Below are 72,089 nucleotides of genomic sequence, written 5' to 3'. Positions count from 1 at the left end.
TAGGATGTCAGCTGTAATGAGATCGATACGTTACCGTCACAGATTGGCCAGCTGGAGGCGCTAAGAGACCTCAACATTAGACGCAACTACCTTGTTACATTACCCCCAGGTACACACGCTACCTTGTTACATTACCCCCAGGTACACACACACTACCTTGTTACATTACCCCCAGGTACACACACGCTACCTTGTTACATTACCCCCAGGTACACACACGCTACCTTGTTACATTACCCCCAGGTACACACACGCTACCTTGTTACATTACCCCCAGGTACACACACACTACCTTGTTACATTACCCCCAGGTACACACACGCTACCTTGTTACATTACCCCCAGGTACACACACGCTACCTTGTTACATTACCCCCAGGTACACACATGCTACCTTGTTACATTACCCCCAGGTACACACACGCTACCTTGTTACATTACCCCCAGGTACACGCACGCTACCTTGTTACATTACCCCCAGGTACACACACGCTACCTTGTTACCTGGCCCCACGTGTTGTCAGTTAAAGGCTATTGGATGCATTTAGGAATATTGTGTATTATAGAGTAATAATCTAACGCAATTGTGTGTGTGTGCGTGCATTGATTGAAGTTCTCAGTCACTATGGCCCATGACTGATTTCAGTCATTTTCAGGAGCATCTTCTATAAAATTGTCTCAAGATATTCCCTGAAAGTAAAGGTTAATGCTGGTTGGCTGTGTGGATAATACCTAAACATCAATATTCTACATATTGTGTTGTGATAATTCTTTTAGGAAATTCACAAATCGCCGATTGGGACGTGGCCTGACAAAAACATGAGAATTGCTTTTGCTTTATTGTATGTGTGTGTGTGTGTGTGTGTGTGTGTGTGTGTGTGTGTGTGTGTGTGTGTGTGTGTGTGTGTGTGTGTGTGTGTGTGTGTGTGTGTGTGTGTGTGTGTGTGTGTGTGTGTGTGTGTGTGTGTGTGTGTGTGTGTGATATCAGAGTTGGCAGACCTGCCTCTGGTGCGTCTAGACTTCTCCTGTAACAAGGTGAGCTGCATCCCAGTGTGTTACAGACGTCTGCTCCACCTGCAGAGCATCATCCTGGACAACAACCCCCTGCACAACCCACCTGCACAGGTACACACACACACACACACACACACACACACACACACACACACACACACACACACACACACACACACACACATTTTAACAATTTATTTATGTCCACACAGAGGAAATTGCATACATAAGACATAAATTGTTCAGGTGCAGCAACATCAACAAAATCAAGGCATATGTCCTCAGTCAGGATACAACAAGCATGTCATGTCACCCAGCAGCATTCCATGGGCACAAGTAGTGTAGGCATCCTAAGTTCGAAACCCCCTCCAACAACCAGTCCGTGGGTATGTCTCAGGCTGGACCGGTCCAACGCCTCTCTTCTCTTCCCGGTAGCTGCTCATGGGAAGGGCCACCAAGCAGCACCGGCTGTCGGTATACTCCGACGGTGAACAAGTGCCTTGTAGTATGCAAGCTTGCGATCGTGTTGAAGCACACAGTCCACAGAGGTTGGGTTTTTTAAATCTGCACCCACTACATTAACGGTTGTAGTTACAACGGAGCAGTTTTAATGTCATGCTCTAACAAATGAAAATCACCTACCATACCTTTAAACTTCCTCATATGAAGGTGTCGTGCAGAGACAACAGCTGGTCTTGAAGCTCACAACTTTTAGCAGATTTTATATATGTACAGTATATTGGCTAGAATGGTTACCTAAATTATTTGAAGAAAATGTTTGTATGTTTTTGACCTAAAGATGCACATTTGAGGTTGGAATGTTCAGCGTCGTCGTTCCGTTTATTCACTCCCCACACTAGTGATGTTTTTTGTCCTCGTATGTAGCCGTCAATTACCGTATCCTACTTTTGAAACTCGGGTGACAGTTTTGTCCAAATTAAATCCATATGATTGATTGAACATTTTGTAGAATGGGTACAGTTCAACGAAAGTACAGGTCAATACAAAAACTGCTACGAGGATAAAACCAGAAAAAAGCACTAAGACTTGTTTACATCACACATCAGGGTCCTCTATTTTCAATTCATCAGAATATTTAAAGACAACAAAATAAATCATGTTCACAGTAAAAATATAAATAGGGGGACTTAAACTCTTCTTTTTACAGGGGCCAGTTTTTAAATGCAGCCGTCTGTAATGCAGCTGTCTACAGTAATGATTATTTTCACAACATATAGAACCATTTAATTATTATTTTTACAAATGTGTCAATTGGTGGTCAATGGCACGGCTGAGATCAAACAATTATTATTACATATGTAATTGTATTAAAGTTGTGATGTTTATTATTTTTTACAGATCTGTATTAAAGGGAACATGTGCTGTTTGTTGTTTTGACAGATATGTATTAAAGGGAAGGTCCATATATTTAAGTATTTGAACTCGGAGGCCAGTAAAACGACACCTGATCTTCCAGAATACGACAGACGACCTCTGAACTTTAGTTCCTGGTGAGAACAAGGTTTTCTCGCTCTCTCTCATTATCATTGCCCCCGCCCCTCTCTCTCTCGCGCTCTCTAATTCCCTCTCTCTTGCTCTCTCTTTCTCTCTCATTGGCTGCGGTTACATGAGGGCTTTTTCATTCAGAATGAAAACTTCAGAATTAATTAATTCAGAAGTAAGTTTTTTGCTGCGTGTTTACATGGGAAATGGTCATTCCGAATGAGTGTTTACATGGACAATACTTTTAAATCCCATTATTTCATTCCACATCAGGTTTGGGGCTGGGAAGGCTTCTGATTGGATGGGTGGCGGGGCGCATATGTTTACGTCCAGTGGTGGAAAGTAAATAAGTACATTTACTTTAGTACTATTTCTACTTTACTTGAGTATTTCCAATTTCCAATATTTTTACTTCTACTCCACTACATTTCAGGTAAAACAAAATAATAATAATAATAATAATAATAAAACACTTATGCCATATTACTTTATATTTGATGTATCCTGTAGCCTATGAGAGGTTGCTCTCAGAGATGTGAAATTAAACATGTCTAGTTTCTTATAATTAATCGCAAAACAAGAGCATAATATAGCTATACCAATTACATGGAAACAAGCATGCGCAGAAAGACCAGAATGAACTTAAATCCGAATGAGTATTTACATGAGTCCACAATTGTTTCAATAGGATTTAAAAATTGAATAATCCGGTCAGTTACATCAGATCTAAGTTTAAATCAGATTGGCCATTTTCATTCCGATTTAAGTTTTTGTAGGTGTTTACATGACAACTTTTAATAGGATTTAACTTTTATTCTGAATGAAAAGGGGATTTAACTGTTAAACGTAGCCATTCTCATTCGCTCTTTCATTCTCTCTTTCGCTCTCTCATTCTCTCTCTCTCTCTCTCATTCTCATTCTCTCTCATTCTCAAAACAAAGACGTCATGGTGTAGCATTACAAAAACGTAAAAAAAACAACAAATACAGTATTGACACTGTACTCTCTCTCTCTCTCGTTCTCTCTCAGTACTGAGGACATGTACCTCGGTCGTCCGTATGGAGCGCTGGACTCTGGTTTTAACAGTGTAGACAGCGGACACAAGCGATGGTCTGGGAATGAGGTGAGACACACACACACACCCACACACACACACACACACACACACACACAGCCCATTCTTCTCCTGCCATCATTCAGTATTCATTCTAAACCAGTGTTTCCCAAACTCTTTAGCCCGTGACCCAACACGGAAATGAAATGTTCGCCTGGGACCCAAACTAGTGAAAATAATAGATCTACAAGCTTGTAGATCGGCTATGTTCAGTACTTCTTCAATATTTGTTCTGATTAATGGAATTTCTTCTTATTTATTTTGCTTTTTGGGGATTTTCTTTTTTTTTAATGATAATTAAAAACTAAATGTAGGAAACACAAACTGTGTCCACACAAATGGTTCCCGAGTCTCGACCCAGTGTTTGGGAAACAGTGTTCTAAACTACTACATTCTGTGTGTGTGTGTGTGTGTGTGTGTGTGTGTGTGTGTGTGTGTGTGTGTGTGTGTGTGGGTGTGCGCAGCCGACAGAGGAGTTGAGTGAGCGTGTGTCAGAGCTGAGCAGAGAGCAGAGACAACACCAACGCAGAGAACCAGGAGCTGTGTCCCTGCAGGCTAACGGAACATGTGAGACAATATGATAAACTGTGTCTGTTCACATGTGTATGAAACAAAACAATGTACTGTATGCACACAAACATTGAAGACAAAAGTGAGGACGAAAATTGTGATTGGCCAGAATGAGATGATGTATGATGATAAGAGCGCCCCTCACTTCACACGGGTCTGATGTGTTTTATATGCATACATGCCATTTCGGAAAGAACTTGAAACCGTTCCCTAAACACAGGTGTTTCCGATGATACTAATTGGTCAAACAGAGTCTAGTCTAGTGCTGCTATTGTGCATGCTACACTCTCAGAGTTATGGGGGTACTTGAAATTAAAATGTTTTAAAACCACTGCACACTAAATGGAACAGTCTTAATTTGTATCATCGGTAGTAGGGAAGGACCCCTAAAGTAGGAAGAATTATTCTGTGTGCATAGAGGCTATTGTAAATCTTTCTATGGACGATGATGACCCTGCGATAATGACATTGATTCCGTCCTCAGTGGACACAGAGCAGGAGCAGATAGACTTCATAGACAGCTGTGCTGGAGAGGACGAGGACGACGAGGGACGCAGGGGAGGAAGAGCCAGCGTCAGCCTCAGCTCTCAGTTCATGGCGTATATAGAGAGACGGATTACTAGAGAGGTACACACACACACACACACACACACACACAAATTCCAATACTCAAATATCTGCTCGTGTCTCAAATGGCTTGCCTTTTGGAGGAGCCGACACTGAAGAGAGACTGAGCTCCCCCCAAGCCGATTGGAGCAAGGAACAGCGAGTGTACAACAAGTGTTAACTTCAGGGGGTTTCGCAGAAGTATTGACTAACTATCCGTTTTGTTATTGGACGGACCGGACCGTCTCCTCTGGCTATGGCATGGAAACTATGTTGTCTGGGAGACGGGGTCTAAAAGCGTGGATTTAGCAAGTGTGGAAGTTAGAGTGTTGTAATGTATCTATTATTATTATTATTTGATTTTTTTAAATTAACTTTTTATTGTATTCTATTCTATAGAGACTAGTATTACCAGGTGAACAGACCCTTAGCGTTGTCTGAATAGTTCTTGTTTGTTCTTTGTGTGTGTGTACGTGTGCGTCCCCAGGGTTCTCCAGTTAAAACCAACTCCAGAGACTCCAGAGCAGAGGATGCAAGGAGACACAACAGGTACACACACACACACACACCTGGATCTGCACAAGAAGCACATACGAAACACTGATCAGAAGGTGGTTACATTATGGTCAAACCAGATACAACTGGATCATCCACATGCTTATTACTCTTAAAGTTAAAAGATAACGCATTGATGACTTACCAGCAAGACGCCCTGAGGGCGAGAAGCGTCCTCACCCTTGCGTGCACGCACCCGCCTGGGCGACGGCAGACTGCTGGGCAAGTGCTGGCGCTTAGCATGGGGGGTCAGATCAACATATGGAATGAATTCTGTTCTGGCCATATATGGAGCGTGTCAGGAGTGTACAGGGTTTGATGAGGTCAGATCAACATATGGAATGTCAGAACAGGTCAGCTCCATAAATGGAGATCTAAGGGTGGCAGTGGGGCAGAGTCTTGAGTGTACAGGGTTTGATGAGGGCCCAGGTAGGGCCAGGCCTTAATCTTCCGGCCTGTTGAGAACTCTAGTTTTCTCCGGCTGCCGGGCGCAGCTGCACTAATAACTTTGGGGCGGCCCGTCTAGAGTTTGAATGGACAGGTATCAGTCAAAATGACAAATAATAATTCAGTACCCTGTTTAAGTACAGCTTTACACATGCATACAAATAGTCATAAAATAGTTTTAAGATTATAAAAACTATCAAATATTAAAATAATGATCCAAAGATGATCTTTATATCTAATAATCAATGTTTACATTGTATGAAATGAGTGTAATAGCCTACCATTTAACATCCTCATAACATATTAACTTACTGTCTGTCTGTCCGTCTCAGGAGTGTGGTTGATGGTGTAACAGCGCCCTCTATCGCTCATAATCAGGTACCTCACTCTGTCTGTTGCTGTGTTCACACTTCACACGGCAGATGCAAAGCTACAACAGTCTACCATTCATTGTCAATGGAAGCCAGCGACATGAAGATGCATCTGATGTTTGTAGCTGCTACAACAGCTACATGCACTGTGTAGCTTTGCATCTGACCGTGTGAACGCAGCATGTCTGCTACTAATTAGGGATTTTATTTTTGATTATGCTATTGATTACTTTTGGATTCATCAAATAAAAAGCTTGTTTGTTTTTTCAATGTATCGACATGAAATATTAATCACATTAATGTATTTACTTGAACCATTAGGCTGATTAATCACTGAAGCCCTGTTTTTTTTTTTACTTAATTGTAAATATATATACCGGTATATAGATATTTCTACTATTTTAGAATACGATTGTTTCCTTCATGAGGGGGGAAAAATGAAAAACTATATATAAAAAAAGGTTTTTAATTGATTAATTCAATCAGCTGTTGCGCCACTACTACTAATGTCCATACATGACTCACACACCTGTCGGTCTGTCCGTCCGTCAGAGAGGTGGTGTGGAGCGTGTTCGACGGGAGGCCCAGCTCGCCGCTCTGAGGTACGAAGAGGAGAGACACAAAGCACGACCTCTACAGAGAGACTCCTTGAAGGTAGTTAAACCCTGCCAGGGCATATTGTCTATATTCTACAGAGCGACTCCTTGAAGGTAGTTAAACCCTGCAAGGGCATATTGTCTATATTCTACAGAGAGGCTCCTTGAAGGTAGTTAAACCCTGCCAGGGCATATTGTCTCTATTTGGGTAGTTTCATTTCCGCTTTACCAGCATGGAGACCGCCATTGTAAAGATAAAATAGCAATAAAATAATTTAGCAGAACCATTATGATTTGGGGGGCCGCAGCTGAATGGTTAGAGAGCCTGTTTAGGGAGCAGGAGTCTCCAGTTGCCCCAGGTTTATATCCAGTCTAAAAATGTGCTTAAAGGGATAGTTCACAATTTTTCAACTTAAGTTGTATGAAATACTTGCCATCAATATAGTGGTTGCAACTGTATTAATTGATTGCCCGAGTCCCATGGTGGGAGCAAATTAATCCAACAAACTAACGTAATTTGTATTGTTGACATATTTCTAAAATATTAGTGCAACTTTCGTTCAACTTTGACGCCTCTATCACATGGAACAATTTTTGGGCTTAGTGATATGGACACAAAAAATGACAGCTACAGTTTCCCTTTTATTTCCTTTGTTTTATTTTGCCATTGTTTCTCTCTCATTTGCATCTTCCAACATGTAGAATAGTAACACGCCCACTTTGGTTCCCAGTTCAGGGCAAGAAAAAAATATAATGAAGTCAATGAGGTCTATAGTATAGTGCATGTTTAAAAGTGGTTGATGTACAAATACAGAGCTGCCTTTGATTTCAATGTTGAAATCTCACCAAATGAATCTAATCGTTGTCCTGTACTGTGGTTTGTCTCTCTGTGTTTCAGCATAAAGCAGCTCAGAGCCCCAGTAAATCCAGTCCTACAGACAGTGAGGTGGGTGATATACATGTTGGATGTTTTACTGTCATGTATTCCTGTAAAACTGTGTGTTTTTATGGAAATGTTTGTCATGTTGTTAGCTTTTGTTTGTGTTTTATCTGTGTGTGTTTGTGCGTGTGCGTGTGTGTGTGTGCTGTTCAGAGTGTGTATCCCGGCAGACGCTCTACCCACACAGATGACTCTGCTCTCTTTATGGTAAGAGCTTGGCCATCCGAGAATTTGATGAACACACCTCCAAAAAGATATACATTCATATTATATTAGTGCCCTGACAACGGAAACCTGGCGAATTAGGGCAGTCAACAAATATTCCAGGTTCAAATAAATGTTTGAATGTGAAACTTAAAAGCTGCAAGTTAAAATAAAAATAATAATCTGCTTTACAAGTTTCAGTGAGAACCTGTTTGCACAGCAATGATTAGCCCCTGCTTTTCTTTCTGCAGACAGAATGCTGCATTGAGTGCACACAGGAATCACTTTATATTAATTGATTAAAAACAACGGTCAAGCTCAACGGGCGATCCATATGATAATGATGGCAGACAAGTTCACAACCAGACTCGACCACAAACCCTGTTGGGGTGGCATTTCATCCCAACCCGCAAAATTGAGACGAGAGCAGAATGGGCCCTGTGTGAATGTCTTGTCTATTTATATATTGGTTTCATTATCATTTCCTGTTTAAGGTCTAGGTAAATATTGCTCAATCACAGGACGTCGCTCAGAGCGATGCATGCCTATTCTCTGTTAAAACCATTTCATTACCTAACCTTATTAAAATGATGCAAAATAATTAGATGTATAACATTTGAACCATTCATTTTATCTGCAATAGAGCGCCTTTCTGAGCACTAACAATGGCATAGAGAGAGAGAGAGACATTCTGAGCATGAATGGCGTAGAGCAGGGATTCCCAAACTGTGGTGCGCGAGCAAGTATTTGGAGAATTACAGTACATTTCAAGCACAATTCAATACAAAAACTGTTAAACTGTAGACGACACCATGAAGCATTACCAGTGGCGGTTCTAGGTGATGTTGGTTGGAGGGGCTGCCTAAGAAATCTTATGCTACGGGCCAATATACGATAGTATATGCTGATTGATTTATTAGCAGTTTGCAGAATTACAGTACATTTCAAGTATAACTCAATACAAAAACATGCTATCCATTGTTCACCCTATACTACAGCATGTTCACAGAATACTGGTCTACAGCAACAACAGCATCAACATCACATTCCACAACAACCCAGCCAGTACCCATGCAGTGCTACTCAGAAAATCTATTACACTATGCTACCCAACTAGTTCAACCTGCAGCAATAGCATCATTTTCCAGATATCAAAGTACAGCAATGACACTACTACAGGCCTATACTTTGTTACAGCAAATGCTCCACAACAACAGAAGTTCATGCCCACAACAAACACTCCACTGAACATTGTTTGTATTTGTATGTATAGCTGCTCTTATACTGTCATTAATAATAACAGTACGCATGCACTCACGCATGCACGCACACACACACGCGCGCGCGCGCAACTGGCGCAAACGGGCCGTTTGCGCCAGTTGCGTTGCGTGCGCGCGTCGGTGCCGTTTCGAAACAAGCAACTTGCAAGGCACACACACATGCACGCACGTGCGCACGCACACGGCACCGAAACAACACTAACACACGCACACAAACACAGCCTCTCTCTCTCTCTTCCCAACTCAATGAGAGCTCGAGGCTCGAGCCACTTTCAATGTGATTAAACCAGCGATTATGTTTCTTAACTTTGTGAGATGAATGAAGCAGACCACTCTACCTTTCTGTGGGTCCGGTGTGCGGTCAGCTGTCTGCCCCAAGGAAGAATTTCAAACTCACAAAACGTATTCTTCGTATTCTTTCCTTTTGTTATATCCAAAATGGACGATATGCTCCCAGTCTCTTAACTTCATTTTCCCCTCCACGGACACGGGACAAAACGGATTATAAAGTAAATAATAAACTTATTTCATTTAAAATAGGCTACTTCTTTCACATCATAAACAACCACACACGAGCAGGTGGCCACGTGCTGTGATTGGTCAATAGCCAATGACCTCACGGTCTGCGGCGGGCATTAGGGCTGAGCACAGCCCTCTATTGGCTCTGGGGCTGAGAGATTTTAGCCCCAATGGCAAGTAAACCAAGCAGGCGTGTCTTGGCAGCTGTCAATCATTCAACGCAATGAAAGCCAATGGAAGCATTTTGGGCTGTAAAAAACATCACCTCTCCTCGGCCTTAACCCTGTGCATTGTACATTTAATACTTTATTTTAAAGGAGGTAATCTCCTCTTAATCTGTTCTTGTCTTTACTTGTTGCTTTCTTTCTCTATACCCCCTCCCCCCTCTTTACACACACACACACACACCTTCAGTCTGTTGGAGGGAGTCTCCTCCTGTTCAAACCTAGTTGAACTGTTCAAAAATGTTTTTCAAAATAGTAAAAAAAAAGGCAAAGTAGTTTAGGGATAAGGGTTTAGCATGGATGCAAATTGAACCCTGAGTCTCTGTCTCTCTGAAGCCCAACACACACCGGCTCCGTCCGACGCGGCGCGTTGCAGCGCGGCGCCGCCTGGAAAATAGAACTGGTTCTATCGGCGCGCCCGGCGACGCGGCGCAACGCGGTGGACGGAGCCGGTGTGCGATAGGTTCATTGAAAATAATGGAGGCGGCTGTTTTGACGCGCGGCTGTCGCAGACGGTGTGTGATGGGCTTCACTGAGTCTCTGCCTGTCTGTCTCTATGAAGCCCAGTCCACACTACACGTTGCAACTACACTGATGATTGATTGGAAAGTTGCAGTGGTCTGAATTACCCCGTTGCAGGTCTCTTGTGATTCAACCAATCGCAAACAAAAAGTTACGAAACGCATTTCTGGGCACAAACATGTTGCTTACACAAATCTGTCATTGTAACTAACGTTGCATGTCCACCGCACGCATGCACTCACTCACTCACTCCTGCCCACTGTGGAGACTAAAAGGCCTATTCATAGTCCAGTTTTAGGTGAAGAGCCAGAGGTGACCACCAAAACGGTGGTTGGTGAGAGATGTGTTGTGTGAGCGTGAGTGGTGATTGACCACTGCTGCGTGACGTCATGTTGTAGTTTTCTTCCATAAATCCCTAAAGGCCTGGAATATTTAATAAAAGCAAAGGTTAAAGCCTCAACCTGTGACTTCTTCACCTGGTTGACAGTATGTAGAACACCAGGAAAAATATTGCTAAAACATAATTTTACATTATTTGTGTTAATTGTTTAGGAAAAAGCCCTAGTGTGGATGACTCCTTTCACACGGTTTCACAAACGTTAGGACTTGACTTGGGCATACAAACATTTTCAGTCGTGAGAATTTTTTTTCTTCTTCAATCCATAGAACCATTATTGGGCAGCATTGACAGGCACTGTATACATGCTACTGTACATGGTAGGGAATTAGCATATTGACACAATTCTCGGGAGGGAAAAAAAGAATGAGTTTGTGTCTAAAACAATATTTGTGTATCTGTTTATGTTGTGTGTCTTCAGGGTGAAGACAGAACAACAGCCTTGTCTCCTACAGGTAAGATTTCAACTTCTGACACCAGTCATAACATGTCCTGTTGTTACTTCACTTATTGTTTTATTCTGTATAAAAATAAGCTCTAATCAAGGTTTAAGCTGGTCATTATTGTTTACAGCTACACAAAAAGTAAAACATTATTTTAGTATGGTTCTTCGGGCATTGTAGCAACATAGTAATAGTTTTAGTTCATCTCTCATTAAAACCCTCTTATTTTCTCCTTCTAGCCAACCAATCCAATCCCCTTGCCTCTGGGGGTGTGGCCTCTTGCCGGGGAGCCAATCAGAGACCAGAGAGCTATCTGTATCGCCTCAATCAGAAAGAGGACCAAAGGAGAGGTAAGAGGAGTTTTATATCCTACCAGGACCTCAAGTACTGCTGGTTTTATCTCTTACCAGGACCTCTAGTACTGCTGGTTTTATATCCTACCAGGACCTCTAGTACGGCTGGTTTTATCTCTTACCAGGACCTCTAGTACTGCTGGTTTTATCTCTTACCAGGACCTCTAGTACTGCTGGTTTTATCTCTTACCAGGACCTCTAGTACGGCTGGTTTTATATCCTACCAGGACCTCTAGTACTGCTGGTTTTATATCCTACCAGGACCTCTAGTACTGCTGGTTTTATATCCTACCAGGACCTAGTACTGCTGGTTTTATCTCCTACCAGGACCTCTAGTACTGCTGGTTTTATATACTACCAGGACCTCTAGTACTGCTGGTTTTATATACTACCAGGACCTCTAGTACTGCTGGTTTTATCTCCTACCAGGACCTCTAGTACTGCTGGTTTTATATACTACCAGGACCTCTAGTGCTGCTGGTTTTATATACTACCAGGACATGTTGAAGAATGTATAAATGACTCATAAGTTGCTGTTGCTCTCTTCCAGTAGAGAGCCACCCAGAGGAAACCAGACCTCCTCCACCTGTTCTGGGAGGGGAAGAGGCAGAGCTTGTGGAGGAACTCCGCAAAGTCAGTTGCCTCATTAAAATTCCTAAATTAATCAAGGATGAATTAAATGAACATGTGTGTTAACCTCTATATCTTTCTGTCTGTAGAACATTGAGGCGCGTCTCAAGGTGTCGTTGCCCAGCGACTTGGGAGCGGCTTTGACGGATGGGGTGGTGCTGTGTCATCTGGCCAATCATGTGAGGCCGCGCTCTGTTCCTAGCATCCACGTTCCCTCCCCCGCTGTGGTGAGTGCCGACACAAGGAACTCGTGTCTCATCACAGTAGATATTTGGTCATTAATGACTGCAGGCGGCAACACTCCTACATTAAGCAGTTAAATTACTTTACACTTTAGTGACAGAAATTATGTGACCTAACTTAACCGGTTGCCATACCTGTCGCCCGCAGCCCAAACTGACCATGGCCAAATGTCGACGGAATGTTGAGAACTTCTTGGAAGCCTGTCGAAGGATTGGAGTACCTCAGGTAAGACAGACTGCAGAGACAGACTGACTTACTGACCGACTGACTCATTCAGAGAGACACTAGCCTGCCCCAGCCAGTGTGATTTCTGGTCTCGAGGGGAGCATTCAAAATTTCTGTTGTCCTACTGTCTGCTCTCCTACACTGTCTCCCTCTCAGCTGTCCTACTGTCTGTCTCTCCTACACTGTTTCCCTCTCAGCTGTCCTACTGTCTGTCTCTCCAACACTGTCTCCCTCTCAGCTGTCCTGTGTCTCTCTGGATAAGAGAGAGCTGTTAAATGTCTCTTCTAGAGGTAATAATTGAGTGGTGCAACCACTCCTATAGACAGCTATATGTGTCCCTGGGTCCCTCCCTGGCTGGGTCGGTCTGTCTGTCCGTCTGAGCACGAAAATAGGTGGTTTGGTTTGGTTGGTTTTCACAACCAAGTGTCACTGTTGCGCAGCCTAACACACACACATATTAACTACTATATATGATGACTTGGGGTGTTAAAGTACAGTAAGTACAGTAGCCCACACGGTATCTGTCATTTCTCAACCATTTCGGACGTGGGGCGGCTTGCCGGAACTGGGCCGCCCCCCTGGGCGCGTTCCTGGGGGTCTGAATGTTCCGAGGACCCCCCCCCCACAGGGCACGTTCCTGTGGGTCTGGAACTTCTGGGGACCCCCACACGGGGTTGCACCACTCACTTCACACGAGTGTGATTTTTTTTCACTTCAACTAACATGTCTCCCTCTTCCTCCCTCCATTTTTCCCTCTGTCTGTTTCATCTTTTTTAATTGAACCCGTTTTGTTGAATCTATTTGTTTTTACACACACACACACACACACACACACACACAGGAGCATCTCTGTTCAGTTGATGAGATTGTAGAGGGGAAAGGGGGCGTGGTTTATAGGACAGCCTGTGTTCTACTCTCCTTCGCCCCGCCCTGCATTGGCCCCTCCCCTCCCACCCAATTGGCTGGCTTTGCCTTGTTCTACCTGTCACTCATGTCAGTGTTGTGTGTGATCTACTGCCACCTTGCGCCGCCACCAAGCGAATGAATGGAGTGAATGGAACATGATAACCATGTGTCCGACCCCAAAACCCCAATAGTCTCTATGTACAGCAGCCATATTGGAAAGAAAGTGGGCCTTTTCCTTACATCCTTCCCCGTCTGGTGTTATCAATGATACTAGGGATAGGAATGATTCATTAATTGATCATTTAAGTTTTGATAACCTTATCGATCGATTAACTGGTTAGTTGATAAGCGTTTGCTTTGTTATTATTATTTTTTATCTGAGAATCTTAATTTATGTCTAACATAAAAATCTACATTTAGCTGATAAACAGAGAGAATACAAAAGGCAGACAGCATTACATTCACAGAAAAACGCCTAATGGTGGAACCGCTGAAATTGAATAATTGTTAAATTTAATTGACGCATGTCTTAACCCTGAATAATCAATTAACTATTATCGTCCCTAAATTATACTAATGAAGGCTCTGTTCCATAACTCTGAAAGTGCAACCAAATGGACGCGTACAGGTCTAGTGGTCCATTTGTCCACGCAGAGTTATGGGGCGTCCTTGAAATTTTAAATGTGTGTGAACCACTGTTACACTAAATGTAACAGAATGTAACTAATGTAACAGAATGTAACTAAATGTAACATTAGTATCTTTGGTAAGACCTGTGAAGGAAGTAAGAAAGAGGCTGTTGTGCATAGAGCCTATTAATTAGTTAAGCACAACTACCGCACAAGTTAGCACCAGTCTAAATCCCTTTCAATCCAGCATGAATGACATCAATGACCAAAAAGTCTTTCTCCTCCTGTTTCCCTTTGCCTTAAAGTGTGACTTCATGTTGTGCAAAAATGAACCTGCTAATTGATCGATGATCAGTAATCAGCAGCTGCATGCTACTGCTTGGACACAACAGACACAAGCTGTCATCCATTTGGAAGTAGAGAAGTAGAGAGCCCAGTAGTTACAAACTAGTGTGTTGGAAATAAAATTAGATTAAAGTAAGTAGGCTTTGGAACCAACGGTTAACGGGGCCATGTGGCCCATAGGCCAGGAGGCGGCTTGATGCTACAAATACCAGGCTCTCTCTTTCCCCGTGTTTCGCCCAGGTGGGCGTGGTTTTTATGTTAGGTTTAGGCATAGTTTCTGTGAGGTTAGGGTTAGGCATAGTGTTTGAAAGGTTAAGGTTAGGTTTTCAGGTTAAGATATAACCATGCCCACCTGGGCCTAAACACCAAAGAAAGAGGGAGTCCCCAACACGTTTATCCCGTGGACCTGATGCTAGTATGTCCCAGGGTTATCCATCCAACCCTTGATGCTGAGTGCCAAGCAGGGAGACATTGGGTACCAATTTGATATGACTATAATTGGGGGTCAGGTCAAGTCCAAAGGGCGTAAACTCCTTAAAGTTTTCCTACAGATTCCGCAAATTTTTCGCAGTTTGGGCAGTTCGTTTTCCATGGAATTTGGCAATATGGTAGAGGATTGTGAGAACCAGTCAAGAAGTCAAAGGAATCTCCCTATGAGGCAATTATATGATTTGCTCAATCCACCTTTGACGACGTCAAGAAAGCGACGTCAAAGAATGTCGTAGTCTTGTTAACCACTCCCCGTTGAAATCACATTTCCATTCATGCGAGTGGAGTCTTGACCATCCATGCTAATGCATGGTTGGCTGCGGGAGTACAGCGTTGACAGACAACCCCTTTAGCCAAGCAGCGAAACAAAATAATTAACGTCATCTCCAGTCTCCAACCAGCTATTTAAAGAGATAATTTGTTAATGGAGTTCTCTCTATGGCTCATTGTGCATATTGCATATAGGTGTTTTCTTTATTGCTTTCATAGCTTGACCCCGTCTTCATCGCTGCTTGCAGCTATATTTCTAGTTGAATTTCCATTTGTACACAAGATTTGCCATATCCCATATGACTCATCTGGGGCTTGCAGTCTATTTTCATGTAACACTATCATGCAACGAATGGGACACACAGTACTGTTCATAATCAGTCCTTTTAATTCTCTTGATTTCATCTTTATTTGATGTTGTTCATTAGTAATTTATTTTCTGTTGCCATCATGGCGATTATCATTTTTTTTAGTCCACCCATTGACATGACCCTCCTTTCTGTTCATCCCCCCTCGTTTGTCTTTCTTTCCGTCTGTCTGTGTGTGTCTGTGTGCGTAGACTCAGTTGTGTCTTCCTGTGTGTATTCTGGAGGAGCGAGGGCTCCCCCAGGTGGCGGGAACGGTGCGCGCTCTGCTGGAGCTGGCCCCACCCAAACACGCCACCACCAGCGTCTCCGCAGCAACCACCCCCCTCGCCTTGTAGACCCGCCCACCCACCACACTACGGGACGTTGCCTGACAACACCTATCGACCGACCGATGTCCCAGAAAGACAAAATGACACGAAAAATCTTGTCTCCTCGAGTCCTCCATCGCATCGTCACAGGAAGTCAAACGTTTCCTTTTTTAAAGTTTTCTTCATACGAAAGAACATTTTATGATGTCAAATAGACCACAGACAGACAGTAACTTCCTCTTTTCCTCTGTCCACTGGGTTTTTATTTTATTTTGTACATAAAGTGTATTTCTGGGCACGAAAAGAAGAAATCATCAGTATCACGTTATAATATGAAACGTGTATTGTTATAACCAGATGCTTTTCATGCTCTACAAATAAAACCGCCTTGCCATGCGACATGTCTGGATATAGAGCAGGTGCGTGTCCTCTGAAAGCTCTTTGAGCAGTGTGTCCTCCGCTGCCGAAAGACGCGATTTAAAAACTAACCACCCAAGAGTGGGAAACGGCGTTGGTTTGTTTTTAAGATGTTTTTCATGTTATGACATACACACTTGAACGCATAAAGAAGATGGTGCACGCACTTCCGTGGCCTGCCGTATTTCTTTTTTTGCTGCTGTCAACATTTTCCCATCATCAGGGCACCTCACTGAGTGATTGAAATGTTGACAGCGATACAAGTACAGCAGAGATTTTGCAGCGTTTCCAGTATTTCACATACACAGTTATTCATCTTGCTATAATGTGAAACATTTCACGCTATAACGTAGTAACTTACGGCAAAACATTTTGTTATAATTTGGTAACTTATGTTTTTATGTGAGGGAACTTCTTTTTTTTTTTTATAATTGTTTTATTTGGAAAGAGCAGAACATTACAGATAGCATTTTCACATATGACACACGAGCAATTCCCAAGATTTTTTTGCCATGTGGCTCCAACTCCAACGTCTCTGTATAGTCCTTTTTCTTTTAGAAGAGCTACATATGACATCAAGTCCACACTTAAACAGGGACAAACAGGGCAATGTCACTTGATTGTACATTTCAGGAGGACAAAAAGAAAAGAGTGGGCAGAAAAAGACAGACAAAAAAACCCCGAAAGTATATACATTATTGCTGAGGGGGACAAAAACAATACAGCTTTGGTCTTCGACCATGTGAGGGAACTTCTATTGTTAGTTAAAACATGATAACTTGTGCTATATTATTTTAATGTGATAACTTATATTATCTTAATGAAATACAATAGTTTTAACAATATAAACATTATCACATTATACCATTTCACTTATTAATGAAATTACTTATAGTTATAATGAAACACAGGTTATAACAAGCCATAATAATAAAAAAGCATCTTGTTATAATAAACTATTAAAACTTAACCCATTAGGACAAAAGCCATCTAAATCACTTTTGTATTTGGCTGCGGACCCCCATCTGAAACGGTTTTGTGCCCAGGGACCCCCAGAAGAGAAACATTTAGTAAAAAAAAATAGTTATCTGAAGTGTGTGTGTGTGAAACAGATGCTTTGCCTGTTTTAATTGGTTAAATATTAGCTTTTCACGTTACAACATGATACTGATCTCATTGTTTCGTTCTTCGGTGGCAGCAATACGCTTTGGTAATTTTGCACCATATTAATATGCTATAGTTTATTATTATTATTTTCATTGTTGTCAGGTGATTTGTGTGTGTGGGGTCATGGAGGGGTCACACCAGCTGGCGGACTGCTACAGTCATAACCCATCAAAGCAGTTTGAAGAGAAAAAATAATCATGTTTCCATCATCGTATCGGTAAATAGTGTCTGTGTAAGTGTCAGTCAGTTGAGGGGGAGAAACCTTGTGTATTCTTGTTAGACGTTAAAGTGACACTTCACCCCTTTTGCAACCAGATCTTATTTTAATGATGTTTGGGAGACAAGAAACACTTTCCTGGGGTTTTTTATGTGGGTAATATGTGTTTTTAGATATTTCAGTATTTCAAAGTGTCCATGGACTCCATGATGTCATGTACACTGGGCTCACTTACTTCCTGGACTACATGTTGACTCTCTTTGCCCTCCCCCTATCCACAAGGAGGAGCAGTGGACCAAAGCATTATGGTAATTGTAGTCCAGGAAGGAAGTGAGCCCGGTGACACTTTGAAATACTGAAATATCTAAAAACACATTACCCACATAAAAATCCCAGGAAAGTGTTTCTTGTCTCCCAAACATCATTAAAATAAGAACTGGTTGCAAAAGGAGTAAAGTGTCCCTTAATGGACATGGAATACTGCAGACGGTACACGCTAAAGCACCATTTATGTTCCGATGCACCACTACCGCAGTGCAATGGAACATAAATTAGTCTAAACCACTTAAATGCCATTAACCACTTAACCCATTAAGACCTGAGACCAGATTCTATAAAATCCTGAATTTCTTCTGAAAAACGTATATGTACTTTTCATGTCATGGACCCCCAGAATCCCCAGGTCTTAATGGATTAAGCGCCATATTGTCGACCGTAGTACTGCATGGCTCTATTCTAGTGTCTCTTTTTCTGTTATTGTGGGGAAAGCTTTCGCTGAAAGCGAAATATTTCCCCACAATACGGATACTAGGGTTTAAGTGATTAATACTGCAGTACACACAGCATTGATCCTGTTACTGTCCTGCTCTGTCATTTCCGGCCAGATAAAACGGTTAGCCGTATCCATGCGGCTTAATATATAAATAAACCACGGTGACTTTCTGTCTGAAGTTCCATAAACTCTCAAAAACAGATTCCTAGCTGCGCTACTGAATCTGTCGGCAGGGGCATTCAGAATGGTATGTACGTTGGGGATTAGTGGAATGAAAACGTAAGCGTCCCACCAGAAGAGGAGGGCTGAGGGCCGACCTAAAGGGCCATCATCCTCCACACATTCTATTGGCCGGTGCCCCCAGAGGCAAATTCAAATGGAAACAAGCAGAGGGTGCTGTTTATTTTTTTCAGCGGTGCACACCGCTCCAATGACTGGCTTCGTGTGTCCCTGTGTCTACAGTATGTGCCTATGTATGTCCGTTTGGGGTATGAACAGCTGCCGGCATTACCCATGGGTGACCTAAAGTGGCACTGTTCTTCAGCCTACAGGCCCATTCACACTGAGCACTATAACAAAACTGTACCGTACAGTACAGTACAGTAACTATCACAAAAGTATGTTTTATTTAAAAAAAATCCAATGCATGGTTCCCAGATTGGAAGTTCCAAAACTCGCTAACTAAATAAGTGCCATTATCAACTTCATAGTATTTAAACGGTTTGTTTTTCAAATAATGGAGGAATGTTGCCCAATACATTTGGGACCCCAAGCTGTTTTCAACTTGTCGCCAATCTTTGGTCAGAACTATGCCTTGGAATGGAAATGACGGAGAAAGGTCATGTTACATGTGCAGTATATGAATACTATGCAGTAGACTGTATTGGACACGGTGTTGTATACTAAGTAGTATGAAGTGAATACTGCATTTCTATAGCACCTTTTTCCAAAAAGGTTTCGCATTACAATGTGCATTACATTCATCCTTGCAGTATGCTGTATGGTACTGTGCAGTATGCATACTATGTAATTACCAGTATGGTTACTATGTAGTATGCAGTATAGATACTGTGTTGTTTAATAATTTAACGCCATACTTTATCGCACTACAGCATCACACAAAAGTAGCAAATCCACAAGCTCGAAACATGTTTTGAGCTTGTCGATCTGCTACTTTTTTCCATTTGAACCCTGAAGAGTAACAGTTTTGGACGAAAATATGATGAATGCAGAAACCATACTGCATACTACGTGGTATTCAGTATGGATATTACATCGTAGTATCCACATTCCACTCCCATTATGAGTGCACCAGTCCGACTATACGTATAGCCACAGTGCCACATCCTAGTTTTTCGTCTGTCTTGTTTGTTTCAACTCGTGTTGTTGGTGTGTAAATGTTAACTGTAAATATATAAATATATATATGACGCTGTTATTTTCTGTTTGTTGCCATGACGACAAGGCAAGGTCTCCCATGGCGACGCAGACAGACGCTGTCCCTATTCGCTGGTCAAAGGACAAAAAGATAACACTTTTTTTTCTCTTTTTTGTAAGATTTCATGATGAACATAATTTGTGGCTGGCGTAGGGTGGAAGATTGTTCAAAACCTGGTTTGGTGACCGAGGTTCCCCCACGTGTTCTAATGACGACCCCCAGCAATGACGGGGTTAGCCCCTCTTGTTGTGGCCTAATGGCCGTGGCTAAGCTGACCATGGGACGCTTTGAATGACATGTTTTTTCTCCTATTGCTGGGCTGTTTCACGGTCCGTTGCACACCGGGAATGTGACAAATATACCATCCGAAAACACGCGCCTCATTCAAATCATAAGTTGGGTGCTTTTTAGTCACAGCGGAAAAGTTGACCTTGTTTAAAAGGAAGTTGCTTTATCGGTGCGTGATTTGCGTATCTATCTATTGCCGTTCTGTGTGGGTACTCATGACACAAACCGCAGATTAAATAAAATAAATTAATGGCACTACATAAACATTCCCGGTTTGTAAGGACCTTCAAACGCCTTGCAATAGTTTTTTTTTTTTTCATATGTAAGCAAAAACAAGCCATGTATTTTCCAGATGTCTGATACTTTTATCATTGAAGTTACTGTTTGGAGTTTGAAACGAGAGATTTGTAAATGTTTTTATTTTATTATTATTATTATTATTGGTGATCTACAGACATGTTGCCCCACCCCCCTAAAGTTGTGATAAAACATGTGACCAGAGGTTCCTAACAACCACGGTTACTGACTGAATTCCACATGGTCCACTGCCGGGCTCCCTCTTTGTCAAGGAGACATCTTTTTTATTTTCACCCTTGGTTTTTATGTCATAAAGGCAAGACAGAACATTCCGTATGTTTACAGAGATGCATTTAATAGACTGACTGACAGAACTATCCCGCTCCAGACCTGCCTGCTTACAGCAACACAATGCCCTTTTTACATTTTTAAACTTTGTATTTTCACTATTTCTTGCTGAGAATTGTCCCTGAAAAAAACACAAATAAAAACATTGAACATGTCTGGATTGAATATTTGGTGCATTGAATAAAAGTTCTAATTTGAGTCCCTGATGTGAGTACGTTTCATACTTTTGTGTGTGTGTGTTTTGACATTTCCCACTATTCTAGGGAACATTAGCTGAAAATAGCTGATATAAGCTCACTTATATTATACGTGCTGCTTCGAGGCATTGTGAGCTTGTAGATGGGCTGTTTTCAGCAAAGGTTTGATGAAGGTGGAAAAAAGCTGACCAAATGCAGGGCTAATACTTAATAAAATATTGAGGGTTTAACTGGTTAAATGTCTAAAAATCCATTCATGGATTAACGTTACTAAGATGAATCCAACATATTAATAGAAAGGATATGTGTAAACAATCAAAACAAATGTACAGTGATTAGAGTGCTGTCAAACAAGTCTATGAAATCATATGAAAACGTTATTTTGCAGCAGAATTTTATACAATATGTAGTGGGAGGGGGGGGGTGCCTGCTTCATCGCTCTTTCTCTCTCAGCTAAGGGGTCCTTGAAGACCCCTGCTCTAGATTCGATCTGTGGTAAGTCTAAACAGAGAAACCATTTTGAATGATGATTAAAGGGTTTACTGTAGAATAGATCAACATATGGACAAGAAGTTAAAACCTTTGGATTGATTGATTGATTGATTTTATTTGGTGATAAAAGAAAGAGCAATATAGCACTTCAAAGAAATAACACAAACACACACAAACGTTTTTTCCAAGGATAATTACAACAGTAAGGAGAGCCACAGTTGATGAAGAAGTTCTGGTTCCAGGCGACAGAGATACGTTTCATTTCTTCTTCTTCTTTTCTTTTCTCTTGGTCTTCTCTTTGGCTTTCTTCCCCTTTTTAAAGGGTCCCAAACAGCGTCTGACCAGAGTTCCTCTCCACCACGCCTGCACCTGAAACAACATGGAGTCATGCAGGACGGTATCAGTGGTGGCTTAAAGTACTCCAATTATTTTACTTAAGTAAAAGTATCAATACTGCAATATAGAAATACTCCGTTACAAGTAAAAGTCCGGAGTTCAAAATGTACTTGAGTGAAAGTACAAAAGTATTGTCCTCAACATGTATTTAAAGTACCAAAGGTAAAAGTACTCATTGTGCAGAATGTCCCATTTCAAGTTTTCAAATGTATAAGATTCTTTAGTTTAGAAAATAGCTTATCTACAAGCAAGTACAACTTGAAGTCACACGGCTAGTCAGCCAATGGGAAGACTAGCCGTGGACGATGGATCAGATGAGGAACACTAAAGATTTCCTGCTGTTTCTTAATCTTTCCTCCAAAAATCAATTTACCATTTTTACAACACGTTAAAATCCGTATTTCTTTTCCGGTTATGCATCTGAGTGGTTACCATGGTAGCAGCGCTCCTCTCCATGTTGTCTTTCTCCAGCTGTCTGCGGAGGTTTTCCTTCAACACCCTGTCATCCAATACCAACTCTTCACTCTCCCTGTACTGACAGGTCAAAGGTCAAATCATTATTATTAATAATCGTCCAACACCACCTCCTCACACTCCCTGTATAGACAGGGCAACGGTCAAATCATTATCATTATTACTATTAGTATTACTACGAATCGTCCGACACCACCTCTGTAGTACTGACAGGTCAAATCATAATCATTATTATTAAATTAAATTCTCCTTCACACTCTTTGTACTGAGTAGTACTGACAGGTTAAATCATAATCATCTAGGCAAAATATTGTCGGTTAAAGAGGGTATTACTAGGGATGTCCCGATTACGTTTTTGTGCTCCCGATCCGATTCCGATCATTTGATTTTGAACATCTGCCGATACCGATTCCCGATCCGATATTTATATATTATAGAACACGTTTATGCCATATCACAATAGTACAATATCCCCAAATCACAGACAATATTCAGTCTAATATCATTATGGATATAATATTGATACTAGTGATGTCCCAATCACGTTGTTTGGCTCCCGATCCGATTCCGATCATTTGACAATGACGTGATCGGCCCCGATTTCCGATCACCCAATCCCAAAAGGTTTGAGGACCAGTGGTATACAATTTACAATTTTAGGTAAACCAAGGACCTATCGTGTGTGTGTGTGTGTGTGTGTGTGTGTGTGTGTGTGTGTGTGTGTGTGTGTGTGTGTGCGTGCGTGCGTGCGTGCATGCGTGCGTGCATGCTTGTTCTTACCTTGCTAGACAATAGTTGTAGTATAGTGACATTGCTGGTCTTGCTGTGTTTCAAGGTGCTTGCTTCCTGTTGTTTGCGTTCCATGTCCTGGTTATATTTCTCCATCCACCACTCATCCTGCTCCGATAGTGTCTGCAGAAACAACCCAATAATAATAACAATGTAGATCTCCATGTGGGACACAGACAGTTAAAATGGGTACTATGACAACGGGTATTGCATACTACAGAGATCTCCATACAGTATGGCCACAAAAAGGACACAGACGGATAGTTAAAGGAGAATTCCATGCTAGAAGGCTTTCTTACATTTCTTACCTTTCTTTGTAGTCGTTACGTCCCCACCAAAGAGGTCCAGGTATTTTTTGTGCAAAAACTCCTTATTGGCTATTTCCCCTACCATAAGCCCTCAATGAATTGCATTGAATTGAATGGGAATTGAATGGGGCTATGGGGTGTTGTGCTAATTCGCCTATTTCCATCTAAATAAGTAGTAAAGTGTGCCGCTTGGGTTATTATTTACATTATGAAGAGAGGATATATACAAAACAATTATAATTTTGAGCGATGGAAATAAGCGAATTAGCACAACACCCCATAGCCCCATTCAATTCAATGCAATTCATTTAGGGCTTATGGTAGGGGACATAGCCAATAAGGAGCTTTTGCACAAAATAACACCTGGACCTCTTTGATGGGGACGTAACAACTACAAAGAAAGGTAAGAAAGCCTTCTATCATGGAATTCTCCTTTAAAACGGCTGCTATGACAAGTTGACAACGGGTATTATTACTAGGTTCCCAAGTTGCATTGTTCCCAAGTAGGCCGGTTGCCGACGGGCATGTACAGGTCTAGTAATAACAATGTGATATCAGCGTTATGAATTATGTCATTATAATGAATCCTTACCATCAGGTGGTCCTTCAGAAAGCTCTTCATGTGCTGATGAACTCTTCTCTCCTCCTCCAATCTGTCATTTAACAGCTTGACGGACGGACAGACAGACAGACAGACAGACAGACAGACAGACAGACAGACAGACAGACAGACAGACAGACAGACTAATCTGAGTAAATCAGATTTAACCAATGAAAAACAGATATTTTGCGACACATTGACAGCATATAGATTGGCTATTTTCAGTAATAGCCGTTGTATATGGTTAAAGTGGTTAAATTGATTTTGATGCTATACCCCCCCGCCCCCCCAAGGACCTCTGCGGGTCCCTGCACCCCACTGTGAGAAACCAGTGGTGTGGACATACATGTATGTGTTGCTGCAGTGTGCTCTCGTTGTGGTTGTTGTGTTTGTGCGTCTGGTAGACCAGTTGTTTGCAGCTGCTCTTCACGTACTTCTTCTCCAGCGATGTTTTCACCTTCAGCTCTTGCAGCTGGTCTTTTAAATGAGCCGTCAACTCATCACGACTCTGCAACAACACCAACATTAAAACACAAGCACGGTCTAAAAGCCTCAATGAGAGAGACGCCATCGTGTACAGACAGACAGACAGACACGGCAACATTATGTTTTCAGATTGTCAGCCGTCGTCTGTCTGTCGTCTGTCTGTCTATGCCTCCAGGCACAGCTTTCTGCTAAGGCAGATGAAGGTATTCTTCTTCTCACCTATCTGTTTTCGGTGTCTGGATATGTTTTTAATTTTATACATAGTGCGTAGCAGAGGGATACCTGTAGCTCCATGTTCTTCTGTGTGTGAAGGTCTGTCATGTGTTTCTGCAGAGATCTGATCCTTCTACAACTCTCCTCCTCTCTAAACCATTGGTAAAAAACCCAAAAAAGAGCAAATGGAGGATTCATATTGCATCTGTATCACGCACGCACGCATGCACGCACAAATCACATGAATCGCATGAATCACATCTTGATGACATCATCAAGATGTGAGTCACCATGTTAATGATTTTTTAACACAGCTCTAAGGTATATTAATGACATAGTAAAATGTTGAAGATGAGTGGTATTCCCCTTTAAGTGTCTTGCTCAAGGAAACCTCTGCAATAAACCAGGGGAAGCCAGGGATTGAACCGGGAACCTTCTGATTCCCGTGCTGCCGCTCTACCGACTCTACACTCTCCACAACAGCAACACAACCTGGTCCACTTTTACAGCACTACCAGTCCAGTAATGTCCATACCCTATTTTTGTATGCCATATTTGATTAATTTAATGAATAGTTTTGTCCATAATGGAAGTCCCCAGGACATTTTTGTGTTATTCTTTTAGTTTTAATGTCTTACTGTGCCATGTGCTGTTTACATTTCTGACTAATAAAATATTAAATTAATCAATCAATCCAGCACCAGCACAACATGTCAGTATAGAGTACAGTGCCAGTACGGCATAGTACCAATACAATATACCAGGTACACCTAATACCAGTAAAGTATGTCACCTGTTGATGACATCACGGAGTTGGGACTTCCTGTCGTTCTCCTCCTCCACAGACTCCAACAGACTAACAAACGTCTGATCGGCTCTCAGCTCCGCCAACAGCCTATCAATCACCTTAGACGCAAAAAGCCTGCAGAGGAAAGGAGAAAGTGAACAGGAGTACAGGCAGCTTAGGCAATTGGCACTGGGGGAGAAAAATGGTTTACAAAAATCGTGGGATAAAACAGTGAAGAGCCTTGGCTCGAGTGTCCGGGGTTATTCTTTTTCCTACAGTATGTCACTTTCTAACCCAGCACCTCCTTCAAGTGATGTGCGTTACGTATTCTATTAGTTTTTGTATAGGTTGCTAATGACACTGTATGTTTATGTCAGTCAGTCTGTCTACCTGTCTGTCTGTATTTTCTTCATTAATTCAGACTGTATGTGTCATTGTGTCTGTCTGTCTGTCTGTCTGTCTGTATTTTCTTCATTAGTTCAGACTCTATGTGTCATTGTGTGTGTCTGTCTGTCTGTCTGTCTGTCTGTCTGTATTTTATTCAGACAGACAGGTCTACTGTATGTCTATATGTCTGTCTGTATTTTCTTCATTAGTTCAGACTGTATGTGTCATTGTGTCTGTCTGTCTGTCTGTCTGTCTGTCTGTCTGTCTGTCTGTATTTTATTCAGACAGACAGGTCTACTGAATGTCTGTCTGTCTGTATTTTATTCAGACAGACAGGTCTACTGTATGTCTGTCTGTCTGTCTGTCTGTCTGTATTTTATTCAGACAGACAGGTCTACTGAATGTCTGTCTGTCTGTATTTTATTCAGACAGACAGGTCTACTGTATGTCTGTCTGTCTGTCTGTCTGTCTGTCTGTATTTTATTCAGACAGACAGGTCTACTGTATGTCTGTATGTCTGTCTGTCTGTATTTTCTTCAGACCTCCATAAATCTGAGCTTTAGTGGGATGGTCCTTCCATGAAAGGTTCTGGACACGCATGAGGAGTCTTGTGTAAGACTTGTCAAGACGATCCAGAAACTCTTTATTCATTGTCCATGTTTCGGCACCATAAAGAAGGATACTTTCCACACAGGCTTTGAAGTTTGAACAGGTTGATCTTGGTAGCTCTTGAGATGTCTGTTCTATACTGTATGTGTCTGTCTGTCTACCTGTCTGTCTGTATTTTCTTCAGTAGATCTACTGTATGTGTCTGTCTGTCTACCTGTCTGTCTGTATTTTCTTCAGTAGTTCTGAATCTTTAGCTCTGTTCAGATGATGGCTTTTGTCTGGCCCCGCCCCCTGGCTCTGACGGGCGTGTCTCTGCTGGCCCAGCATCCCACTGCTGTCTGCCAGCACCTAACATACACACACACACACACACACACACACACACACACACACACACACACACACACACACACACACACACACACACGCGCACGCACATGTCGCACATAATAATAATATTATAATAATAATAACCAGTAAGACACCTGAGGGCGAGAAGCAACCTCGCCCTACAGGGCGAGGTAAGAGAGTGATTCTCAAACATTTTCATGTCAAGGATCCCCAAATTGATATTTAGCCGAAGACCCACATTTGAAAGGATTTTGCTCCAGGGACCCTGATAGATATATTTGGTCTAGTTTGTGGGTGAATGCTCTTTTGACCTTTTGACCTTTTAATCTAATTGCCCTGTGACTGACATTTGATGTCCGGCTGTCCCACTGACGTTAAAATAGTATGGTTCTGGCCCTGCCGGAGTCTCGATAGTAATACTTTTCCCTAGCCAGCGTTGGTAGATAAGAATTGTTTTGTTTTCGTTGGCCATAACACCCAGCCTCTGTGTTTTTGCCCTTGAAAGTTAGTATTCGCTCTGACAGACTGGTAAACTGCCCTGTCTCCCCCGGTTCCACTAAACTGATATTGCAGGTTCGGACTATCTCTGCCCCGTGTGCAATATTCGTGACGTCTTGCATTATCTGTCCATTTGTTAACAAATATGTTTTTTAACCTTGTTGTTCAACACATTGTTCGGTGTATTGATTACGGTATGCTATATCAACCCTGTTCAATTTGAACATGGGGAGAGATCGTTGTGAAACGCTGTCCGGATGACATGTCTTCTTCTCTCCCGAAACAATGGTGAATATATCTGATCGAACCTCCCTCTAAGTTCTGCTTGTCTGAGTTCTCTTTCTTGTGTCCGTCAATTCATTCCAAGGTATATTGGTTAACTCTGTTATACTCTGACTTTTACTCATCATAGCCTAAAAGGTTTTTACATCCATTTCTGTAAAGTTACAAGCCCTCTGCTTCTATTCTGGTAAAGAGTATTTATGGTACTTAGATTACTCCTAGAGTAGTATGAGTCTTCCGGTGCATTTTGGTTCTGCGCCGGAGGGCTCGCAGCTTCTAGCTTTCTGCTAATGAAGCTATTTTCATGATTTATAGCATTTATAGTTATTATACAGTCCGTTCAAAGCTATCGTTATTTTAAGATGGATCCCATTTTTTATTATCCATCAGACCCACATAAGAGAAGATCTGTGTTAAACATTATTCAAACTAATTTTGCTAAAATAGCCCAAAGCATAAAATCGGGGTGAAGTGAAGTAGTTTAAACAGATTTGAGAAGTTGAGAAGTATAGTGTTGGAGAGAGTCACCACAGAATGTCCGTGTGCTCTGGCACATAGGATGTTCCCCAACACATCCAGCTGGTCTGCAGTGTCTTCTAGGACAGCACACACCCCGAGTACCTCCTCTACACACAACATCCTGACAGGCACACGCACGCACGCACGCACGCACGCACGCACACACACACACACACACACACAAAGAATGAAAAAATAAATACATAGAACTGTAAGAGCTGCTCAAAATGTTAATTGTGCAATGTGCTGTATACAATGCACAAGATTGATAGATTGATATTGGTATTTCATGACTTGACTTCTGTCTTCTTGCAGTTTACAATCCCCATTACTGTTTAAAAGATACCACACAGGAGGTTTATCACACCCGTCATTCTACTTAAATTATTTTTTATCAATATTTATCTTTATTTCAACATTATGTCACACCAACATTGTGCTGCTTCTTGTATCATTTGTGTAACAAAGACTCTCACTTTCATATAAGGAGGAGGAAGAGTTGGTCATTGGACATTAATCTCCATATATGGGGATATTCGACTAGGACGTCGGGCTATGACATATTGGGCTATGACATATAGCACGTTGGGTTATGACATATGACATGTCTAGTATGACAATCGCTATATTTGGTCCGGGTTGACCTAATGCTGATATCAAATCAATGTGCTAGAACCCATATATGGATATTATTGGCTCAGTCATCCTGACAAAGCATAAAGGATAATATATAATAGAGGTCTGCTCAAGGCATGCAGAAGGCGAAGCATCTTGGTTTAAGTTCTAGTTGGACACCACTGCAGCGAGTTCTAACCTAAGCAACCAGCAATAGAGCTTTTGAGCTATTTTATAGTTTGTGAGTGACAAATAACCCCTCTTGATTTTTGATAATCTGAATTAAAGGTAGGCTACATTTCACAACAAATTTAAATTTGTAAAATCTCTGGTATTTATGTTGGAAAGAAAGAAAGAAAGAATTATATTCTATGAAGGGAAAATACTATTAAATAAATACATAATCATTATTACTCACGTTTTGGGTGGAACACGCGTTTGTCTTTTATTATTTTAAGAATAAACCATTACTGGGTGACACAATGCAGTATGCACATGAACTTCTCTTCTACTGTCTGACTGTTTATATTGGTCACCGTGGCAACTAAATCTAGATCGGTCGTGGTTGTACTTCGTAGTACGACGGTGGTATCTTGTGTAGATCTACAAACCCACAACACACTGCGGTGCTACGCGGTGTGGGCTTGTAGATCAGCGCCGTGATTGGCCATTCAGTTGCCCGACACCGAATAAGTTTTAATAACATACACATAAAATGATAAAATAGTTGACTCAATTAATGAAGGTAATTATTCTTTACATTTTAAATGCATATAAAACTGCACGCGCACTAAACGTGTTAAGTCTGCACGATTACTTTTCACCACGAATATTATATTTGTAATCAAGTCAACCGTTGTATTTTCATTACCCAGTATATTCCAGTATATTCAGCTAAATGTGAAATAATGTGAATATGTACAAGAATAAGAATAATACTATAGGCATAGACTGTAATAATACACGTTTTCCTTCAGGCATCTCATCGGCCACCCCACGTCAACAATAATTTCCCAGCGGCCCTCACACACGTCCTTTTCCTCCATTTTTCATTCACAGTGCAGGTATGAGATAAAAACACCACGTTAAAATATAACTTTTAATCATTGTATACGTTATTAATCTGATCGATTCACATCCCCGCTCATCTAATCACATCTTACGTATGAAATACAGCTGGATTTATTGATGGATTTATAAAGATTGGAGTGATATGAGCTGGATGGAGCTGCTGCTAAACGCTAACTGACTCACATAGCAGTACAGCGTTTTTCAACCCCCTGCGACTGTTCTAATAATATTAGCGATACAAATAACAGTAACAACATTAACTCACTATGTTAACTTTACTGTGGAAACTGACTTTACATTGACTTCACATTGCTTGCCAAATAGCCGGTAGTAGCTAACGAAGGATCATGTATAGCATTAGCTAGCCAATGTTTACACCGTCGAACATGAAGTTTTTACACATTTTAAACAATTTTCTTTATAATGTGCATTCCGTCTGTGTTTAGCTGAGTTACTTTTAACGGTTCACGTGTACATCCTATCTGACCTATCTGCTGTAGCAGCCATGATGAATGATGCTAACTCATTAATCTTCTGCACTGTCTTAATTGATATGTTTGACAAAATGTATACATGCATCTATGCGTGCATATTCAAATTCAAAGCTCAAGATTTTACTTATTGTAGTTAGTGGTGATAGAACTGAATCGGGTGTATTAAATAACAACATGGGCTGAAGTTATCCTGGGCTGGCAAATGATACAGGCTCGTCTTGCATTAACTAAGTTGTGTTTGTCTTTTAGGTTTCACACCTGGAGAAGACTCAAAATGCCAGGAAGGTAAGATCTACAAACTCTTAACATATGCATTTTGTGAGCTTGTAAATCAGCTGTTTAAAATGGGTCATGTTTTGCCACACATTACTAGTTTGCATGGTAAACTTTGTCCTGATCAGAGATGTTTGAGTTAAGCAATATTTCACGAGAGGGTGTTTACCATCATTAATGCACGCCTGCGATGCAGGCTGAGTTCCGAAAGGCAGACCAGACATGCATTAACCCATTCTGACCTGAGATCAGATTCTAAAAGTGTCTTAGATTTTTCAAAAATAGCAGACCTACAAGCTCATATCGCGCCACTCTGTGGCGCGATATGAGCTTGTAGATCTGCTATTTTTCAATAGCTAAAGCAGAACATGATGCTGACACCAAAATGGGTGCCTGGTCAGAATGGGTTAATGACTGTAAATCACCCTTGAGTGTAATTGCAATTATACAACAGTTATGCTTAAAACCTAGATATAAGCTAAAACTTTTTTTTAATTTTTTATGGATGTAGCCACTGTGACTACAAATGTCCCAAGAAACTCTAGCCTAGCTACCCAGTCGCCAGTGCTCTGGGAGAACCGAGCAGCTGATTTCTATGTTCTGATTAGGCGTTCCTATATGGTTGTTTAAAGCATGGCTAGAAAGCTGTTTAGACAATCTGATTGCTTTCCCCAAAACTATCTGTTGTATAGTTGTTTGAATTGAATGGTGTCTCTCTTGTCAGACTGTGGTCGAAGGCCATCTTTGCCGGCTATAAGCGAGGTCTGAGGAACCAGCGTGAACACACAGCTCTGCTGAAGGTGGAGGGCGTCTACTCCAGAGATGAGGTGGACTTCTACCTGGGCAAACGCTGTGCCTACGTCTACAAGGCCAAGAAGTGAGTTTCACTCTGTCTCCCATGTATCTGTATGCTGAAGTTCTACCTCTGAAGTGTTGATCGACAGTCGTTTGGTTGAAATGCAGGGTCTAAATGAGGCTGTCAAACAAATGTTAGTTCATCATCGCCAACTGGGAAAATTGTAACTTCTGAACCCACTAATTTGAGTTTGGTTTGCAACATGATGACCTCGCTATTGCATTCTGTGAAACATTGAAGGTTACCGTTAACTTTCTATGGCTTGGTTCCTTTTTGTCAAATTTGTTGTGTGCAGGCATGATTTCTAACAAACCTTTCCTTTTTGTTTAATTACATTAAAGTTTGTCCTTGAACATACTTTTATACCATGCATTGTGAGAGAGAGAGATTGACATATTAATGTCTTATGCATGTTGCAAATGAGCATCCTCTAATCGTCTTTGTGCGATGACATGCAATGGGATTGCCAGTGTGCAAGGCAAGCTACAACACTGACTACTGTCGATGCTGGCACTTTGGCACACCTAAATCTAACACATACATTAATAATTTTATTAGCATTGTACCCTTATGTACACAGGAAAACTAATTACAAAATCAAACTAGGGTTTCAAGCTCCAATGTTGGTTTTAAGTGAATCGCCTACAAATTCTGAGGAACCAACTGATTATTGGTTCAATTGCTTTATTTTTTATTCCCCTCTTTGACTACCTTTTGTAAGGCACTAAACAACTTAATGATTTAGTTGAAACAAAGACAAACATTCACAAATGTAAATGGCACATCTTTTACATGCTAAATTACTATTAGATTTGGAAAGAATTCTGTCGATTTGGATTCGACCCCCAAGTTGTTACATCTTCTTGACTCAATTGTATATGTACATTTTCTTGGATTTACTGTAGTGAAACCAAAGTAACTAAAGTTTATTTTGTTATATTGTTTTATTACAGAAACACAGTGACACCTGGTGGCAAACCAAACAAAACCAGGGTTATCTGGGGTAAGGTGACTCGCGCCCATGGAAACAGTGGAATGGTCCGCGCCAAATTCACCAGCAACCTCCCAGCCAAGGCCATGGGACACCGAATCAGAGTGGTAATTAAAATTAATTACTGTTGACTAGTTGGAGGCCTTTATACTTACGTTACCTAGACTAGTACCACCTGTTGTCCACAGCCATAGACTCTGCATAACTGTAGTTCTCTTTTTCCAGAAGGTGGCATAAACATTCCCTGTTCCAGCTCATAGCTTCATTAGATTAGCTCAGCAGTTGATTTGAACCGGAAATACTCAACCCCTTCATAATGTTTCTGGTTCAAATCTGCTGCTGAGCTAATCAAATTAAGCCATGAGAAACTGACCCCGAACAGGAATTGTTTATGCCACCTGAGAACTACACTTATGCACAGACCATTGGGTTATTGTTAATTTGAACAACCTGCTGTCCAAGGCCATTAATTTGGACAGCAGGTTGTTCAATGGCCGAATCTGAGCATCTGTTGGTTGTGACGTGTTTTCGTTTTTGTGTCTTTCAGATGCTGTACCCCTCCCGAATCTGAGTGTCTGTTGGTTGTACAGAATAAATAAAAACCCAAAAACCAGATGTGACTGGCTCTGTCATCATTTGGGTTTACATTTTAGTGCCATAGATGTGTATGTATTTTTTTATATTAACAGGTTTTATTGCTGTCTGGAGGTCAGTCCACACAGTCCATGGACCCCACTTTAGGAACCACTGGTCTTGTGGACTGAGTGCAGGACGGATGTATCGACTGCTTGATCAGGGTCCATTTGTACACTGTTAAAATTAATGTATTCTACATTAGAGATTAGGATCCCAGAAAGTAAAGTCACTGTCAAATGGGCTAATGAAAATCAGACTGGCTTGAAATAAAAACAAAAAGGTAAATGCGGTGGTGAAATGCAACGGTGTATAGAGGAGAGAACTGAAATTAATCCTCAGTGATCAAAACTTCTAATCATATCTTATCCGAGTGAGTGTGTGTGTGATCTGATGAATTACATTTACTTTACTTCCTTTGAATAAGCCCTTACATACTGTATGTGGTAAATGAGTGGAAATAACTAAACAAGTGAAATGTACATCTATGAGATTGGCAATGCACAATTATGTTTTTTGTAAGTTTTCTCTAGATTGTAATGTAAGCTCTGTTCTCTTTACCCGTTTATTTATTCCAATGTTATTACCTTTATCGTTTATTTGATTCTATTTTAATCAATGTCTTAAAATTCTTTCCAAAATCTTGTCTGAAGTCTTCTAGTGTAGTAGGACAGGCTTTAAGGTTTCCGAAAAATACAAAAGAGCATGCACATCCACTAACTAAACGCCGGGCCGAGGTAAATGATAAAAAAGAAAATCAGTTCTGTAAAATAAACTCAAGCTTAAAATGTATTTAAGGTTCCTTTAACAAAATGGACATGACGTTTGCGGACCTTATTTTCTTTTGTAGGATTTAAGATTCACCACTAGATGGCAATGTGACGAAGGAAAAGTGTAGAACTGTAGGTCCCATTGTCTGGAAGGTTGACGTCTGGCTGTGAACTTGTGAAGTAACGATGTTAACCCGTTGAGTCCACCGTCCACAATACATACAGAATAAGGCCTGTATAGAACATGGGGGGGGGGGGGGGGGGGGGGGGGGAGGGGGGATTGGGGGCTTTCACAATGTGTAGTAGTACTAGTATCCATTCTTGATGTTTTTTTAATATAGGTCAATGACAATCTCACATCAGTCACATGTTAAAGGTCAGGTCAAGGTTAAATTTGATCTCTGGGAGAACAACAAATGTAAACAACTTGATGAACATTCATGGTTTACTTTTTTTTAAATCTGTCATTAACTTTGATGTTGCGCCATATGTCAAGTAGCTCTGGTGGTGCCAGGGCAACCGTAGCAATGACCGGAACAGGGATAGGCCTTACTATCCTATTTTTTTGTGTGTGTGACATCAAACTACTTTGCCAGGGTCCTCTTTATTGATTTTACCTCTGCTTTCAACAGGATGCAGATGCACACCCTTCTCCAGAGACTCATCGACATCACTGTGCAGCTTAACACTGGTGCTCTACAGCGGACTATCTTACCCGCCTTACTTTTCTCCTTATACACAAATGAATTCCAGTTAGACCAGGGATGTTACATTTGTTCAAGTATGCGGATGATATGGCCCTGGTTGCCTTTCAGTGTGTGAGGATACACCCCAATCTTTTACAACCAAGACACACCAGTGCTTCAACCCCCTCTACTGTTTCTGCACATGTTGGGGAACGTGTCAGTCCACTCCACTCACATATGCATCACGACAGTAGCATTTTTCCTGATCTTTATGACAGTCTGCTCCCCAGACTGGTGTGCAGAGACAGTGATCCAGAATCCACTATGGTGCTGACAGACAAGGTCTAGCTTAGCCTATTATAGGCTAGCATGGTGCACATGCATCTTCACCAGGTACTGGGTTAGATATCAAGCATACTGCACATGGCCAGCAATTAAGGAACAAGTACTTCATCATGTGCATCATGAGAGAGAATTAAGGGGACAAGTTAATGTCAATGTGTCTCCCTGCATTGTGCACATTCAAATTGGTGGACGTAAAGTGTAGGAAGAATGAAGTTGTCTATACTCCAGGTAGGAGTGTCCAGGTATAGGCTACTGCTGTATATGTTCAAATGTCTTTGGCCCAGTTGACAGAAACAACTTCAAGAGTGCTGCTGATACACTCAGGACTTCCACTGAACTTGCCTGTCAGTCCCCCATATGCTGGCAGCTGCCACCACAAGCATTTCGATTTTAATATGGCGTTAAAAATCAAGATATATCCATGTCCATGAATCGCCCCACCAGTAAAATGGTAAATGGTGCATTTATATAGCGCCTTTATCCAAGGCATAGATCGTGCATTACATTCACCCATTCACACTCCGATGCAGGAGGAAACCATGCAAGGCACCAACCTGCACATCAGGAGCAATAAGGGGTTCAGTGTCTTGCTCAAGGACACTTCGACACCAACTCTGGGGGAGCCCGGGTTCAAACGCTACTCTACCCCTGAGCCAGCGCTGCCCAGTTACCATTTCTGCTGGCTGCTTGGAGACCTGGTTGGATGAGGTGCGAGAGACCTTTAGCACATAAGCCTAAAACAGACTGGCAATTAATATAACAACAAAAATAACTTCTACAATTCAAAATATAACACCAAAAATAACTTCTACACATATGACCCCCCCCAGGTCCCGATATCACAGATTCACAGATTCCTCACAAAAACACAATAATATTTTTTGTTTTTAACATAATTTAGTACAATGGAACATCAGAGTTTTTATTGACCTGTACTTTCTTTGTAATGTACCCATTCTACAAACTATTAGTATTAATACAAATTTTGAGGGCTGTTATTGAGCGTGTCTGGGGTGGTTATACAAGTGCTCTCTTCTTTAACATTATTTGTAACATTACCTTTGTAACATTATTCACCAGCACTAGACAATTGTAATAGTAACAAAAAAAACAAGAGTTTTTCCCTTGAACATAATTTTACCTTCATTTCTTGGTGTCTCCCTGACAACGAACTAGCCAATAACAGCGCAGCCGTCCCCCCGGAGCATGGGATGATGGGACGTTTGGATGTTTTTCTCTATAACTCTATGGTTTTTCTAGTGATGCTGTAGTGTCGCTACTGACGGTCATGAGAGCAGGTATGTTGATTATTAACAGCATCATATAACAATTAACAATACACTTTAATGTTCACGTCACAACATTCAAACATAACAGTACATTCATAAATAACCCCGTTTATCATCACGTAGTAGCATCTGATAATAACTGTGTCTCATGACTCTCATCACGAATCCAGTTCTACTGTTAAAAAAAGAAAGAGGAAGAAAAAAACACATAATCCTGCAGGTCGCTGGCAGTGTTTCTATTGTTGACAACCAAAATGTTTCCAGCATCAGTGTTACATGTCCGTTATCAATGTTTATGAAGCATAACGCTTCTGGTATGATTCATTTTAGCTACTGTGATTGTAGGCTACATACAAACAGAGCAAACCTTTAAATAGCCTACATTTGTAAAATGTGCTGCCTGCATTTTGTACCAAAGGTAACGTTTTATATCAACTTAATGTAAAACACTGGAAATACCCCTTTCGTTTGTTTCGAAAGTTTGTCTGAAGCTAACCAATATGTAACCTTATGATTATAATTTCTGAAATGCACAATTCGTATGGTTTTGTAAGATAGTTTTCTCTAAGTTGCAAATTCCAATGTAACACGTACAGCTCTGTTTACCCGTTTATTCATTCCAATTTAATTAGATAGCCTACATCGATGTATTATTTCACATATTTCTTCCATATTGCTTTGACAGTCAGTAGGCCTATTTCTGTTTGAATTGAGTTGAATTGTAGCATGACATTAATTCTGTCCTGTGAATAAAAAATAGTTTATTAGAGCTGCTTGTTTATACAAGCAGCTTTAATAACAACATTGTTTTTATCGTCTGCACATGATAACTATGTTAACTATAACCTAAAACATTAGAAATAGTAACAAAACAAAAACAACTAGATAATTGTGCATTATGTGCCCCTCAGGGCACAGGTCTCGCCTATTATAGGTCGCTATAATAGGCCAATGTGAAAAGGTTGGGATATATTAGTAGTAGGAAAGTCTTTGAAAGATTTCACGTAAATTGCACGTTCATGATTTGAGGCTTTTTGTTCAAAACGGGTCAATCCTGCAAACTTTGAAAGTCAATGTCAGCCAATTAGTATGGAATATGAAATATCGATCAGATCCGTCTTGAACACATGACTATAGAGATAGTGTGTAACGATTTGTGGGATTTCTGTTTTTTCAAAAAGTCGGCCTCCTGGTGGCGCTATAACAGGCCGTTCTGGAACATTTGGGGCAGAGGTTCATCATTGGCAGATTCGAGGGAGTGTGTGTGCAAAACTTGGCATCGACCAGGTTAGCTGAGATTAGCTGTTAACAGACGGACAGATGGACACACGCTGCCGCACACACACACAAACACAGACTCACACACACACATGGACGGAGTGCAAAACATACTCTCTCCCCATGCCTTCGGCCAGGTCTCACCAAGCACAAAGAGTGCTTGGTGAGAAACAAAGAAGTCGAATGTGAGGGTTGTACGAGGGTTCAAGGAACGTGTTTTGGCATTTTATAGGCTATTAAACATAATAGGATGTATCTAACACGTGCTCAACATATAGGCTGTAAGTTGTTTTCTGTATTTCAGAATAAAAGCTCACATCTCCTGATGTTGTTGGAAGATGAAAGAACATGATTTATGTAAGGACTACCTGGGGTCAGAGGTCAACTCATACCAGTGTATCGGGGTCCAGGCAGGGAGGGCAGAGGTCAACATAAAACAAGTAAGTCCACCTCTCCTCTCCTCCTCTATCCTATCCTCCCCTATCCTCTCCCCCCATCTCCTCACCTCTCCTCCACTCCGCTCTCCCCCATCTCCTCTCCTCTCCTCATCTACCCTCTCCTCATCTACCCTCTCCTCCTGTCCTCTCCTCCCCTCCCCTCCCCTCCCCTCCCCTCCCCTCCCCTCCCCTCCCCTCCCCTCCCCTCCCCTCCCCTGAGTCCCTTCCCTCCCCTCCCCTCCCCTCCCCTCCCCTCCCCTCCCCTCCCCTCCTCTCCTCTCCTCTCCTCTCCTCTTCTGTTCCTGGATGCTGCAGTTGTTTACATAACTACTCCCCTCCCCCTTTGCTGACTGTCTGAAGCAGCCAATTGTGCATTGAGGATGAGTTGAGGGGCAGTGGGTGATTGGCTGGCAATGTGTGAATGAAGTGTGTGTGTGTGTGTGTGTGTGTGTGTGTGTGTGTGTGTGTGTGTGTGTGTGTGTGTGTGTGTGTGTGTGCGTGTGTGCGTGCGTGCGTGCGTGCGTGCGTGCGTGCGTGCGTGCGTCCGTGCGTCCGTGCGTGCGTGTGAGAGGGAAAACGTGAGTGAGAGGCTGGTTGTTCTGCACGTGCTCAGCAGCCACTCATAAAGCTTCCCGCTGTGTGCTTTATAAATAGAACCGTTATTTAAGGTGTGCTTTATTATGGTTGTACATTTATAAATATAACCGTTATTTAAGGTGTGCTTTATTATGGTTGTACATTTATAAATAGAAGGTTCAGGTGTGCTTTCATGTTTTCAGAGGTTATTGAATCATAGGGTTGTGTGTGTGTGTGTGTGTGTGTGTGTGTGTGTGTGTGTGTGTGTGCGTGCGTGTTTGTGTGTGTTTCAGGATGCACCATCAGAGGAGGGCTCTGCTGACAAGGAGACAAACACATCTACTGGCAATAAGTAAGTAAGACAGACAGACAGACAGACAGACAGACAGACAGACAGACAGACAGACAGACAGACAGACAGACAGACAGACAGACAGACAGACAGACAGACAGACAGACAGACATGATCTGAACTTGAACCCTACAACACCTGAGTCACGCTCCACTCAGATCATCTAACACAGGGAAGCTGTCTGAACCTTACCTAAAACACCCAGCCGGGACAACATACCTTCTGCCTTGCAAACGGTAGAATAAACTCCACATTGCAGTTAGTTAATGGAAGATTCATTCCCTGAAAACTCACCTCTTCAGACTTCACCGTAGCCCCTGACCTGGTTATGACGACCATGCAGACTTTAGATTACATTACATTTGTTGTTTTGTTGTCATGTTTTTGTTACCTTTATTCTTGACCACAACATTTTGATTTCAGGTTATTTAGACAGGTGCTAGGTTAATTGTTGGCCTGGTATCCTATAGTTTCATTGTACAGTATTATTTTGAAAATAATTGGTTAGACTGATGCTAGTTTATTGGTTTACTCGACTCGTATACTCGTGATCCTATAGCTTACTGAGGCACTACACTGTGTCTCTCTGCATCTGATGTGTTTACCTTGCTTATTGTAAGTTGTTGGTTAAGAGCAATTGCTAAATGCCTAAATTGCAAATTTGTAATTGTTTGTTAATACAATCCTATCCTCTCCTCTCAGACATGTACATCCTGTTGACAGCGCAGGTCTGTTGTCCTTCATGACATTTAATTGGCTGACACCATTGGCCATACATGCCTACCGCAAAGGAGAGCTCCTATTGGACAATGTCTGGCCCGTGTCACCGCTGGAGAGCTGCCGGGCCAACCAGGACAGGTCAGTGGGGAAAGTGATGACAGAAACAAGCCCGGAGTGTCCATGAGCAAGAAACATGAACCCTCAACCTCATAACTTGTTATTCACTGTCTAATTGACCCTTTAATTGTCCCTTTTTAAGATCCTGCCCCTATTTCATGCCCAGTATTAGTTGCTGTTGCATGATTGGACAACAATGCTCTCTCTTCATCCACTACTGTTACGAAGGAACGTAGTGCCTCTCTGACATCACAACCGGGACGTCAGAGCGACATCACCCCTGACATCCCAACACACATAAATATGAGTGCCTACGCAAGTTACGGACGGATTAAGCTAACAGCAATACGGACCAGATAGCAGCAGCAGACCTTGGATATACTATCGTACTATATCAGGATCTGCCACCGACTGCCGGCTCCATACTTGCGCTCAAAGAGAGAGATTTCTGTTCCTCTCTCTTCGGCACTATCCCCGACTAGAGACCAGGTCTCGGTCACAACTACCATTGAAAACGTGGTCTTAGTAAAAGGGAACATCTGCTTTTCTTCTTTCAAAAACGGGATGTTGATGCGTTTACAGAAGGAGTTTATCGGTTGGTTGGTTGGTTGGTTGGTCGGTCAGGGAGTTACAGGGACCAATCTGAAGGCTGATAATGGGTCAATTCTAATCCCACTTCAAACCGTCTGTCTGTCCCTTTTAATGTGTTTGTGTGTGTGTGTGTGTGTGTGTGTGTGTGTGTGTGTGTGTGTGTGTGTGTGTGTGTGTGTGTGTGTGTGCGTGTGCGTGTGCGTGGACGTGTGTGCGTGGACGTGTGTGTCTGCGTGCAGGTTGTGTTCTCTCTGGGAGGAGGAGTTTTTGTGCCGTGGTTCAGAAGCATCTCTTCATTCTGTTGTGTGGAGGTTCTGCAGGAGACGTCTTCTCCTGTCCATCCTCTGTCTGACCGTCACACAGCTGGCTGGCTTCAGTGGACCGGTCAGTAACACACTCATGCATGCACGCACGCACGCACATACACACACGCGTACACACACACCTACGTGTATAACATGTCCACGTAGCACATTACTGGAAATATTACATAGCAACATTATATCCAATTATAAATACATCTAGGACAGACTCACAGTTGAAAGACAGACTACAGCCAAGGCTTAGAGATCACAAAGTTCTCTCTATTTTCCAAGTAGCCACACAGAATCAGTATGCTGCTTGCCATGCTGTGGTACATGGAAAGATATGTAGCTGTAAACATGTTGACTATGTCAGAATTCACAGGGGAGAGTGCTCTGTCCGGACAGTGGCTCTCCCTGAATGTCTGTTGTGGAGATGACAACAGGTGTGCAGTCACACCTAGCTCTGAGCCTGATTCTAGTGTTGGTTTGACTCAGGCCAGGTGTGACTGTTTAAATCAGACATACTCCATCTCCCAACATCCAAACAGGTATTTCACATCGAAGTATATCTGTTGACACTGAAATACTATGCACGTTGAAAAGACAAGGGTAACTACAGCCTTATGAACTATGATAACCCTCTGTACAATAGTCCTGCATAGCCAGACAACTATTCCACGATCTCCGAATGCTATATGGCCTGGAACTACACCTTCCAAAAGCAGAGGCAGGAATCTCTGTTCGTCATTTCCGTTCGTTCATGAAAATATATTTGAAAATATATTTACGTTTCATTTTTTAATTTCCATTTCTGCTAAGCAAGCTATATTATATTTTTAATGATTTAGATTTAAATTAGGACAAATTTGCGCGACTGTAAAGATTAAACAGAAGCAGGAAGGAGGTGCCACATCTGCTTTATCATTTGATCATTTTCAGAGTTTCCGTTTCTCCACATTGTATGATGGAAGCATTTGAAGATTGTGGGAGGTCTGTGTCTCGCGAGACTATCTGTACATGGCAAAGGCACCTTGCAGTATTATCCATTATGTGTGTGTTTTCTTTTGTTCTTTCAAAGGCTCTAAATATACAGAAAGGTCACCCAGAGGTCAAATGGTGAGAACTTGACTTCAATCAGTAAAACAGTAAAGATGTTACAGCTGTCTGTAATGTAAACATTGTTAGTTATGATGTGTTATGATGCTTGATTGATATTCCCTTACAGTCTTAATGCATCAGTCCCTAGCCTAGCGCATCCATGGCATATAAAACCAGCAGTACTAGAGGTCCTGGTAGGAGATAAAACTAGCAGTACTAGATGTCCTGGTAGGAGATAAAACTAGCAGTACTAGATGTCCTGGTAGGAGATAAAACTAGCAGTACTAGAGGTCCTGGTAGGATATAATATCATCAGTACTAGAGGTCCTGGTAGGAGATAAAACTAGCAGTACTAGATGTCCTGGTAGGAGATAAAACTAGCAGTACTAGAGGTCCTGGTAGGATATAAAACCAGCAGTACTAGAGGTCCTGGTAGGATATAATACCATCAGTACTAGAGGTCCTGGTAGGAGATAATACCAGCAGTACTAGAGGTCCTGGTAGGATATAAAACCTAGCAGTACTAGAGGTCCTGGTAGGACATAAAACCAGCAGTACTAGAGGTCCTGGTAGGATATAAAACCATCAGTACTAGAGGTCCTGGTAGGATATAATATCATCAGTACTAGAGGTCCTGGTAGGATATAAAACCAGCAGTACTAGAGGTCCTGGTAGGATATAATACCATCAGTACTAGAGGTCCTGGTAGGATATAAAACCAGCAGTACTAGAGGTCCTGGTAGGAAATAAAACCAGCAGTACTACAGCCACTGGGGCTATGTTAACTCAACTCGTTAATGAATATCACTGTAATAAATGCTATTTCTCCATATGTTACCTCCTCTCTCCTCCTCCTCCTCCTCCTCCTCCTCCTCCTCCTCCTCCTCCTCCTCCTCCTCTCTCCTCCTCCTCCTCCTCCTCCTCTTCCTCCTCTCTCCTCCTTCTCTCTCCTCCTCCTCCTCTCTCCTCCTTCTCTCTCCTCCTCTCTCCTCCTCCTCTCTCCTCCTCCTCCTCCTCCTCTCTCCTCCTCCTCCTCCTCTCTCCTCCCTCCTCCCTCCTCCTCCTCCTCCTCCTCCTCCTCCTCCTCCTCCTCCTCCTCCTCCTCCTCCTCCTCCTCCTCTCTCCTCCTCCTCCTCCTCCTCCTCCTCCTCCTCCTCCTCCTCCTCTCTCGGCCTCCTCCTCCTCTCTCGTCCTCCTCTCTCCTCCTTCTCTCTCCTCCTCCTCCCTCCTCCATCCTCCTCCTCTCTCGTCCTCCTCCTCTCTCGTCCTCCTCCTCCTCCTCCTCCTCCTCCTCCTCCTCCTCCTCCTCTCTCCTCCTTCTCTCTCCTCCTCCTCCTCTCTCCTCCTCCTCCTCCCCTCCAGGCCTTCGTAGTGAAGCGTCTGTTGGAGTACACGCAGCAGGAGGAGACAGACATCCCCTATGGCCTCCTGCTGGTCCTGGGCCTGCTTGTAACGGAGCTAGTGCGCTCCTGGTCCCTGGCGCTGACCTGGGGTCTGAACTACAGGACGGGAGCCCGCCTGAGGGCGGCCGTCCTCTGCATGGCCTTCGACAAGACACTGCGTCTGCGCAGCGTCCGAGACATGAGTCTGGGACAGGTACTGATGCATTGATCCAATAAACATGAGTCTAAGACAGGTACTGATGCATTGATTCATCCATAGACAGGAGTCTCAGACAGGTACTGATGCATTGATTCATCCTTAGACAGGAGTCTAAGACAGGTACTTATGCATTGATCCATCCATAGACAGGGCAGATATGATAAATAACTGAAATCTCTGACATTTATTATCTTTATACTTAAAAAAAGCATCAATAACTGATCTGCAACGCATCAAAACATGTAGGAAAATATTTTAACATGGAAATGATTATGATGATTATCACAGACATATTGTGACAGGTGATCCATCATTCTGACTTTTGCATTACGGGTAGGGATCCATTCAGAGACGCTTTGTTTGCCACATTTTGTTTTATTATAAAAAAAAATCTGACAGAAATTCCAGGAATTAAAAAAAACTTAAAGAAGTAGTAACAATAGCAGCCACGGTGTGAGCTTGTAGATATGCTATTTTAGTATTTTTACTCATTTGGGTTTTTGTCTTTGTGCTTTGTGCTTTGTTTTCTAAAATATTTTTTTTATCCCACGATTTTGTAACCCATTTTTCACCCCTGTGTCAATCATCTAATGTGATCCTGGGCTCTACACACCCTCCGCCAACCTGGGGAGAGCAACGGACTTAACTCATGCTTCCTTCATGCTTGAGTGTCCAAGTTGCTCCTTTACACCTGACAGGGGGGAGTTTCCCTGGTTGGACATAGCGCGTGGAAGGAACACGTTATTCCAACCAGTTCCTTTCCCCTCCATCAGGCACCCCGGCTGGCCAGGGGGAGGCAGTTTAGAGACCAGGATTACTGCATGTCTTTTGTGAGGGTACCTACCCTAGGGGACACAGGGAGAACATGCAAACTCCACACAGAAAGGCCCTTTCGCCAACCCCGCCTTCGGGTATGGGCACTGGTGGGCACTGGTGGAGGAGGAAACACGCCGCCAGCACACAATTTGTGCTTTGAGCTAAACATTTTGGGACCCACTGATCTATCTATTGATAGATCTAGATCTGTCTGTCTGTCTGTCTGTCTGTCTGTCTGTCTGTCTGTCTGTCTGAGCAAATGATTAACACATTTGTTTGTCGGACCGTGTGTGTGTGTGTGTGCGCGCGTGTGTGTGCGTGCGTGTGTGTGTGTGCGCGCGTGCGTGCATGTGCAGCTGATCAACATGTGTTGCAATGATGGTCAGAGGATGTTTGAAGCAGCATCCGTTGGCAGTCTGTTAGCCGGAGGCCCTCTGGTGGCCATACTGGGAGTAGCGTACAACCTGTTTATACTGGGACCAACATCTCTGCTGGGATCCGCTGTCTTCATACTATTCTACCCCACCATGGTACGTCTGTCTGTCTGTCTGTCTGTCTGTCTGTCTGTCTGTCTGTCTGTCGAGTTTCAGCTGTACTTAGTCTGCTGTTGTTTCCTTCCACAACACTACCCCCCCCTATGGATTCAAGTGGTTAATTAAGCCAGTTGTTATTGTAACTCGTGTGTGTGTGTGTTTGTGTGTGTGTGTGTGTGTGTGTGTGTGTGTGTGTGTGTGTGTGTGTGTGTGTGTGCGTGCGTGCGTGCGTGCGTGCGTGCGTGCGTGCGTGCGTGCGTGCGTGCGTGCGTGCGTGCGTGCGTGCGTGCGTGCGTGCGTGCGTGCGTGTATAGATGTTCAGCTCCAGACTGACAGCGTACTTCAGAAGGCAGGCGGTGTCGGTGACGGACAGGCGCGTTCAGAAGATGAGTGAGATCCTCAGCAACATCAAGTTCATCAAGATGTTCGCCTGGCTCAAAGCCTTCTCTCAGGACATCCACCGTATGTTCAGGCACATTCACTTAAAGGGATATTTCACTTGTCTACTCAGGCTTATGTGAACACCCCAGACAGTTTTTAAGTTGCTTGAGTATTTTGATGTTTGATATTAAGCGAGGGTTCAAACCGTTCAAACATGAAAGAATAAAAAGAGGTCCAGTTCCAGTCAAGTGAAAAAAGCCTTTATTGTAACGGCATGGCAAAGATCATTAAAATAGACCAAGGCGTTTGGGCTACATTCCTTCGTCAGGGTCCCATGACAATAAAGGCTTTTTCACTTGACTGGAACAGAGTGTCTTGGACCTCTTTTTATTTTTCCATTTTAACCATGTTGGATTAATCGAAACACCTGATACTGCCCTCGTAATAAGTGTGTTAATTACGTTGTCCATTTATTTTCAATTATTCTTTTGATTTATTTGTATGGAGCCTTATTCTTTCCCTGGTGCTTTTCATTTAGCAAAAATCAAATTACAAAAGTAAAAAAGTAAAAGTAAAAAAAAAAATCAAATCAAAAAAAGTATTTCTATATTGCAGTATTGATGTGAGTACCTTTTACACCACTAGTTTAATCAGTGTGTCGCTCTGTCCAGGGATCAGAGCGGAGGAGAGGAGCATTCTGGAGAGAACCGGATATTTCCAAAGCATTACTGTGGGCGTGGCTCCAGTTGTCGTGGTGATCGCCAGCGTGGCAACATTCACCACCCACATGTTGCTAGGATACGACCTGACAGCAGCTCAGGTAAACACCCACATGTTGCTAGGATACAACCTGACAGCAGCTCAGGTAAACACCCACATGTTGCTAGGATACGACCTGACAGCAGCTCAGGTAAACACCCACATGTTGCTAGGATACGACCTGACAGCAGCTCAGGTAAACACCCACATGTTACTAAGATACGACCTGACAGCAGCTCAGGTAAACACCCACATGTTGCTAGGATACGACCTGACAGCAGCTCAGGTAAACACCCACATGTTGCTAGGATACGACCTGACAGCAGCTCAGGTAAACACCCACATGTTACTAAGATACGACCTGACAGCAGCTCAGGTAAACACCCACATGTTGCTAGGATACGACCTGACAGCAGCTCAGGTAAACACCCACATGATGCTAGGATACGACCTGACAGCAGCTCAGGTAAACACCCACATGTTGCTAGGATACGACCTGACAGCAGCTCAGGTAAACACCCACATGATGCTAGGATACGACCTGACAGCAGCTCAGGTAAACACCCACATGTTGCTAGGATACGACCTGACAGCAGCTCAGGTAAACACCCACATGATGCTAGGATACGACCTGACAGCAGCTCAGGTAAACACCCACATGATGCTAGGATACGACCTGACAGCAGCTCAGGTAAACACCCACATGTTGCTAGGATACGACCTGACAGCAGCTCAGGTAAACACCCACATGATGCTAGGATACGACCTGACAGCAGCTCAGGTAAACACCCACATGATGCTAGGATACGACCTGACAGCAGCTCAGGTAAACACCCACGTGTTGCTAGGATACGACCTGACAGCAGCTCAGGTAAACACCCACATGATGCTAGGATATGACCTGACAGCAGCTCAGGTAAACACCCACATGATGCTAGGATACGACCTGACAGCAGCTCAGGTAAACACCCACATGATGCTAGGATATGACCTGACAGCAGCTCAGGTAAACACCCACATGATGCTAGGATATGACCTGACAGCAGCTCAGGTAAACACCCACATGATGCTAGGATATGACCTGACAGCAGCTCAGGTAAAAAAGAAAACCAGCTCTTCTTCAATTATAATAATCAATCTAGTTATGAATGATAACTAGATGGAAAAAAACCTGGGAAAAAAGTGAAAAGTCTGCTGGCATGGCCTACTCACTTATTAGGAGGGCATTATCAGTCACCAGAAAAAAGGTCAGGTGTAAAATGGAAAAATAAAAAGAGGCCCAAGGCACTCTGTTCCAGTCAAGTGAAAAAGTCCTTTATTTTTATTATTTTATTGAGGTTTTTGATCAATCTTAAATAAGTCTTAATGCTTCATGCTTTGTGTAAAGCACTTACAGCCCCCCCCCCCCCTCTCTCTCTCTCTCTCTCTCTGCATGGATATCCAGGCGTTTACAGTAGTGACCGTGTTCAATGCCATGACCTTTGCGCTGAAGGTCACGCCCTTCTCTGTCAAGTCCCTGTCTGAAGCCTCTGTCTCCATGGAGAGATTTAAGGTATCTGTCTGTCTGTCTGTCTGTTTCAAGTTAAAATCTGAATTTGAAAATAGCCGATATACAAGCTCACAGTGCGTAGCATCGTGACGCATTGAATTGGAAATACTCCAGTAAAGTTAAATACCTCAAAACTGTACTTTAAGTACAGTACTTAAGTAAATGTACTTTCCACCAGTGTCCTACTGAAAGCCTACTAAAGCCTCCGACGTACTCATACTAATATTCGTACTCGTTCTCGTACTCCATCAGACATCAGCAGAAGCAGTGGCAACACAGACATTAGTGTCGAGGTAGTAATTGACTTAATAGCGAATATTGGTAGAGAAAAGCCTTAAAATATTTGGCTACTATAGAAATATTATAATAACCTCTCTCTCTCTCTCTCTCCCCTCTCAGAGTCTATTCTTGCAGCCAGAGGTCCAGAGTGTCCGTGACACCCCCAGTGACCCCGAGGTTGCCATAGAGATGAGTGGTGCCATGCTGGCGTGGGAGGGGGGTCAGAGCTCACACCCCTCTCCCCGTGACACCCCCGCTGTGGGCACGGTCACCAGGCGCGGTTGGAGGAGAAAGTAATCCATCCATCCATATATCATCTCTCCATCTGTTCTGTACGTCTGTCTGTCTGTCTGTCTGTCTCTTCGTACACACATATCAGACGAACATGCTCTGTGCTGTCCATGTTTTATGGCCGCCTCAATGCTTTTCCAATGGAAGTCGTGGTTTGACCAAACAGTTGTGTGTGATGGGTCAAACACTTGTGGTCAAACACTTGTGTCAAACGTGACTTCCATTGGAAAAGCATTTGGGCGGCCATGAAACACAGGCAGAGCACAGTACAGTTGTTTTTTATGTGTGTACGAAGCCGGTCTGTCTGTCTGTCTGTCTGTCCAATCCCTTGCTCAATGGCTCTCCTCTCCTCTCCTCTCCTTCTCTCTCCTCTCCTCTAGGTCTCTAGACAGGAGGAGGTCACAGGAGGAGTCCACAGGCTCCCTGCTGAGAGGAGCCTCTAGCCCGGAGGATGGGGAGGAGGAGGCTCCCCTCTCACCCCCACGCCTCCAGAGCACACTGCACTGTATCCACCTCCTCATCAAGCAGGTAGACACATGCTGGCTTGTGATGGACATTTTTGTCAAAATAAAAATTCTGCCACTGAGTATTCAGTATTTTAGCTGTGACGTGAGTGCCCCCTCCTGAAATACTTCCAGGTCCTACTTTTGTGTCGCTTTTGTGTCCCCATCCGTTGGACTAAATCTGAGACGAAAACAAGTCTCATTTTACCGCTTTCCTCACAACAACAAAGCTGCGCTGCTCTCCCAAATCTGGCTGTGACAGGCCGTCTGCCCCACATGGAATACTATCGCCATTTTATTTTATTGTGTCAACTAAATCCTCATTAATGCAAACTAGATTCAACATACTCAAGCCTGCACACATTCTAAAAATGCCCCCGAAATATTTTACAGAGCAAATGGCCACCTTCAATAATAATGATAATAATAGTCTTTATTGTCTCCATCTCCACATCATATATTTTTGTTGTCATGGACACTTGTACAAAACTACTCGAGTTGGAAGCATTAAGACCCATTTTAACCCTCAATGGCTTCCTTTCTGAAAAATAACGTCATTGTAAAAAGATTCACGCGTTTAGATATTCTATTTACAATGAGATGCGGACGGGAGCTGGTGCCACTTGGACCCGGACATAACGTAGCACTACAAAATGACGTCAGACTTAAGTACTGAATTCAAATGAAACCGATTGGACCCTTAGATTTGTGCCCTGGGGATACTGACAATTAATCTGTCTGTCTGTCTGTCCGTCTGTCTGTGTGGTTCAGGGGACGTTGGTTGGAGTATGTGGGAGTGTCGGCAGTGGGAAAAGTTCTCTGCTGTCTGCCATCCTTGGACAGGTACCACCACGTTTAAATTAATTAATGTATTTAAAATATCCACCAGTGACATAAATGTTTAAAATGGAACAATTGTGTATATATATATGATAATGATTGATGAGCTGTAGTTATTGATGCCATCCATATGTATGGTGGCCAGATGTCTCTGTTGGAGGGCAGTGTCCGTGTCAGAGGAGACTTCGCGTACGTCGCCCAGCAGGCCTGGATCTTTAACGCTACGATACGAGACAACATCCTGTTTGGCAAGGAGTACCAGGAAGAGAGGTGAGACTAGTTCCTGTTTGGCAAGGAGTACCAGGAGGAGAGATGAGACTACAGTTCCTGTTTGGGAAGAAGTAGTCTCACGTGGCCAGCTGCACCACGGCGCCACCCAAGCGCTCGGTCGGAGCCTTTATAACTATAGCTTATTAAAGTGCCGTCGCTACCCATATGCACAGTACGTGCTGTGAGTAGGGCAACACGCCAAGGGGGGCAACAAAATGTGCCAAAAAGTGCCAAGCCGACCGTCAAAATAACTTCTAATGACGAGCGGCTGTGTGTGCGTCCTCACAAACAGTGAAAATAGCCGATCTGCATGAGGAATATCAGTGTTCTCGTCGGAAGGGGGGCAACACAAATATCCTACGAGTAGGGCAACCAAATGGTCAGCTACGGCCCTGGCTTATTATAATTAATCAGTTTGGTTGTAACGCCAGGAAGTGAAACGCTAGCAGGTCCAATCATTGTCTTGTCCCTCTTGTTATCCAGGTATCAATGTGTCCTGAGTACATGCAGTCTGAGACCGGACCTGGCTCTGCTGCCCAACTCTGACCTCACTGAGGTGACACCATCTCCTCCTCCTGCAACATAAGAATAGTGAAACAAACAATAGTGAGAAGAATATCCCATCAACAAGCTCAGAATCTGTTTGAAAATAGCAGATCTACAGGGTCACAATGTGTCGCATCACAACACATTGTGAGCTTGTAGATCTGCTATTTTCAAATGGCTGAAATGTGTATAGCGCTGAAGTGGTTACTGTATGTTTTGTAATAATAATCTAAATCTACAAAGTAACTAGTAACTAAAGTTTTCAAATAAATGCAGTGGAGTAAAACGTACAATATTTGGATCCGAGATGCAGTGGAGTAGAAGTAAAAGTATTGGAAATTGGAAATACGTGCAAGTACTTTAGCACAGTACTTAAATGTACTTAGTTACTTTCCACCACTGGCAACTAATCATGTTTTTTCTCCGCTCTCAGATCGGGGAGCGCGGCGCCACTTTGAGTGGCGGCCAGCGGCAGCGAATCAGCTTGGCCCGTGCGCTGTACAGCGACCGCGACGTCTACCTGCTGGACGACCCTCTGAGTGCGCTGGACGCGCACGTGGCCAACCACGTCTTCAACAGCGGCATCAAGAAACACCTTCGTCACAAGACCGTCATCTTCATCACTCACCAACTCCAGGTATATAAATATATACTCAAAACCAAACCCCAAAAACCAAAACCTAACCATCTTTATTGTCACATCACAGTTTTACGTAAAAAAGTGGGTGACATTTTTTGTGTGTGCATAGTTCCCATCGGGCTTGTATCTTCCAAGAAATTAAAGAAAGGAAAGAAGGGGGGGGGGGGGGGGGGGGGCTAAGGAGATCAAGGCAAAAAAGTACAAGTGAAGGCTCATACATAGTCTGGATTTTCGGTGGTGGGGTGACCACCGAACTACAACATGGCGTCACGAGCCGCGGTGAAGAGCAAACCACCGCCACCGCTCCAGCCCTTCTCTCTGTTTTTACTCACCACCGCTCAACGTTATTTCAGCTCCGGTGGTCAGCTCACCACCGGAGTGGTGGTCACCTCACCACCGAAAATCCAGACTATGAATAGGCCTTAAAGGGTTTCAGATATTTTAGGCTTGTTTCACAATTCTGTTTCAAATCTGTGTTATAGCGGTAAATCGGTTTCGGGCTGCAGATAAACTGGTTGACTTGAAGCCCAAACTTTAGAAACAATCTGTGTGTGTGTGTGTGTGTGTGTGTGTGTGTGTGTGTGTGTGTGTGTGTGTGTGTGTGTGTGTGTGTGTGTGTGTGTGTGTGTGTGTGTGTGTGTGTGTGAGGGTGTGTGTGTGTGTGTGTGTGTGTGTGTGCGTGCGTTTAGTACCTGGTAGAGTGTGATGATGTCATCCTAATGAGAGAGGGGAGTATAGTGGAGCGTGGTAACCATGATGACCTGATGAAGCTGAATGGAGATTACGCGTCCATGTTCAACAACCTGCAGCTAGGAGACCCGCCACACGCTGAGGTAACCTCGGCGATACAACCAGTGTCATTCAGTCACAAGCTGAGTGACGCCTGATGCTGCATTCGTTCACATGGACAAATGCAAAAGATACAAAGATGCAAAGCTATACACAGCGTATTTGTATCTTTGTAGCTGAAGTTTAAACCAGGCAGGACTTGGAGAAGCTTGGTCTTGTGTGGGTTCAGCTTGAGGTGGTGAGAAGACATCCACAGTGAGATGTCAGCCAGGCATGCAGTGATGCACTCTTCCACCTGAGTGGCACAGGGGAGAAGGATAGAAACAGTTGAGTGTCATTTGGCATAGCAGTGATAAAGACAGATTGTGAGCAGAGATGACAGTGCCAAGATATTTAGTATACAGGGACAAAGAGGTGTGGGTGAAATTCTCTCTCTCTCTCTCTCTCTCTCTCTCTCCTGTACTGTAGTCATTTCTGATCTCGTCACTCCCTGTCACTCCTAATGAGAATCACAGCATGCTCACTTCTGCCAGCTCCGCCACCTGTTTTGATTAGATTAGACTGGACATATTCCTGATGAGATAATGTTCTGAGCAGATGTTTGTGAATTGCAGGCTCCGGATATGAAACCAGGCAGTTCACTGAGGAAAACAACAGAGAAGAAAGCAGGATCTGTGAAGAAAGATCAGCCGGCCAGCCAGGACAACGGTACTGATCACTGATCAATAAGCAACATTTAGTCAGTTCTATCAGTAATCACGGATCTGTCTTGGTAGAATGAACACAGCGCCTAACAATTAACTTAAAGGGAAATACCACTCATTTTCAACATTGAACTATACCGTTTGTGATTAATATACCTTAGAGGTTGAAAATAATAAACAAAAATGTATTAAATCAATTTATTACCAGCTGCATTAGCTTGCACGTCGATGATAGACTCAGCTTGCTATTGCATAGCAGCTGGTAAAAAGTCCCCCCCTACTATTTAGCCTAGAACTGGAGTGTGCGTGTGTGTGTGTGTGTGTGTGTGTGTGTGTGTGTGTGTGCAGGTCAGTGTGTGTTACCAGAGGAGTGTGCGCACGGCGGGGTGTCATGGAGGGTGTATAAGGAGTACATGCGTGCTTCAGGAGGAGTCCTGGTGTGTTCATCCATCCTGCTGCTGTTTGTTCTCAACGTGGGAAGTTCAGCCTTCTGCACCTGGTGGCTCAGCTACTGGATTAACCAAGGCAGTGGAGTGAGTACTACTGTTGTCAACCTATGGGCCGGGACCCCCAGCAGGGTCCACACTTTTATTCCACAATTTTATTTTATTTTATTTTATTTTATTTTATTTTATTTTATTTTATTTTATTTTTATCAGATGACAATGAAGTGATAATGTGTGTGTGTGTGCGTGTGTTTGCGTGGGTGCGTGCGTGCGTGCGTGTGTGTGTGTGTGTGTGTTTGCGTGCGTGCGTGCGTGCGTTCAGAACACGACAGTGTTGCTCGGTAACAGTTCGGTGGTCAGTGACAGCATGAGGGACAATCCCATGAAGCATCAGTACGCAGTGGTGTACGCCTCCTCCATGGGCGTCATGTTGCTGCTCAAACTGCTGAGAGGAGTGGTGTTTGTCAAGGGGACGCTGAGAGCGTCCTCGGCGCTGCACGAAGAGTTGTTCCGGAAGATTCTGAGGAGCCCCATGAAGTTCTTTGACACGACGCCGAGCGGTCGAATACTCACCCGCTTCTCCAAGGACATGGATGAAGGTAAGGCACCACCACCACACCACAACACTACAACACTACACAGCCTTATACTCACCCGCTCTTCTCTAAGGACATGGATGAAGGTAAGGCACCACCACACCACCACACCACAACACTACACAGCCTTATACTCACCCGCTCTTCTCTAAGGACATAGATGAAGGTAAGGCACCACCACCACACCACCACACCACAACACTACACAGCCTTATACTCACCCGCTCTTCTCTAAGGACATAGATGAAGGTAAGGCACCACCACCACACCACCACACCACAACACTACACAGCCTTATACTCACCCGCTCTTCTCTAAGGACATGGATGAAGGTAAGGCACCACCACACCACCACACCACAACACTACACAGCCTTATACTCACCCGCTCTTCTCTAAGGACATAGATGAAGGTAAGGCACCACCACCACACCACCACACCACAACACTACAACATTACACAGCCTTATACTCACCCGCTCTTCTCTAAGGACATGGATGAAGGTAAGGCACCACCACCACACCACCACACCACAACACTACAACATTACACAGCCTTATACTCACCCGCTCTTCTCTAAGGACATGGATGAAGGTAAGGCACCACCACACCACAACACTACAACATTACACAGCCTTATACTCACCCGCTCTTCTCTAAGGACATGGATGAAGGTAAGGCACCACCACCACACCACAACACTACAACATTACACAGCCTTATACTCACCCGCTCTTCTCTAAGGACATGGATGAAGGTAAGGCACCACCACACCACCACACCACAACACCACAACACTACACAGCCTTATACTCACCCGCTCTTCTCTAAGGACATGGATGAAGGTAAGGCACCACCACACCACAACACTACAACACTACACAGCCTTATACTCACCCGCTCTTCTCTAAGGACATGGATGAAGGTACCACGACATCACATGACACAGCAAAACTCACTTATTTTTTTATTGAGAAGAAAGGATATAAAGGATGGAAAAAAGACATGGAAAGAAAATTGTTTTTAGACATTACAGATTTAATTTGAATTCCTCATACATTGACCATGGGCTGGACGAAAAGATCCCACTTTTTGTGACATGGATGAAAGTACCACAACATCACATGACACAGAAAACCTAAGCCTGCTTTGAATGATTTATTGCAGGGGTCCTCAACTAGAAATGATGAAGGTCCACAATTTTTTTTTGAATAAGACCGAGGTCCGGTCCCATGCGCGGCGTCCTTCGGAGAGCGGGGCTCTATGCCCGTTTAGTATGGTCAAGCCAAGCTTATACAAATCAGATCCCCTTCCACCCAACCAATAATGGGGTGCAGAGTGCAGGCCCGGAGTGGAACTCCAACTCAGGCCGGGAGTTATACGCCCTGGCAGGCCACACTGCGCGCCAGAATTTTGGAGGCCCTTGGGGGACATTTTGGGGGCCTTTGCAGCAATTTCACATGAGAAATGTACCATCTGATGGGTTTGGGTGGTCGACCGGACCGCGGTCCGCCAGTTGAGTACCCCTGATTTATTGGATACTTAATTAACAGTTTGCAAGTACAGAGGTACATTTGCAATAATGCTAAAAGGATAATACAGACAGTCCTGTGTGTTCAGTTCATCAAGATATACCGGTACTAGGAGCAGTAACAGTATATTTGCAGAAAAGGCAGTGGGGGGCAAATTATAAATTTTGGCAAGCTAGAAGACTTGTTTAGGGCCTGTCTACAAATGGTCTGCAAATTGCAAACAGGTGCTCTTTTATGGCGGTTTTGAAGGAGGGTAGGGGGTCACACTTTTTAATGGCTGGTTCCACATTTTGGTGCCATAATAGTATTTGTGGGGAATGAGATCAGTGGAGCTCCCTCTGGCGCAACTATAGCGATCAGAATAATTGATGTCTTGATGTTGATAATTTATGTCTGTCTAGCACACACAGATTAGCATTTGTGCTGCTCTCTCTCCTTGTTTTTAATGTTTGTGCCTCATTTAAAATGTGTCTATTGTCTAATGGAGAACCATATTTTGCTCCCATGTACGTATGCTGAGTTTGTACTATGGAGGTGACAACAACGTTTATTCTGATTATGTCTCTACCTCCCTCCCTCCCTCCCTCCCTCCCTCCCTCCCTCCCTCCCCCCCCCCCCTCCCTACCTCCCTCCCCCCCTCCCTCCCTACCTCCCTCCCCCCCTCCCTCCCTCCCTCCCTCCCTCCCTCCCTGCCTGCCTGCCTGCCTGCCTGCCTGCCTGCCTGCCTGCCTGCCTGCCTGCCTGCCTGCCTGTCTGTCTGTAGTTGACAGCCGCCTGCCGTTCCAGGCAGAGATGTTCATCCAGAACGTTCTGCTGGTGTTCTTCTGCCTGGCCGTGGTGGGCTGCGTCTTCCCATGGTTCCTGGCGGCGGCGGTGCCGCTGGTCGTGCTGTTCTCGCTGCTCCACGCCGTCTCGCGGGTCTTCGTGCGCGAGCTCAAGCGCCTTGACAACCTGACGCTGTCTCCCTTCCTGTCTCACGTCTCGTCCAGCGTGCAGGGCCTGAGCACGCTGCAGGCCTACGGGTGCACTCGCCACTACATGGACAGGTACGCTGCAGTGTTGATTTGGTTGACTGCAACTGTGATGAAAAAAGTTTTTACACTGAGGAAAAGTCAAAACTAAGCCATTAAAGCCACTAGAGACAACCTAGCATCAGTCTGATCAATATCAATGGTAACCCACTAACCGGTATATTGAAACTATAGGATACCAGGTAAACAATGAACCTCACGTCTGTCTAAATAACATGCTATGTAAATTACATTTAAGTGGTCAAGAAAAAAACTAAAATAATAAAACATGAATTGGGTGAAAGTTGTACGAGCTCCCATTATTTGTAATTTGCCGTCTGTAGGGATGGTTGTGGAATAGATCTGTAGGATTCATCACAACTAACAATAGAGGGTATATGCAATCAGATAGTAGTAGTAAGGCCAGAAAGTAGTTTGCCACTCAGTAGGCGTTCGCGCTTAACTTCCGGGTATGGTGATCACACGCATACCCTCTATATTTTGACCTGATGGTTTGACGTGTGCGTGCGTGTGTGTATCTCAGGTACCAGGAGCTGCTGGATGTGAACCAGTCGGTGTTGTACGTGTGGAGCTGTGCGGTGCGTTGGCTCGCCGTCAGGCTGGATGTGATCAGCGTGTCTCTCATCTGCATCACAGCTGTGCTGGTGCTGCTGATGCACGGCCACGTGGCCCCGCCATACGCCGGCCTGGCCATATCCTACGCTGTACAGGTCACTACTGTCATACACCATGTTATAATATCCTACGCTGTACAGGTCACTACTGTCATACACCATGTTATAATATCCTACGCTGTACAGGTCACTACTGTCATACACCATGTTATAATATCCTACGCTGTACAGGTCACTACTGTCATACACCATGTTATAATATCCTACGCTGTACAGGTCACTACTGTCATACACCATGTTATAATATCCTACGCTGTACAGGTCACTACTGTCATACACCATGTTATAATATCCTACGCTGTACAGGTCACTACTGTCATACACCATGTTATAATATCCTACGCTGTACAGGTCACTACTGTCATACACCATGTTATAATATCCTACGCTGTACAGGTCACTACTGTCATACACCATGTTATAATATCCTACGCTGTACAGGTCACTACTGTCATACACCATGTTATAATATCCTACGCTGTACAGGTCACTACTGTCATACACCATGTTATAATATCCTACGCTGTACAGGTCACTACTGTCATACACCATGTTATAATATTACATGGCTTAGTTGAATGCTTGATTCTGATTGGTCAATCACTGAATTCAGCTGTCTGTTATTTCCGGATAATTACCGCTCCGCTCCTATAACAGACCGATGCCTAATCAAACCCTCTGAGCACCAGCTGCGTGGCTGCGCCCTGCTGATTTACTGCTGTTTCCAATCCAACATGACAGCCATGTAAACGCACATACATTGTCATTTACAGCTAAACATTGAGCCGAAATCCGAAAATGGATTCTATTTGATCAACTCACTTCCTTGCATTTGGACCTGCCCAGCTCCAGCCCTGCAGCTGGGCAGACGCAGCCAGTGCGAACTTATGGAATACTTTTTTTGTTGTGTTTTGGGTCAATTTATTAATTTATGTTAGGTAGCCATGTAATAAGTGGGATAATATACCTTTAGGGTGTTTAACCACCTCGGCTTCGACTCGGTGGTTAAACCTTAGAGTATATATGAATAGAGAAGACACCCGAGTTCTCCTCCCATCCACTTGCATTAAGTTGCTCAAAAGCGCATGAGGCGATTTCACTCCTCCTTCCGTGTAGGAACAGAGTGCATTCTGGGATGGATTGGCCCCAAACACATGACCGTGCTGCCGTTGACTATCATTGTGCCGTTTGTGCGCGTTCACGTATGAAACATTCGTTCACGTGTCATGGCCCCAAACACATGAACGTGCGCAATGATAGTCAACGGACCAGTGCTGGCTCGAGCTGCAATACCAAATTTGGCCACTATGTCCATTTTGCCTCAGGGTTTCCTCCGGGTGCCGTCTCTATTCATATATACTCTAAGGGTTAAACTCCCTGTCTGTGAATTATCTCCCGACAATGACCACCTAGCCAGATATTATCCCTTACATGTCCTACGCTGTACAGGTCACTACTGTCATACACAGTATGGCAGTCCCATTTTCAAAATCCGTGGTACACACTACACACGGAAAGAAAAAATGCGTTGGTTATGGTAATAATTCTCGTGTGTGTGTGTGTGTGTGTGCGTGTGCGTGCGTGCGTGTGTGCGTATAGTTGACCGGACTGTTCCAGTTCACGGTGAGGCTGGCATCAGAGACAGAAGCTCGCTTCACTTCCGTAGAGAGAATACACCACTATATACAGGTACAGCACTATATACTATATACCGTGTATAGAGTTAACACTTTAACTCTATCTAATGCTTCAGCTATTCAAAATTGCCGATCTCCACAATGTAACTACTTCAACCCTAGCATACATATTCTGGGGAAAACAGAGGGGTGGCAGCACAAGTGAGACTGTGTTTGTCGCAGAGTGGATGACAGATAGAGGAGCTACTGGACACAAAGCAACCCTCTGTATCAAATATAAATGTATTTCAAGCCCAGCAACGTGTCACTCTTCCATGGGTCATCATAGTATACCATTATAAAGATCTTGTATTCATGTCACTCAACATTGCCATTAATAGTGATTAAGTATTGTTATTAATTCCGGCATTGTAAGTGTCTAACGAACACAATTGGCCCGTGTTCGGGGGAGGGCTGCCGGGCGGGGAGGGTGATATTAGTCATTGCACGTACTATGGGACAGCTAGAGTGGTGCGCTTTAAAGATCATTGTGACTTTAAAGATGAATAATTGTACAACTTTAAGAAGTGTATGTATGTATGTGTTTTCAGTCGTTGTCTTTGGAGGCTCCTGCTCGCATAAAGAACCGCGCCCCGCCCTGTGACTGGCCCCAGCAGGGGGAGCTGGTGTTTGAGGACACAGAGATGCGTTACCGTGACAACCTGCCCCTGGTCCTGAAGAGACTGTCCTGTAGGATCAAACCCAAAGAGAAGGTCGGCATCGTCGGACGCACAGGCTCAGGTATACTAGACACTCAGTGTATTTCCACTGGGCCTTTTGCCTCAAAGGCTTTCAGCTTTCAGGAAGAAAGCAAAAATACACAGGGAAGACATATTTGAATACAGAAAAAGTTCAAAAATCACAGCGAGCATTGTACCTGATTTATACTTGTTTGCGACGTGCATCGGTGGGGATTCCTGGACAATTTACTACAGTGTTCTTGCATTAACAAAGCATTAAAACAAGTTTGAAAGCATGTTTAAAATCACTCAACTTGCCTATTGTGCCTAACGATGATGTCACTGGCAGGACAGAGCCCTCCTATGACACAGAGCGAGTAGACAGAAATGGTGCCATCTTATAATGAGCATTAATGAGGATCAATTATATATTATATATATTAATATATATATAAGTACCCAAAGACGCTTTACAAAAATAATCAACTCTATTACGAAAAACACTGAAAAGGGGTATGTCTATAGAGTGAAATCAATAAAAACAGTGGAACAGTAAAACAGGCAAGTTAGCTAGGGAAAGCAACATTGAAGAGGTGGCGGTTTTGAAGAATGGGAGGGTGGGGGCTTAAGGCCTATTCATACTCCAGTTTTAGGTGATAAGGTGACTACAACTACAACATGGCGTCATGCTGTGGTGGTACTGTAAGCACTTCACCGCTTACTCAAACACATCTCTCTGTTTTTTACTAACCACTGTTTCGGTGCTCACCTCATCACCTGAAACTGTGTAGTATAAATAGGCCTTCAGTAGCTGGATATAGGTTGGGAAATAAAAAATCACACCTGTGTGAAGTGAGGGGCGCTCTTATTATCGTACATCATCATGACGTAAAACAGACACTATGGGCTGTATTTTGCGTGTCTTAAGTACCAGGTCTTATTACTTAACTTAAGACCTGGAGGCGTGATCAATGCTATTTGGCTATTCTTTTTTTTTTTACTTTGTTTTTATTTCAGTTTAGGCAACTCCACAGAATTACAGGTATACATTTTTCTTAAAACTGTTTTTACTGTTCATACTTTCACACTACATTATGCATTCATATACACAAACAACTTCACATGAATTTACAAGTATTCACACCAAAAAAACAAAACAACAACAAGGAAATAAAATAAATAAAAAGTATATGGCGAGGAAAAAGCAACAGAGCGTCAACAACACTGGGAAATGAACAATATTGAGGACAGAAATGACTGGAGATGGAGGAAAGCGTATGAGTACACCGGAAGGTCTGGGGAGTGTATTTAGTGAGTTGTTACTCGGGATTCCGAAACTTGCTACCTCATTAGTAGAGGCAGTACAGGACTCCACCTTTTACTAAATATGTTTGGTTGAAGCCTCAGGGCATATGTAATTTGTTCCATCTGGTAAATGTCCCATATTTTTTCCACCCACATACTATATGTTGGTGGGGCAGGTTTTAGCCATTTAATTGTAATGCATTTGATGGCCGCTGTAAGCAGCACATGCAATAAATATATTTTGGCTCTACCCTCCAGACCTTCCGGCAACATTCCTAACAACATTACTATGGGATCCTCTGGGATGTTTTGACCGAAAACTTCTGTTAGTGCTTCAGAAACCTCTCTCCAGAATAGTCTCAATTTGGGGCATGTCCAAAATATATGAGTATGATATGAGAATAGATGCTGGAGGGGCTGCGGAGCACATATTGGGATATGTGCTCCGCAGCCCCTCCAGCATCTATTCGAGTGATTTGGACCCATTTTGGCCACTATTTGAGGCGTCCTGAAAAATCTAGATATTACTTTCCATTTAAATTCTCTCCAAGTATTCGAGTTGGTTACCAGGTGCGCTTCACTACATACCTCTTCCCATGTATCCGTTGTTACTTCTATACCTAATTCAGCCTCCCATTTCTCTTTTATATACAGTGTATTATTTGGGCAAAGGTCCAAGAAGACTTGGTAGAATTCCTTGATTACCTTGCCAGTACCAAATTCAAATTTGAGCAACAGCTCCTCAATAGGAGTGGGTTTCATGGCTCTCTCCCAGTCCTTATGTTTTGTTAGAAAGTCTCTCAGTTGCAAATATCTGAAAGAATTTGTCTTTGGGAGCCCGAATTCAGTCTGTATCTGTTCGAATGATTTAAGACCATCCTTATTAACTAATTGGTGTATGCTGGTTAGGCCGAATTCTGTCCAATTCCTGAATCCTACATCCAATTGGGCTGGTATGAACTCCTTTATGTAACCAATATGTGTTAGCGAGGAGATCTGTTTAGGTAGTCCAAATGAAGTTTTTATTTTTCTCCATATTTTTTAAGTAACTCTAGTCCACTCGCTCATTTGGATCTCTTTCAGTGAGGTATCGCCATTTGGCTATTCTGAGTGGCCAACGAGCCTTGACTACGCCTCCAGGTTTTAAGTTAAGTAATAAGACCTGGTATTTAAGACACGCAAAATACAGCCCTATGTCTATTTGCTCATACACTACGTAAAATTCTCCATTCATTGTCAATGGGAATATAATGTCTGTGTCGGACAAAGTTTGCGGACAGACACCAAAAGCTGGATATAGGAGGGGCTAGCGCCCCTCAAAAATGGGTCAAGTGGTCATTGATAAACCATCTCTCTCTCTCTCTCTCTCTCTCTCTCTAGGTAAATCGTCTCTGGGCGTGGTGCTGTTTCGTCTGGTTGAGCCTTGCGGAGGTTCCATAAAGATCGACGGCATCAACATCTGTGACATCGGCCTGGCCGACCTCCGCAGCAAGCTGTCAATCATCCCGCAGGAGCCAGTCCTCTTCAGCGGAACCATCAGGTATGTAAGGTGTGGGGCTTACCAGGGGGCGTGACCTTGTGAATGCATTTTATTATTCATTTATTTTATTCTGGAGCTGTCTTTTGTTCTACAGGGTTTTATTTTCTACCGATTGTGGTCCCGGATATAATGACTGAATTAGATCATTCATAGATGAATATGTTGTGTTTTGAAAGGCTAGCATTTCAAAACAAACTGGCTTGTTTGTGTGTTTGTTTTTTAGGTCAAATCTGGACCCTTCTAACCAATACCAGGAAGACAAGATATGGAATGCGCTGGAGAGAACACACATGAAAGAGTGTGTGAGTAAAACACGCATGCACGCACACACGCAATGCTCATTATTCTCACTGAAGATTCACTGTTTATTATATGACGACAAACACCGCACATCTGACTGTACAGCTGACCCCCTATAAGCGACCAGAACATCACACAGAACCATAAATAAGTTCAGCCTACTTTGCTGCATCATGTCATTCATATCATTTCATGCAGGGTATAAACGTGGTCAACGTGTAATGCTTTTTTAATCTCTTAATGTTCTGTTTATCCAGTCCTAGTCCTAGTGCTTAAGCAGCACGCTCAGAGCTGCTATCTCCACCCTGATAATTCCCCTGCTGCTGGCTTCACTTCACTACACTCAGAGATCAGGAACTATGTCCTTGGACCCAAAGTCAAGCTAGATTCCTGCAAGTTCCTGAATTACAGGACAAGTTCAAAATAAATTGCACCTGTGTGAAGTGAGGGACGCTCTTATCATCGTACATCATCATGACGTAAAATAGACACTATGGGCCATATCCTGCACCATCCCTTTACCACTTATCCCTAAACCTATTTTCCTTTTTTTTTTACAATTTTAAAACCGTTTGAAAATTGTTCAACTAGCCAATCTACATCGACATGTTGTGAGCTAGATATACAGTACAACTGGTACTTAAAAGTGGTGGAAACATGATGGGGGGGGGGGGGGGGTAGACAGTCCTATTACCTGTCCTTATGGCCTGTTTTCTATCCTTGTGTCCTATTACCTGCCTATATGGTCTGTCTCCTATCCTTGTGTCCTAGGTGTCTCAGCTGCCTCTGAAGTTGGACTCTGAAGTGGTGGAGAATGGAGAGAACTTCTCTGTTGGAGAGAGACAGCTGCTGTGTGTGGCCAGAACTCTGCTCAGACAGTGTAAGGTAGGATGAGCTTTAGCCTGCAGCTCAGGTAGGTTATGTTTTGGTAGGTTATGGCTAAGTAAGTTTAAAGTTATCATTAGGTAAGTCATAGGTCATGGTTAATGTCTCAAGAACAGCTTTTGAGTCTGTCGGCAGGGGCATTGAGAATGTGTGTACATTGTTGTTAGAAGGAATGAAATGTGAGGAGGGCTCAAGGGGTACCAAATAGGCCAACGTCCTGTTAACAACAAACAGCAGATGGCGCTGTTTTTTCCTTTTTTTTGCTGATGGGTTCCCATATTCAGTCATGGTTAAGCCCAAACCACAACAAAGGGTCGGGAGTCGGGACAAAACGTTTTTTTTAAGGTGAACCACGCCAATGCAACTTATTGAGTTGCAAGGAGTTGCATTGGTGTGGTTGACCTTAAAAATCCAGTCTTCTACCCTGAGCCATAAGGTTAGGGTAGACAGTTTCAGTTTAACAGGCTAGACATAACTTTACTTATAGTACCTCAGGTATGGTGTAAATAAGGTGTTATTATAGGCTGTGTATTGTAACTCATCCTTGGGCAACTGGCGGCCGGGGGGCCACATGCGGCCCCCACCATCACTTAATCACGTTAATATCTGAATACTGATATATTATTGATTTCAGCTGTTACAATTCCAAACATGCAAACATGACCCGCTTTAATTACTTCAGTCTACATTAGCAGCTGAATAACTATAGTATTAAAATGTCATTGTCTTTTTTTTATGTCCAATGTATTTGTATTTAGTTGATAAAGTTAACAAAACTATAACTAAATGCATTTGAAATTCAATAAAAAAAAGTAACTTTTCAGGATTCCAATTCAAAAATAGCAAAACATAATTCAGGATTTCAATTCAAATATAGCAAAGAATAGCTGATCTGCAAGATTGTAGATCGGCTATGTTTTGTTAAGAGAGTAATATGCGGTGGCCCTCTGGAGTGAGTGTGGAAATATAGACAAATCCAGGAACGGGTCTCATGGTCGCAGCTCAACCATTACTCAATGGCTCTGGTCTCAGCCACCGCGGTGGATATTTTGACATTCCGTTTTTTTAATGTTGCCACTACGGTTGGAGCTGCCATAAACTACACAGGTTCATCTCGATGTTCTGGGCATCTTTGTAATGTTAGTGTTAGTAAAAAGCAGGTAAAAGAGTAACGTTCGAGGCAGACTAACATCAGTCACTCTGCCGTTCACTATAGTAGAAGAGGTGCGCCTGGTGAGGGTTTAAACCCTGCAGCTACGTCGAGTTCGCCTACAGGAAATACGTAAGCTGCGACCATGAGACCCGTTCCTGGATTCGTCTATAGTGGCCCTCTCCATCGTCAAAGTTACCCACCTCTGTTGTAACTCTTCCTCCCAGGTTCTGATTGTTGACGAGGCCACGGCAGCGATGGACGCCGAGACGGACGCTCTGATTCAGGAGACAATAAGGACGTCTTTCGAGGACGTCACCACTCTGACCATCGCCCACCGCCTCCACACCGTGCTCAACTCAGATAGAATCATCGTCCTCAGCCAGGGACAGGTCAGGGTGCTGTACATTCAATGTCACACAAGTTCAATAACCTTTTTTGAAAAGGTTAACAATACATGCACACACACACACACACACACACACACACACACACACACACACACACACACACACACACACACAAATTGCATAAAGCTAATTTAAAATGTATGTCCTGTCTCCTTATCTGATTGGCTCAGGTGGTGGAGTTTGACGAGCCCGCTAAGCTGTTGGCCAATGAGAACTCCAGACTGTGTGCCATGATGGCTGCTGTGGAGAACAAGATATCTGTCAGAGGATGAGGAGGAGGTCAAGATATCTGTCAGAGGAGGAGGAGGAGGTCAGGAGGAGAACAAGATATCTGTCAGAGGATGAGGAGGAGGTCAGGAGGAGAACAATATATCTGTCAGAGGAGGAGGAGGAGGAGGAGAACAAGATATCTGTCAGAGAAGGAGGAGGAGGTCAGGAGGAGAACAAGATATCTGTCAGAGGATGAGGAGGAGGTCAGGAGGAGAACAAGATATCTGTCAGAGGATGAGGAGGAGGTCAGGAGGAGAACAATATATCTGTCAGAGGATGAGGAGGAGGTCAGGAGAACAAGATATCTGTCAGAGGATGAGGAGGAGGAGGAGAACAAGATATCTGTCAGAGGATGAGGAGGAGGAGGAGGAGGATAACAAGATATCTGTCAAAGGATGAGGAGGAGGAGAACAAGATATCTGTCAGAGGAGGAGAGGAGAGGAGGCAGTGAGGATGGAGTGTCCAGTATGAACAAGGCGATGACAGACAGTGGGACCTGAAGCTGTGATGTGAAGACATCCACACACGTCAGTATTCAGTTTCATTTATCATAATTACCATATATCCACATCACTTTATACTTAGAGCATATGCACTGTATGCACTGTACATTATGTAATGGATAATATCTGGCTAGGTGGTCATTGTCGGGAGATAATTCACAGACAGGGAATTTAATCACCCTGAAGGTGAATTATATCCCGACAATGACCACCTAGCCAGATATTATCCCGCTTATTACATGGCTACCTAACATAAATTAATAAATTGACCCAAAACAAACTAAATAAAAAAAAGTATTCCATTAGTTCACGCTGGCTGTGTCTACCCAGCTGCAGGGCTGGAGCACTGTCAGAAAACAAGGAAGTGAGTTGATCAAATAGAATCGATTTTCGGGTACTGCTTTGTCTATTTCTCACCAATCAGAATCAATCATTCAACCATTCTCAATAATGACCACACTGTTCATTATACTGCTTATTACACGGCACTTAAGTACAAAAATCAATAACTTGACACAAAGTGTAACAACAACAAATATTTTGTGGATTTCAAAATATCTCATTGCTTCAGCTAAAGAAAGTGGTTGACCATTCAGAATTGAGCATTCATAAAAGGAAATAGAAAATAAACTATCTGCCTAAACCTAGTCTATATATACACACAATATAAACTTAGTCTACATACTGTATAAACCTAGTCTATACAGTATAAACCTATACAGCATAAACATAGGCTGTATAAAGTAAACCTAGTATGCAAACACAGTCAATAAAAAACTATTCTACAAACCTAATCTGTATGTACGTCTGGTCTTCATGTTAATCTACCGTAGTCTATACAGGATATAAACCTAGTATTGTATAAACCTTAGTACTGTATGTATATAAACCTTTGTACTGTATATTTTCGTTGCTGTCGGGAGGAAACCACCTAACTCCATTTTTGAGATTCTTTATTATTATTATTTTTGCATACATCAGTCCTATTGAACACCCTTTACGTCCAATGAAAAGTAGTAAAAAGTGCTTCGGACAAAACCTCTTAACTCCATTGGACCCTCGGCTCAAACTGTCTGTAGTGCTAACTCCACCACCTCTCCCCCTCTGCAAGTAATTGACAATTAATAAAGTCACAAAACCAATTTTTTTTTTTTTTTTAAGATATTTTTTTGCGGCTTACGCCTTTTATTGATTTTTGAAGGGACAGACAGTAGGCTGACAGGAAACGGGAGAGAGATGGGGGGATGACATGCAGTAAAGGCCGTGTCGGGTCCGGGAGTCGAACCCGCGGCACACTGCGACTGGATTACCAGTCCGGTGCCCAGACCGTTACGCTACGGCCTGGGCCACAAAACCAACTTTGATGAGGCGGTATTGCTTTGTTTTAAAAATATATGTTTTTCTTAATTTCCTGAAAAGAAAATATTTTTCATTTCCATTTCAGGTGATTTCTTCCCGACAGCAGAGATATATAAACCTAATCTGTAGATAAATCCAGTATAGTCTGTTTATTATATTCCATAAAGCTGGTCTTACCATATAACCCTATAGTGCAGTATAACCTGGTCTACTCGTGACGGAATCAGGAACTTGATGTCGTACAGTTTCTAAATATACAAAAACTGTAAAATGAAACAAAAAAACCTAACATTTCAGTGAAAATATGTCTTGACCGGCCAAAGTATATTTTTACGGTACAAAATATATTTTCATGTGAAATATGTGTAATATATTTTTGTCTGTGTGGTGTTTTTCCATAAAGGAGACAGAGCCTCCTTTTTATAAAAGGATTGTTTTTTAAATATGAATCCAGTCGAAATCGGATGGTAATTTTTTTTGTCCCTCCCTAGTGACTGCTGTTTGTCCCTACCTTATCTCTCTACCTTATCTCTCGTTGACATACACTGAATTACGTTTTTTTTTTAAGTTTTATTTATCTTTTTTGCAATATTTTGTTTGATTTATGAATTGCTAATCCTAGCACGAATGTTATCTTATTTTGATTAAGATTATTATTACTGAAGGTATTTTGCTGTAGTGTTCAAATAATTTAACTTTTTCATGTGTTAATGATGTTTATGTAATGATAACCCTGAATCGATTACTTTTACGATTAATTGAATTGTCGAGTAGTGCGTTTTCTTATGGCAAAGAAAATGTAAATATCAAATAATCAATGAACCACATGAGCATTATCTAATCTTAATCACACAGCTGTGTTGTATGTCGTGCAAAACTTCACTATACAACTTCTTTTGAAGCTTTTCACCTCAGTAGAATGACACGCCCAAAGTTGGAACCCACACTTGTCAGATAGAAACACAACGCCGATCCACAAGCTCACAATTTGAGCTTGTAGATCTGCTATTTTCATGATATCTGTGAAACAGAGTCAAACAAAATGTAATGGCTCTGGTGCTTGTCAGGGTGTGGAGTACTCAGTTCAAATATGATTATTTTGGGTGGTCCCAGTTCAAAAATATGATTTTTTTCCCCCAGAATGGTTCAAATGTGTGGAAAAACACCTTAAACCATGCACACCATATTTGAAAAACAAAAACAGGATACATGACATGAATATACAGTAGCAGTAGCCTACATAGTGTCAAAGAAATAAGAAAAATAAAAACAAACCCACCCACCCAGGACCAAGAACAGCTGCTTCATTCTAAATGACAGTTGTGACATGTGATGTCCCATGACACACGTGTGCTTCCTGTGTGTCCCCAAACTGTTGATAGAACAGTTCCATCAGTGAATCTAGTCTATATGTCAGGTCTTGTGTTTCTACTGTGTAGCAACATAACATTAACATACATGCATTTCTGTTGAGTTTCAAGTTGTAAATCATTGCTGTGCTGTCGGGGCAGAAACCTCCTATCTCCACGTTCTAACTTTGAAACTTAAGTTGTAAATGAATGCCATGTCACAGTACAGTGTCAGTAACATTTGGACATATGAGGTTTCCACCTGACAGAGACAGAATATAAGGCAAATAGTGGAGTTAACATGGAACAGGTACAGAGTCCAACATTACCACTTGAGTATGCCTAATGCTGTTTTGTCTACACTATACTTGAACCGGTAACTAGCCATCATTTGCGAATCCTATACTGTAAATATTTTAGCAGGCTGGTAAAATAGTCAAAGTGTATTTAGAGTAGACGGACCAGAATAAGAATGTCAAAGTTAAGACCGATTTATGATTATAGCTGTACGCCGGTGTCACATTGAACATACAAAATCACAGTATGTAGCATCCACAACGATATTGGATGTTTTGCAGTGCGTGACACCGCTGTTTGGCGATGGAGGATTAGTCTTCTTCAGTCTCCGGCCAAGTTTCTGTAATGAAAACACGTTACCTCCTAACAGGCCTGTCTGTTAGCATGTTTGTCTGTCTGTCAGCCTGTCTGCCTGCCTGTCAGTAATTTGTAGTATTTTTATAACAGCCTTAGCATGAGGTCCTAACTGCCAGGGGAGGGAGGTAATACTGCTTTGAAACAATGTTAATAAAACTATTTTAAGATTACAGTTGAATCTGTCTCTGTGTGTGTGTGTGTGTGTGTGTGTGTGTGTGTGTGTGTGTGTGTGTGTGTGTGTGTGTGTGTGTGTGTGTGTGCGCGCGCGCGCATGCGTGTACGTATGCGTGTGCGGCTGTGCGCGTAAATATTCCTAAAAAAAGGGGAAAAGCTGGGAACTTACATTAGACCATTGCACCATCAGTCAGACACACAGTGAACATCTCCTGGTAATTGTGTGTGTTAGCCCTCAGTTAGTAAAGTTGAAACACTCCAGCATTAAGCTATAGGAGAACAGGGATTTGAACATGTAGAGGTGTATTAACTGAAGGCTATTGTATAGCAGTGGATCACAGCCTCAGCCTGATGACCTCAAAAGTCTCATATCTCATCTGAGCCATAGGCAGTTGCTTTGGCTTAGTGGTTAAGAGGTTGGCCTTCAGTGCAGGGGACCTGTGTTTGATTCCTGGGTGTTACACTAACATACAAAACAACTTTGAAGAGCACTCAAAGCATCTGATCAAAGTGATTGTATGTTCAACTCTCGATTCTTTCAACTTTGCTAACATACAAAAGATTGCTTCAACAGTATGAAGAGGCAGTTGTTACTGAGTGATGGTGTAGTAGGGGAGGGGTTAATCAGCACAGAGAGTTCATGTTCAAATTGCACTCTTCCTGAAGTTTAATGCTAGTTATTGAGCTTCATTTACTGCGATTCTAGCAGTGGTCACAGCCTCAGCCTGATGACCACGAAAATCTAATTGTCGTAGTGGTTAAGATGTTGGCTTTCCACGTGGAAGACCAGGGTTCGATTCCCGGCTGTTACACTAACATACAAAAGAAGACCTTAACAGCGCTAAGAAAAATCTGATTAATATGATTCTGTTATTTTAACTTTACTAACTGAAGGCTAACGAACAAAAGATCACTTCAAAAATACCAGGAGACTTTGGCTGAGAGTCTCTGACTGATGGCCCAGTGGTCTAATGATCAGGCTTTCAGTACAGACATTCCATGTTCAAGTCCCTTTCCTCCTACAACTCAATGCTGCAGTAATTTGAACTTTTCAAGGCTTGAATAAAAAATAAAAACTCAAAAGCACCAGGAGACATCTGCTGAATGCCCAAAGGTGCCTTGGCTCAATGGTGTGGTGCGCTTGATCGGTTGCCTCTGCTACAGACAGTTGGCAAGTTCAAGTCCCATGTAGGTACCCTCACAAAAACATGCAGTAATCCTGGTCTCTAAACTGCCTCCCCCTGGCCAGCCGGGGCGCCTGATGGAGGGGAAAAGAACTGGTTGGAATAACGTGTTCCTTCCACGCGCTACGTCCAACCAGGGAAACTCCCCCCTGTCAGGTGTAAAGGAGCAACTTGGACACTCACACATGAAGGAAGCATGAGTTAATTCCGTTGCTCTCCCCAGGTTGGCGGAGGGTGTGTAGAGCCCAGGATCACATTAGATGATTGACACAGGGGTGAAAATGGGATAAAATTTCAATTTAGTGATTAGTGAAAAGATTAGAAAAAAAGAAGAAAGAAAACTACAGGGATGTGGATGACACACCTACCTAGCCTACTATATGTCACTGAGCATCCTCACCCAAGGATGACCCCACCCCAATGGAGGATCCATATTGAAGTCTTAGTGCTTTTGGTTTCATCCTCGTAGCAGTTTTTGTATTGACTTCGTTTGAAATGTACCCATTCTATACTGTGAAATGTGAATACAAATTTCAAGCAATCAATCAATCAACCCACCTCAGACAACATTATGAAAATCATATAAACATAATTGTCTGGTTGAAAATCACCCGGGTTTAGTGTTCTAGCCGGGTTGAAGTTAGCCCTGGTCCAGTGTGTCATTCAATTATCTTATTTGAGCATTTAATATCAACATTATAGCAATAAATGCAGTTTATAGTAGGCTATAGGCTATATGGGGGTCCGTGGCCTAATCACCCGTACAGAACTGGGGGTCCCTCACTGTATATTGTATCTGAATTCCTGTTCTGTTCTTTAGCTACATAGAAATGTCTATTTGTATGTCTCTAAATGTTTGTATGTCTTTAAATGTTTTGATGAATTGAACAATGTGGACCCTGTTGTAAACAAGTGTAGGCCTAATGCTTAATTGGGTCGTCCACTCACAGTTGACAGTCTTTGTATTGAGTTTGTGCTTAAAATGTACTGTAAATTCTACAAACTGTTAATAAATATTTCAATCAATCAAAAAGAGAGTCTAAGGCATAGGCTTCATTGATTTATACAATGTTTTTCGATTATATTTTTATTTAGATTTAGTAAAAAAAATCTATTAATCTATTAGCCTATAGTGTTGATGAATAAATAAATGTAAAATATTTATAAAATACAGAAAAAGACGATTTGATTTAAGTATTGCAACGGAAATAATCTGTAGCCTGGCTAGCTCTGATCCATAGCTCTAATGCGTTGCATTTAGAAGCACTCTAAATGCAACGCATTAGAGCTATGGAACAGAGCTATAGCCTGGCATGGTACGTGGTGACCGCTGCCTGCCAGAACACATGATCGAGGGCAAAAAAGCACCCTATGTAAAAACTTTGCTGAGTTACTTCCTGTTTAGGAGATAACCTGTGTGTCTTTCATTTACATTTTTACTCCATTCTACCCCAGTTTTTCATCCCTCTGTGGAAAGCCTGGTGAGGCGAGGTTACTCTGTTGTTGTTTCTCTCTGCTGTCTGTCAGTGTCTGGAGGACACACGGGACTAGTCTGGCTACGTTGAGCGTGGACGACGCTAACATTTAGTTTGTTTATAGTTTTTTGTTGTTTTAAATTCGGAGCAGAAAGGGGTTAACTTGGGACCCGATGGATTTTACATAGAGTGCGTACTGATTAGTTTGATTCATTGGTATTTGGTTCATCAATGTGCCGTTTGATCCGTTCCTTATGGAGAATTTAACTATACCAAGAAAGTATAAAGCCCACATCTGCTGCAGCTGCTAATTAGCCACCTGCTAACCGGCTAATTATCTGGTCAACATCGTCCTTGTTAACAGGTAATTTTTTTTTACACAACAGTAAACGCCAGTAGACAGCATCCACTATTGATAGATTATACATGTAAATGGAGACTGCTTGTGTTTTTAATGTGTTTTGCTGTTTTAGTTAGCCCAGATCAAAGGGTG

At 42.8% G+C, this 72,089-nt stretch overlaps 4 protein-coding genes across 6 annotated transcripts in view; all 4 read left to right on the top strand.

Moving 5' to 3' along the window:
• lrch3 (leucine-rich repeats and calponin homology (CH) domain containing 3) overlaps positions 1-17,957 on the top strand; it is a 27,334-nt gene extending 9,377 nt beyond the window's left edge. The window contains exons 4-20 of one of the 3 annotated variants that reach the window (XM_083772664.1): positions 4-109; positions 989-1,125; positions 2,416-2,525; positions 3,547-3,640; positions 4,096-4,198; positions 4,686-4,828; positions 5,295-5,356; positions 6,142-6,187; positions 6,733-6,834; positions 7,675-7,722; positions 7,870-7,923; positions 11,284-11,317; positions 11,545-11,655; positions 12,212-12,291; positions 12,378-12,515; positions 12,679-12,756; positions 15,955-17,957. In XM_083772664.1, coding sequence (XP_083628790.1) covers positions 4-109; positions 989-1,125; positions 2,416-2,525; positions 3,547-3,640; positions 4,096-4,198; positions 4,686-4,828; positions 5,295-5,356; positions 6,142-6,187; positions 6,733-6,834; positions 7,675-7,722; positions 7,870-7,923; positions 11,284-11,317; positions 11,545-11,655; positions 12,212-12,291; positions 12,378-12,515; positions 12,679-12,756; positions 15,955-16,098 — 1,590 coding nt within the window. In that variant the 3' untranslated portion in view covers positions 16,099-17,957. Of the gene's footprint in view, positions 1-3; positions 110-988; positions 1,126-2,415; positions 2,526-3,546; positions 3,641-4,095; positions 4,199-4,685; positions 4,829-5,294; positions 5,357-6,141; positions 6,188-6,732; positions 6,835-7,674; positions 7,723-7,869; positions 7,924-11,283; positions 11,318-11,544; positions 11,656-12,208; positions 12,292-12,377; positions 12,516-12,678; positions 12,757-15,954 lie in introns of all 3 variants that reach the window. The other 2 variants (XM_083772663.1, XM_083772665.1) reach the window with 2 other exon arrangements.
• A 12,082-nt stretch (positions 17,958-30,039) lies between these two features.
• Positions 30,040-33,317, top strand: rpl35a (ribosomal protein L35a). Its single transcript, XM_083773390.1, has 5 exons — positions 30,040-30,083; positions 30,834-30,869; positions 31,582-31,734; positions 32,667-32,811; positions 33,252-33,317. The coding sequence occupies exons 2-5, from the start codon at positions 30,859-30,861 to the stop codon at positions 33,273-33,275; spliced, it is 333 nt and encodes a 110-aa protein (XP_083629516.1). The 5' UTR covers positions 30,040-30,083; positions 30,834-30,858; the 3' UTR covers positions 33,276-33,317.
• Positions 33,318-36,415: 3,098 nt separating this feature from the next.
• On the top strand, positions 36,416-65,398 carry abcc5 (ATP-binding cassette, sub-family C (CFTR/MRP), member 5). Its single transcript, XM_083774055.1, has 30 exons — positions 36,416-36,436; positions 38,010-38,145; positions 39,012-39,070; positions 39,773-39,928; positions 40,738-40,882; positions 43,264-43,497; positions 44,676-44,849; positions 45,167-45,314; positions 45,905-46,053; positions 47,437-47,544; positions 47,941-48,113; positions 48,492-48,639; positions 49,386-49,457; positions 49,600-49,724; positions 50,208-50,280; positions 50,704-50,907; positions 51,600-51,743; positions 52,314-52,407; positions 52,752-52,936; positions 53,172-53,448; positions 55,741-56,023; positions 56,532-56,718; positions 58,282-58,371; positions 58,910-59,099; positions 61,724-61,883; positions 62,107-62,185; positions 62,955-63,068; positions 64,446-64,610; positions 64,799-64,907; positions 65,299-65,398. Exons 2-29 carry the CDS (start codon positions 38,044-38,046, stop codon positions 64,898-64,900), a joined length of 4,140 nt encoding a protein of 1,379 aa, XP_083630181.1. The 5' UTR covers positions 36,416-36,436; positions 38,010-38,043; the 3' UTR covers positions 64,901-64,907; positions 65,299-65,398.
• A 6,104-nt stretch (positions 65,399-71,502) lies between these two features.
• Positions 71,503-72,089, top strand: part of rnpepl1 (arginyl aminopeptidase like 1) — a 15,429-nt gene continuing 14,842 nt past the window's right edge. Inside the window, exon 1 of the mRNA XM_083772436.1 lies at positions 71,503-71,960. The gene's annotated coding sequence lies outside the window, so the exon portion shown is untranslated. The remainder of the gene's footprint in view (positions 71,961-72,089) is intronic.

The sequence above is a fragment of the Protomyctophum parallelum genome (assembly GCF_964188405.1).
Source record: "Protomyctophum parallelum genome assembly, chromosome: 9".
NCBI classification, from domain to species: Eukaryota; Metazoa; Chordata; class Actinopteri; order Myctophiformes; family Myctophidae; genus Protomyctophum; species Protomyctophum parallelum.
The sequence above is the reverse complement of the archived record's forward strand: the minus strand, read 5'-3'. Positions and strand labels throughout refer to the sequence as shown.

What these genes read in the sequence shown, in the direction of transcription:
- rpl35a (XM_083773390.1), top strand. An exon ending in TACGTCTACAAGGCCAAGAA is followed by an intron (nt 31,735 to 32,666) that starts GTGAGTTTCACT and finishes GTTTTATTACAG; the next exon opens with AAACACAGTGACACCTGGTG. An exon ending in TGGGACACCGAATCAGAGTG is followed by an intron (nt 32,812 to 33,251) that starts GTAATTAAAATT and finishes TGTGTCTTTCAG; the next exon opens with ATGCTGTACCCCTCCCGAAT.
- abcc5 (XM_083774055.1), top strand. Translation starts at nt 38,044, where the DNA reads ATGAAAGAACATGATTTATGTAAGGACTACCTGGGGTCAGAGGTCAAC. An exon ending in TCTCCATGGAGAGATTTAAG is followed by an intron (nt 47,545 to 47,940) that starts GTATCTGTCTGT and finishes CTCCCCTCTCAG; the next exon opens with AGTCTATTCTTGCAGCCAGA. An exon ending in CCAACTCTGACCTCACTGAG is followed by an intron (nt 50,281 to 50,703) that starts GTGACACCATCT and finishes CTCCGCTCTCAG; the next exon opens with ATCGGGGAGCGCGGCGCCAC.